The 66,443-nt window shown below is 48.3% G+C and overlaps 2 protein-coding genes and 1 pseudogene across 3 annotated transcripts; 2 read left to right on the top strand and 1 right to left on the bottom strand.

The window, feature by feature from the left end:
- The first annotated feature begins 5,848 nt into the window (after window positions 1–5,848).
- On the top strand, window positions 5,849–18,303 carry TMEM171 (transmembrane protein 171). Of its 2 annotated transcripts, none has more exons than XM_056112571.1 (4): window positions 5,849–6,814; window positions 9,554–10,265; window positions 14,660–14,801; window positions 18,027–18,303. In XM_056112571.1, the coding sequence occupies exons 2-4, from the start codon at window positions 9,614–9,616 to the stop codon at window positions 18,220–18,222; spliced, it is 990 nt and encodes a 329-aa protein (XP_055968546.1). In that variant the 5' UTR covers window positions 5,849–6,814; window positions 9,554–9,613; the 3' UTR covers window positions 18,223–18,303. The 2 variants fall into 2 exon arrangements, with proteins under 2 accessions (XP_055968546.1, XP_055968545.1); XM_056112570.1 differs by having other exon boundaries at window positions 9,425–10,265.
- Window positions 18,304–48,814: 30,511 nt separating this feature from the next.
- On the top strand, window positions 48,815–50,173 carry TMEM174 (transmembrane protein 174). The gene is made up of 2 exons (XM_056112647.1): window positions 48,815–49,484; window positions 49,684–50,173. The coding sequence occupies exons 1-2, from the start codon at window positions 48,859–48,861 to the stop codon at window positions 49,775–49,777; spliced, it is 720 nt and encodes a 239-aa protein (XP_055968622.1). The 5' UTR covers window positions 48,815–48,858; the 3' UTR covers window positions 49,778–50,173.
- Window positions 50,174–57,988: 7,815 nt separating this feature from the next.
- The window catches only part of LOC130021659 (small nuclear ribonucleoprotein F-like), a 15,766-nt pseudogene continuing 7,311 nt past the window's right edge, over window positions 57,989–66,443 (bottom strand).

Raw genomic sequence — 66,443 nt, 5'->3', positions numbered from 1 at the left:
CTTTCTGGAAAGTTTGGTGAGTGCAAATGATGAAGAGTGTGATAACAAGGTGGGTAGTGCGGGTGAGCTGGTCTCTGGGATCTCGTGAATGGCTGTGGAGACACAGGAGCTGACTAACCGGGACTCCACCTACCACAGACAGCATGTGTGGTCGGCACGCTCAGCCTGGTTCTCACAGTGCGGCTCTCCCTCCTCCTCCTTTGTCCTTTCAGTAGGGAGAAGGGGTAGTGCCTGAATGGTGCTCAGGGAGCAGTGCTCAGGGAGCTCACCCCTGAGATACTCAGCCATCACAGCCTGACATGGGGCCTGGATGGGGCCCCGGCTACATCTCAGGGAGGCCTTGCACGCTGGGGAGCCAACTCAGATGCTTCTGCATCCAGGTTTGCACCCTACCTCCCGAACTGTCTCCCCGTACCCCGCCTCTTCTCTCTCTTTAACTCTTCCCAGTTCCTCTCACCAGTCTTCCTTGTAGACTGTGGGTGAGAAGACACAGCTGCAGATAAGGCGGCCATGGGAGGCTAACGGGAAATATACTCACAAGGGGACGGCCAGGGGCTAGCAACATGCTCCTTAGGGCAGCCTTTGTGGTAGGAGGGATTATTCCCATTTTACAAACCCGGAACAATTGACTTGCCCGCCATCAGAGCTATGTCAGGCGTCACTCATTTGCTTATTTATCACATACTGGGGAGGAAGGATTCTTTCTTTCAGGCTGAGCGATAGGAGAGCAGGTGAGGAGTTTGCCTTGCACACTGCTGATCCAGGTTTGATTCCCAGTACCACATATGGTGCCCTCCCAGGAGTGATCCCTGAGAGCAGAGCCAGGAATAAATGCAAAGCACCACTAGGACTCTCCCCGCTCCCCAACCACCCCCCCCAAAATTCCTTCTTTGGGCCCCAGTGGGGGTTGAGGGAGCAAATCCCAGGGGTAGGAGACCTCACATCTCAGTGCCTCTCCCTGGGCCATTAAGGACCTTGAGCGCCCCAGGCAATTTCCCACTGTCTTGGGGGCAGCCCCCAACTTCCACTGGCTCTCCAGGCTGCACATAAAGGGTGAAGCGACCATCAGGTGCGTAAAATCAACAGCACCTCCTGGGCAGCAGAATGACCCTGCGGTAGATTATCTTTGCACTGGGGCAGGGCAGCAAGTATCTGAGGGGCTCAATCTAGACCCTCAGCTCCAGCTTCCCCAATCAGTCTCACCCTAGACCTGTCTCTTAGGCCACAGGTCTAAGTCCAACAGAGGAGGGAGGAAACCACTCCCGGGACCTTGCCTCCCCGCAGCGTGGCCTCTGTACCCTTTGTGGGTCAACAGATGGGGCCTGCTGGGTTCAGAAGCATCATAGGGAGGCTGGGAAAGAGTTCCAGAAACTTGGACCCAAGGCTGTGTGTGCACAAGCAGATTTCTCTACCAGTCAGAGTGGAGATAAGGAGATACCAGGGCTGGGAGGAGAGCGAGGCGTGTGTGCTCTGGGGCATGGGGGCCAACTGCAGGCAGAAGCAGAGGTGCCAGGAGAGACTTGATGGACCGATTTGGGGATGGGCTTTCTGCAGGCCTTGGTGTGCATCGTCAAGAACAGGCACAGCCATGGGCGTTTTCTGCAGGCTGGGCCCCTGTCAGTGCCTGCAGACCATGCGGAGGGTGATGTGCTCCCTAGAGCAGGGCCACCAAGCTCCCACGCCTGCAGAAACTCAGCAACCCCTGCTTCCTTTCTAGAAACTCCCCAACACTCCACATCTAGAGCCCCCCTTATTGTTCTTGGGCCAGGCTGGTCACAGGCACATGGAGGAGACTTCTCCAGAGGAGGAACCCAGCCTTCTTGATTCTCCAGTGAGCACTGCTGGGAGAGGGTGTGAAGACTGGAGCACATGCTCTGCAGGTTTGAGTTTGAGTCCCAGCATGGCATGGTCCACTGAACATCACCGAGAGCAAACCTGCACCCTGATCTGAGAGGGGGGCGGCCTCTGAGCACCTCCTGTGATGGCTCTGAAACAAAAAGCCAGACCAGACAGATAGAATAGCGGGTAGGGCAAACCTGGGTTCAGTCCCCAGCATCCCATATGGCCTCTTGAGCCAGAAGTGATCCCTGAGCACAGAGGAATCACACAGTCACCAAAAAAAAAGTCATACCAAAATAAAAAGAGATATAAACCCCAAAACTAATGAAAAGCCTCCATCGACAGATCGCAGGGAAGTAAGTGCTCCTTCTTGCAGAATCCCTGAACTCGAGGCCAGTCATGCACTGTCTTCTCCAGTCCCCGCTTGAGTCTAACCCGGAGTTCCCAAGCCCCAACCAGAGTCTCAGTTTTCTCATTAAGCATGCTCTGCTCTTGGCCTTCCGCCTCTTGGATGATGCCAGAATATTCCTTCCAGCTCCTCAGGCCCAACCCCTGCTGCTGAGCCCACATCTGCCCCATGAGAGAGCCAGTGGGCTTGCTCTTCGCTCACACAGATTGGATCTATCAGCCTCATACACAGGCCTGAGTGGCCTCAGAGCTGGGTTACTGCAGTGTCCCCGAAGCACTCTTTTCCTGCTTCCTCCTTAGGCTGCTGCCTTCCTTTCCATTTATTTAAATTGTTTTGCTTTATGGATTGATTTATTATTTGAGCATTGGGTCACGCCCAGGGTGCACCTGTGCTCAGGGATCACTCCTTTTAAAAAAAAATTTTTTTTTTTTTTTGTTTGGGTCATACCTGGAAATGCACAGGGATTATGCCTGGTTCTGCACTCAGGAATTAGTCCTGGAGGAGCTCAGGAGTTACGCCTGGTTCTGAGACTCAGCTCAGAGGCTGCTCCCAGCTCAGATCAGAGACCATATGGGTGCCAGGGACTGAACCAAGGCTAGATGCATGCAAAGCAAGTACTTTAACTCTTGTGCTATCTCTCTCTCTCTCTCTCTCTCTCTCTCTCTTGCTGCGCTCACTTGCTCTCTCTCTTCTTTCCCCCTCTCTCCTTCTCTTTCTCTCCTCTCTCTTTCTCTCTCCCCCTTTAAAAAAAAGTTTAGATCACATCATACTTAGCTAGATTTTTTTTTTGTACAAAGGTTTTTCAGCTTACTCTAAGCATATACAATGCCCACCAACCCCCCACCCTATCTGGCACACACATATCCCTACTTTCTGACTTTTTACTCCTTGCCCCCTGGCCAGGCTGCTTCTGCCACCCTGGTCTCTGGGTCTTCCCTGAACACTCAGGCTAGGGCCAACTTCAGGGCCTTGGTTCTTGCTGTCTCCTCTGCCTGAAATGCTCTTCCTTCTTTCCCCTGTGTTTCTGCTGTCCTCTGTGATAGCTGAGAAACATGTTCACAGATTCTTGCATGCTCATCCCATGCAGGGGTAAGACGCGGAGTCCAGATCTCCTGTCCTTGGCTTCATGACTCAAGTCTATGGAATAGGATCAAGTTGAAGTGAAGGCTAGGGCCTTCAGGAACACCATCGGGAAAGGTCCCATAGCTGGTTTGCTCCCTCTAGGGAGAGTCAGCGACCCCAGGGCAGGAGGACCCCTGAGGATCAGCGATGTGAACCTTCAGCTGCACTCAGACCTGCAGATGAAGATGCCCCCAACAGCGCCCCTGAATCAGAGGCTTTGCCTTGCCTGAGCTGCTCCCAAATCTCTGATACCAAGAAACAGAGAAACACAACTGTTGTTGGAAGCTTCTATGTTTGGGAGGAATTTGAGCTGCCTGCCTTAGGCGTCTCACCACTCTGTTGTGCTGTCCCTCTCTGGCCTGCCGTCCAAGAGGGCCCATGCGGACGGGCATCTCCATTGTATTCTCTCTGAGACTTCCTTTTTCCACGGCTCCTCCTGCCTCCTGCTCCGGAGATGGCACCATCTTCCTCCATGCTCTTTCTCATCTCTCCCCACTGAAATGGAAGTTCCATGAGGTGAAGGCAAGCGTGCATTATCCACAGGACATGGCTGGTCCCCACTCAATGTCTCCTGGTCCATCAATGGACACCCTCAGCTCTGTCTGTACATCCCAGATTCAAGGCTCACCCACTTGGTGTCCTGCTTTGATGCTATTTTGGGGGAGGGCTACAGAAGAGTGGTTTGGGCATATTTAGCAGCGATCAGGAGTCACTCCTGGTGGTACCCATGGAACCATACGTACCTGCCGCATGCAAGTAAGTCAGATGTCTTAATCTCTGACTTCTGACACTATTTTCCTAAGGGCACAGCCTTGACTTATCTTTTGTCAGGATCATAAGCGGACAAGTGGGTTAGATGGCTGTCCTTCAGAAAAGATCTGCAGCAACAAAGAGAAGCACCCGGAAGGCTGGTAAGTCTGTCTTTCCTGGAGAGATAACTGGTATCCAAGGGGTTGAATTTCGCCCAATGAGCTCCAGAAAACACAGTCCAGGCAGCAGATATCCCAAGTGGAGGCTAATCTGATTGTCCTTGGTGGCAGAACATTCAAGTCCGTCATGTGTGGCCAGCCTGCAGTCATGTGGTACCACAGGGACAGCTGTATCAACAGGTCTCTTGCAGGCCAACTCACAACACGGTCAGAGATTGAGTTTCAACCAAGGGAGAAATAGAAGAGGAGGAGGAGGTGGAAGAGGTGAGACGGAGACGCTCCTCTCCCCTCCTTACCACCTCCAGGGGATGAGCTGGGGGCAGGCCTGGGTGGGTAGGGTGAGCCGGGCAGGCTGGAGTTCTTAGAAAGTCTAGGCAGGCTGCTCTTGTGCAATGGTCGCTACTGGTTATCAGCTAGGTGTCCTGGGTGGACCTTTCCAAGGTGGTAAATTTGACCCTGGCCAAGACAGAGCCACCCTGGACGGGCGTTTCTACAGCGTTCTGTCACACAGCAGCTGTACTGTTCCCAAGAGCAAATGTCATAGACCGGAAAAGCTGCTTCCTGAGCTGCTGGTGCTGTGGCTGCCCTGGTGACAGGTGTCCCCCAAGAGGAGGGAGATACAGCCAAGACCTCTGGTTTCACATTCACCAGCAGTGGGGTTACATTGCGTCCTTGGGCCTGTTTTCTCAACTGGAAAATGGCTGGTTCCCGTGGGCTCGGCCCCTTCTAGCTCCAACCATCTCTGCGCTGCGAGAGCCACACAGTCCTCAGTGGCAGGCCAAGCGCAGACTCAGAACCTGGCTGGGAGCGGGGGCGTCCAGCTGCTGCTGTTATTTATCGGTGTTATGGGCACTGGTGTCTTAGGTAGGGGCAGAGGTTCGCAGAGGCCAGGGGCTATGGAAAGGCCCACAATGGGAAAGGGGGGCCAGGTTGGAGAAGGCAAGGGCTGGAGGCCCCCTGGGCATCACCAGCCCCAGCACCACCATGGCGAGGCTGGCTCTCTAAGGAGCATTCTGCGGAGCTGTTCGGCCACCCTAGCGGCTCCTAATCCTGGCTTGAGAGAGACTCCCGCACCTCTGTCCTCTCCAGAGGAAGAAGGTCATATTTGGAGCCTGCATTAAGCACGTCTACCACCCTACAACACTCCTTCCCCCACAGTGAGCCCCCACCTGCCTTGCCCCCTCTCCAACTCCTCGCTTAAGATCCGCAGTGCACGCAGGTGAGAGCACCGGGGCAACCACCTGCTCAACCAGGTATGTGAAGTTATGTGAAGTGTTCGCACTTTCAAAAGGTTAATACCATTAACTCCTGCCTGGGTGTCAGGCCGGTGGAGGGGGAGCTGGGGAGAAGGGCGCCGGTTGGGGAAACCCCTGGGGCCCAGGGCGCTTCCGCGCTCGCTCGGGCTGAGCCCTTGACTCACCTTCCCCTGCGGCGCCCTGACCTCTGGGGTGGAAACTGGCAGTGTCGGGTCCGTGTCACGTGCCCCGCAGGGGCAGGTTACAAATAGCACGGGGATTAGTAAACCCATCCCGAAACTCGCGTTCAAGGGCAGGGAAAGTTACCAGTTGAATTCTGGCAGAGCTCATTGGAGATCGAGACCCGGGGAGGGGATTCGGCTGTCCCGGAGAGCAGCCGGGCGCGCTGGGTGTGCGCGCGGGATGGCCCGCGGCTGGCCGCAGCTCCCCGGAGCTCTGACCTCCAGCATTGCGCGGGTGGGGTTCGGACCACCCCATCTCCCAGCCCAGAGGAGCGCGTTTCCGTGACCTGGTGTCTTCACGCCGGGAAGCTCTCAACGGGACGTCTGCGCCTGTGACCGCAGTCAAGGTCCCCCGGAGCAGGCAGGAGAGACCCCGGGAAGGACCTGGCCGGTTGGCGCTGTAGCCAAGGGCGCGGCGGCGGGAACGCGGGGACCCGATTCCTCCCGGGCCGCGGCCGCGACGGAATAGTAGGGACGTGCCAGGCGCTGCTCTTTCTCACGCCCGTGCCCCCGAATTCTGAGGCTTAAACCCTCCCCGACCACCACCCCAAGGGAAGTAACTCCTTCCTCGAAACCAGGATCGCGGTGGGAGCAGCGCGCAATTCGGAGAAAAGTCAAGTGGCCGCGCTCTCCGCGCCCCCACCCCTGCAGCCCCCCGAGGGTGCCCATTCATCCCTGGGGCGCATGGGCCGGTGCGGCAGCGGCCGAAGCCGCCGCCCAGCCCCGCGCCCTGCGGCGGCCCCTCTGCCCACTCCCGCGCCGGGCGCGCCCGGGGCCTCGGAAGGACAGCACCCGGCGGCGGCCAGCTCCCACCAGTCTGCCCGGCCCGCCGCGCCCCGCCGGGACCGCCTCCTTCGGTAAATACGGCCGTGGCCCGCCCTCCGCGCGCCGACGCGCAGGTGGAGTGTGCGGTGCGGGCCGAGGCAGCGCGCACAGGCGGACGCCGCGCCCAGCCGGGGGCCCAGGCCAGCGCCGTCCGGTCGCCCCGGGGACGCCCCGCCGTCCGCCCGCCGCGCGCACGTTGGACTGGGGTCTCAGGTAAGGGGCTTCAGGGTCTGAGTTGCTCGCTGAGGACGCGCCCCGGGTTGACTCCAGCTTGGAGCGGCTCCAGCGCCAGGGACCTCGCGCTCAGTCTGCGCGCCTGGGAGCTGCGCGCGGAGCCTCGCCTATCTGGTTGCGCTCTGGATTCTTAAAACCCACGGACTTTGTGAAGAACCTTGCCTCTCTTTGCCTATATTCCCACACGCATCAGAGCGCGGGCCGTGGTGAGATGCTTTTGAGTCGGAAACCGTGCTTTGGGGGAAAGCAGTGCTCTGGGGAGGCGAACTGGGTTTTGGCGAAATCAAGCGTTACGTTGGCCTTTGGCAAAGCTGTCAATTTCTGTTCTTGTGTGTGGTCTCTGTGCGTCGATTTGCAACCTCAGAGAAACACCTGCTACCCGGACACTCTTTGGGAATCTGAGAGGAACACGTATGCTAGGTGCTCAGTCTACTATTCCGGGGAAAAGCAAAGTTCAAATCCAGTTCTCGATCTTTTTTTTTTTTTTAACTGGGATTTGGGGGACTTCCCTTAAGACAGTAGAAGCTTTTTGAGTCACTTCAAAGTTGAAGCTGTCAATTCCTGATAGGACCCTTATCTCTGAAATCAGCCAAAGGAATTATGTAACACAGGTTTCTTTCCCCCAGTGAGTGCAATATTTTGTCTCAGTCCAATTGCATCTTCATAAATGTCGTTTGTCCAAGTGTCAACTGGAAACTATTTCCCTTTTCTATTTCCTTCTCTCCCCATTCTGATTCTATCACACTTTTTTCCTGGAAAAGTACTTCCTAGTAGAAGAGTAGCTGTTCATTTCCTTTTTGTGCTCCACTGGCCCTCCTGGAGGTGATTTGGGTTTGTGAGGATGGCCTTGACCGTAGACCTTGTGCAGCCTCAGCTCTGGACCCTTTCTGTGACCACCTATGTAATTCACACAATAGTTTAAGAGTTTCCTTTCTTGTTAGTGGAAATGGTCTTTGTATGCGGGTGGTCTTTTCCAGCCACCTAACTTGAAAGGTTCTGTTACAAAATCCCATTCATTATGACAAGGTATTTTATTGTATTTTGCTGAGATTGGAGTGGGGGAGCTGAGCATACAGTGGGGTGGGCAGGGTATTGCTTCTTGTGGGACTTGGGGGGAGGGGTCCATGAGATGATGCGATTGCAAGACAAGTACCTTAGTCCCTGTACTATCTCCAAACTGGTTGACTCTTTAAGCACTGCTTGTGGGCACATTGATAGGTGATGCCTTGGAAGGATGGGCCTTGCCATAGAAGGGGCTGGAAAGGCCCTTTCCTGCTCGTTTCATTTATGATTTTTTTTTCAAATTTAATTCTGTTACAACTGATTATATTAGCTGCTAATTATATTTCTGGTGGGGCCACTTCCCACTGTGGAATAGCTGGTGGATAAGTGCTGGGCTTCATGGTACTCAGGGGGCCTCTAGGACCACCCCACTGGTACTGGGGGCACAATGCAGTGCTGAGATCTACACTCTAGGCCTTGCACATACTAGAATTGTGCTCCGTCACTGGAGCTGCTTTGGGCTGAATTTTATGTGTGTGTGTGGGACCACACCAGGCAGTGCTTAAGGTTTACTCCTGTCTCTGTTGTGCTCAGGATTCACCCTAGAGGTGCTCAGGGACAAAATGAGATGCTGGAAGGGCTAGAGCAATAGCACAGCATGTAGGGCGTTTGCCTTGCACATGGCTGACCTAGGTTCAATTCCCAGCATCCCATATGGTCCCCTGAGCACTGCCAGGAGTAATTCCTGAGTGCATGAACCAGGAGTATCTCCTGTGCATCGCCAGGTGTGACCCAAAAAGAAAAAAACAAAGTGAAAAATAAATGAGATGCTGGTGATTGAATTGGGTTCTGCTGCATGCAAGGCAAGCACCTTAATCCATATTCAACTGTCTGGCCCTAAGGGCTGCTTATTTTTAACTGTGTTCCATCCTCTTGGTAGTGTGGGGGCACTGCAGGGGAGGGTGAGCTGGAGGCCCCCTTTTCACTGTGGGCTCTAGGTTCGATCTACCCTGCCTCTTAAGACGCGCTATTTTCCCAGGACTAATCAATATGGCTCCCAGATTTCAGACCAGGGCAGTCCAGAGTGTGTTTCTTTGAGCACATTTTGAGTGAATTACTGAAAATTTACCAAACCCACAAGTGGTCCTGACTTCCTATCCATTCAGTCCAAACAGCTGAACTTGGGCCGTCGACATGGCCTTGGAATAAAGCACGAAATGGAAAGTTGCCGCACTGTAAAACAGGAAGTGGAAAATTAGTTCCGGAACAGAAATGGACAGATTTGGAAATGCTCAGAGCAGCTGTGATGAAATGTGGGCAGTCTGTAAATCAGAATTGACCCCCTGGCTTCTTTCCTTCTTTGCCATTGTGTTTTTTAGTTTTGGCCTGGAGAAGTGAGTTCATTAACCTCCTAACAGGAAAAGCCAGATCCAGTCACTCTTCTAGTCTAGTGTGTGGTTGTTTTCCAAAATGATTTGCTTAAATGCCTGGCCATCATGTTTCTTCTAGAATATCTTCATTTGCTCCCACATTCGGGAGTTTCTGAATGTCCATTCTCCTGAGTTATAAGCTGCTTTATTGTTTCAGGGCAGCCATTGTCTGAAGTTCCAGCACCACTGATTCTGTCCTCGTGTGATTTCTGAAGCAGTCAGCGAAAAGAACAGGGCAGGGCAGGAACACCTGTGCCCACTTTCATCTCTTGGGTTCTGTTTGCAGAGCTCTTGAAACCACTGGAGGGAAGGAAGCTGGGCCGGGCCAGGCAGGCCGCCTCTGGTCATGTCTCCAGCGGCTGCTGCTGTGGCCACGGCCGAGCCGGACGAAGTCCAGCGAGACCGACGCATCAGCAGGCTCATTTTCTTCTTCTTCATCTTCGGTGCCATCCTGTTGTGTGTAGGGGTCCTGCTATCCATCTTCGGGTTCCAGGCCTGCCAGTATGAGAAACTCCCAGATTGCAGCATGGTGCTGAAGGTGGCCGGGCCGGCATGTGCTGTGGTGGGGCTGGGGGCTGTGATCCTGGCCCGCTCCCGGGCCCGGCTTCAGCTCCAGGAGAGGAGGCAGCGCGGCCTCCAGCTGGACCCTGACCGAGCCTTCCTCTGCGGGGAGAGCCGCCAGTTCGCCCAGTGCCTCATCTTTGGATTTCTGTTCTTGACTAGCGGCATGCTCATCAGCATCCTGGGCATCTGGGTGCCCGGATGTGGCTCAGCCTGGGCACAGGAATCCATGAATGAGACAGACACGGCCGAAGCAGAACCCCAGATCTGTGGCTTACTGTCCCTGCAGATCATGGGGCCTTTGGTTGTGCTCATTGGATTGTGTTTCTTCGTGGTGGCCCATATTAAGAAGAAAAACAACTTGAATGTGGATCATGAGACCTCGGAAAGTGAAGAGAGGCAGACCCAGAGCACAGAGCCCGTGCAGGTCACTGTGGGTAGGTGGTGCTTTCCATTCCACTATGCACAAAGAGGGCAGTGGCTGTGCTCATAGCTCGGCTGGGCTGCCCTGGGCTCTGACCAACATGCTCCTCCCACTCTCCACTTCTCTCTCTCTCTCTCTCTCTCTCTCTCTCTTTCTCTGTCTCTCTCATACACACACACACACACACACACACACACACAGTGCTACTGTGACTCTCAGTTCCATAAAGATCCTTATACATACCATTACCCACCCACCCCCACAGCAGCCAACATATTATGATAGTCAGCAATGACCTTGACAGAGGTGGCAGAGCAAATGAAGAGGAAAGTGAGAAGCACTGTGTAGAACCCCTTGGAATCTCTGTAATCTCCTGGACCTGCCAGGGTACCCAGGCTCTGTTATTCTACGCGTTTTGGCACTTTGTGTATTTGCCGGGGTTCTCACCCTTGGCGGGCACTACTGGCTGTTCACTTCCATCTTGTAACCTCTCCTGGCCTCAGTTTGCACAGTGTAGAATGAGCTTCGGGTTTCTCGGGCTCCTTCCAGAGGCCACATGCTGGAATTTCAAGTTGAGTGCATCTCACTGCAAATTTTAGGCCATTTGGGGGGGGGGGGGGGCAAAATAGTGGGGGGAAGCCATTATGTGAAGCTTAAAAGAACTGTGCCAGTATTACTTTAAAAGTTTGCAAGGATGGAGCCAGGGAGATAGTAGAATGGATACGGTCCCTTCTCTTGCAGATGGCTGACCAAGGTTTGATCCCTAGCACCCTATATTGTCCCCATTGCCTGGCCAGGAGTGTTTCCTAAGCTCAGAGCCAGGAGTTAGCTAGCCCTGAGCACTACTAGATGTGGCCCGAAACCAAAAAACCAAAAACCAAAAAAGAAAAATAGTGAGGCTTATGAAATGGGAGTGATTATGTGGTGAAATAAGGTATCCAAATCCCACTGGTCTTCTTTTGACTCAGAGTGGGTCTTATGCATGGTTTTGCATCTTGTTCTTCATTTTCTGCCTCTTAATCCTGGGCTTCAGCCTCGATGCAAGGTTCGGAAGCAGTGGAGTAGACAAAAATGAAACATGGCAACACTGGTCTCTTCTAAGTGGAGTGACTAGAAATTCCTTTTAGTCCCCTGGTGTCTGCAGCAGAGCTCGATTATGTTTTCTCAGAGGCAAGGTGCTCAGAACCACACAACCAAGGAGAAACTTTACTGCTCATTTCAGATCCTGGTTTTATTTCCAGCTTTTGAAAGGTTAAAGCCCTAGAGCCAGTCTTGCCAAGAGAATTTCATCCATTTTTCCATCCACCACAGGACACACAGTCCTAGTATCTTATTAGAGATGAAAGTGAGTCCCCAGGATATCAAATGACATGCCCAGGGCCACCATTCGCAAGTGTTAGAGCTAGGATATGAACTCGGAGGTGGCTGCACACAGTACTGCTCACAGAGCACTGGGCCCTGAGCACTAGCCTGATTGGGTCAGCAGGTCCCATTCCTCCCAGATCTGAGCAGCTGTTACCTAGTGAAAGCTTTACTCTCCCTTTCGTGTATTTTCAGGCCTTTGCCGAAGAACAGTGGGCTTCGAGTGCTTCTGGGACACCAGTTTTGTTGGGAGTGTTTCAAAGTGTGCTGCTTGTTAGGGTTTGGGCGTCTGGCCTTCTACCTGGTTGGGGGCTGAAATCAGGTCGAGGCAGGAGCAGAGCCACCCCTGGCAGTCCTGACCTCAAGGAGCTGCTGCACAGTTTAAAATCCTTAATACCTAGGGGCCAGAGTGATAGTCCAGCAGGTAGGGCACCTACCTTGCATGTGTCTGGCCTGACTTAATCCCCAGCACCCCATCAGGCTCAGATCCTCTGAGCCCCACCAGGAGTGATCCCTGACTCCAGAGCCAGGAGTAAGCCCTACACTGGCCGTTTGGCTCCAAAACAAAACAAAACAAAACAAAACAAAACAAATGTTCTTTCCACTTAACCCTTTAAATGTCATGGGACCCGTGGAAAATCTGACTCCCTGATTCTTTGGTTTTCTGGGGCAGCATTTAAATGGATAAATTGTTTTGTCTTGTTTTTAAGCACAATTGGTAAGACATGATGGTGAGTTGTGCCTTACAAATTTTAAAATTGGGGTGATAAGAAGGTCTGGGGTAGAACTCAGCTGAAGGATAGATCCTGCCCTGAGCCCACCCCCACAGAGCAGAGAAACCAAGAAGCCTGACACCCTCCATGCTGGCTCTGAAGCCCCTGCCCTTGCCCTGGGAGGTGTCTGTCTGTCCCCAGTACTAAGCCTTGTGGGACCAGGTGGAAGAGAAAGTCGAACAGGTTTGTTACCCAGTGTAGACATGGCAGGGGAACAAGCTCAGGAGACAGCAGTGACCATGGATGCTGCCTTGTTTGTTTAATAGGTGACTGACTGGCTGCTCTGGTGACCAACGCCAAGATCTTTTGTTCTAAGGAATAATTAAAGTGAGCTCTCACCCTTACTTCCTCTGGCCTACCTCCACCCTCAAACAAATTAAACAGGGCCCAGCCAAGTTTGTGCTTTATCGAGGTTAAGGGAGTCCTGCATAGCAGATACCGTAGTGGCTGTCTCCTGGCACATTTTCTGAAGATGTCCTGATGGGGTTACCAGAGACGGTGTCAATCAGTGACTTGCAAATCAGTGTCCCTTGCTGGTGGGCTGTGAGGGAGCTTTCCAGTGGAGGTGTAGGGGTGGAGTGCCTGCTAGCAAGGTGAATGGGGTTGAGGGAGGCAGGCTCACGGCCTGTACAAAGCGCCTGCGTTGGCCGAGGCCAGCTCGCACAATCCCTGCCAACTGGAGCCCATGAAGGCTTGAGAGTCCTGTCCCTACTTGGGCAAGTGTCAGACCTGGCACCTGAAGTAGCCCACCTGAAGTAGCCCTCCCTGCAGGAAAGCCAGGCACGCGGCCCTTTGCTCTTCCTCCACCACTCTGGGGGTTACCAGCTGACCCAGGCCTCCCTTGGCAGTGTCTGGAATGCTCTGGGCAAAAAAAGCTGAGCATAACTTTGAGCTCATGTCTAGTCCCTCATGTCTCCTTCCCCGAGGACCAGGTGGTGTTCAGGAGTGGACAGTCATGACAGGAAGCAGACCCACCATGCTATTGGAGTTTGGCCTTTTTCTAATGACGCTCGTGTGAAAGGTAGAAGAGAGTCACCAGGAGCATAAGCCGCAGTGACGCAGAACAAGAACGGGCTGTCTTTGTGCCTTCTTCTCATCTGTCCACTGCTGGAACTGTGTTTAAGGAACATGCTTCGCCAACATGCTACTCTCAAACCCTCACATAGGAAAGGCTGAGCCACCTCCCCAAGCCTCCAATGGCAAAGTTGCTTTTTTAAATTCAGTTTTTGGTTTGGGGCCACAACTGGGAGTCATCAGGACCTACTCCTGGTTCTGTGCTTGGGGCTTGCCTGCTGCTGTGTTCAGTGGACCATGCAGTGCCGGGGATGGACCCCAGGCCTCCTGCATGAAACAGTGTCCTTCAGCCATTTGAGCTCTCTCCCCAGCCCCATTATGAGCTTGGGATGAATTCAAATTTTTAAGTTGAAAATGAGTAGAGCGTTGTTGGCAGGAGACATCCCTGAGAAGGTCAGGCACTGAAGCAGATGCTTTACAGAAATGCTTTAGCTCAGACTTGCTGTGACATAGAGGTTCAGTGAAAACATGGTGGTCAGGGGCTGGAGTGATAGTACAGAGGGGAAGGTGTTTGCCTTGCATGCAGCCAACCCGGGTTTGACCTGCGGCATCCCATATGGTCCCCCAAGCAACACCAGGAGTAATTCCCGAGAGTAGAGCCAGGAATAACCCCTGAACATTATTGGGGGTGACACAAAAAGCCAAAAATAATAAGAATAAGAGAACGTGGTAATCGAATATGTGCCATTTAGCTTTAAAAAAAAAATCATGCAGGGGCCACACCCAATAGCACTAGGGGTCAGTTTGGGTCATTCATGGGATGTTCATGCCTGGCAGTGCTCAGAGACCCCCCAGGAGTGCTCGGGGGTCAAGCAGTGCCAAGCAGTGCCAGGGGTCTAAGTCAGAACCTCACCCATGCCAAGCATGTGCTCTGCCATTTGAGACATTTTCTTGGTCCCACAGAACTGTTCTTAAGTGAACTGTGACATCCTCCGATACAATCATAATTTTGTGCAGTCCTTTCCACTATCCATTCCCAGGCCTTTTCATCATCCCAAACTCAAACTCTGCAGCATCTATCAAACAATAATTCTGGTCCCTCTTGCCTCAGGTCCCTAGAAACCTTTGCCTCTCTGTCTCTCCAAGATTTACAGGCCTTTACATGGCTGGGCTGAATAGGGAATTAATTTACTGTCCTCTTGCTAACTGACTGGTGTTTGTCACTCACCTGTCTCCATGCAATGTCCTGTTTCTGTAGGTGATGCTGTGATAATATTCCCCCCACCCCCACCGCCTTACTTTCCCGAGTCTTCAACTTCGGCCAGAGCTCCAAGTCCCGGGGCTAACAGCTTGCTTCCGAGTGAAAACCCACCTTCCTACTACAGTATTTTTAACTATGGGTAAGACTCTTGGTTTGTATGGTAGGAGCACACATGTCTAAACTTGCACATCCAGGCCTGCATCCAGGCCACCTTCGCTCCAAGTAGAGCAGGAGCCAGTGTCAGTCTCGGTATCTCCTTTGCTGACAGTATGTCAGAAATACTGCCGTCCCCCTCACAGTGCCTTCCAGGAAACATTGGGCAATGACTAAGTTCAAGATGATGCAAGTGTTGACATGGAGGTTTATACAAAGCCTTCTGGGGCATCTTTGTGGGTTTATAGAAGGAGTAAGCCTCAAAATGGTGGAGTATTTTGTTTGCTTTTGGCAGAGGGCAGTGGGATGAGGTGTTTAACCACACCTGGCAGTGCTCAAGTGTTCTTCTTGGTTCTTGCCTAGGGGTCCTGTTGGTGCTAATGGGACCATAGGCACTGCCAGGTAGCAAACCAGGGTAGGCCCCATGGAAGGCAAGTGCCTTAACCCCTATACTCTCTCTCCAGGCCTGAAATAGAAATTGTAAGGCACATATTTCTCGTGACCTGAACCTGGCTAGAAGTTAAATATGCCAAGATATTATAGCAGCTGGAGCTATAGTACAGTGGGTAGGGCATTTGTCTTGCATGCAGCCAACCCAGATTCAATTTCTGATACCTTGTGGTTACCCAAGAGTGATCCCTGAGTGCCAAGCCAGGACCAAGCCCTGAGTGTAGCTGGGTGTGGCTGCAAAGCCCCTCTTCCCAGTTAAAAAGAAATTATATATATATATATATATATATATATATATATGTATACATATAGAGATGCCAAAGTGAATGCAATTAAAGTCATTAATTATCATTTATAGTGATTTATTTTTACAAGGAATTTTTTCTGTCTATCTTTCATTTTGTGTAGTGTGTTTGTGGGCTAGGAAAGGATTGGACCACACCTGACTCTGTTAGGCAGTTGCTCCGGGTGGAGCCCAGGGTTGATGCGGGGTTGGGAGGATGCAAGACTCTTGCCTTTGCTCCTATACTCTCTGACCCATATCCTCAGGATGTTTAACAGTCTTGGGCCAGACTTCATAATAGAGCAGGGCTCAGAGTACCCGCACTCCAACCCTTGCTCTCCTGGGCTTTGCAACTTGGCTTGAGGACAGCTGGGTACCCAAGGACACATTCAGCAGGTGTGAAAGGGGTGACTGTTCTAATGGAGACTGCTCAGATCAGCCAGTTCCCCGAACTCATCAGCCTGGGCTTTGTCTCTCACTGTGAACTTGTTCCCAGGCCTGAAGAAGAGGCCAGGAAATATAAGACCCACCACACCTTCTTCCCTACCCTTCCCATGTATCTCCAACAGGAAGTAGACCTGGGGTCCCACTGAACATCAACATCTACAGGCTTTTCCTGAAGGCAGAGGGGTGCAGGCGACGGCTGGGGACTCAGCGCGGTGGCCGGTGGCCAACTCTCAGCCGGAGGTCACAGGGCCCTAAAACTGTGCTGGTTAGAAAGCTGAGTGTGGGAGGGACTCTGGGAGGGAGAGGCGGGAGTGTGATGTCAGGGTGAGTAACAGGTACAGTGGAATGTCCCTGCCGCAGGGGGGAGGCTCACGGGGGGCCCTGAGAAGCTGCTGCTGCTTCAGGCGCAGGGAGAGCGAGATGTGGGTCTCACTGGGTCTGGGGAGAGACAAGAGGTTCTGGAGCTAGAACCAAGGGGGCAGAGAGAAAGGCATGTTAGGAAAGAGTTCTGGGAAGCGCCAGGGAGGAGCAGGGTGAGCAAAGGATCTGGGACTTCCCCAGGGGCAGTGAAGGTGGAGGAAGTGAATAAAGCATTGCTGGGAAATCTCACCAGGCAAAGTGCGAGGGATGAGCTGGGTCAGTGGAAACAAACTTTCGAGGTGTTGAAGTAGTTGGAAGTTTCTCCATAGTAGAGCATCTACCATGCATGTGTGGTGCCCTGGGTTCTATCCCTGGCGCTATATATATATATATATATATATATATATATATATATGCCTCAGTGTAGGATGCTGGAGCTCTGTGGGGGGAGGGGGGAACAGACAAAGCCTGTTTTGACCACCAGGGGCGGGGGGGGGGGGGCATGCGCAGAGGGGTGTAGCAGGAATAGCACAGCGGCAGGGCGTTCGCCTTACACGCGGCCAACATGGCCGACCCGAGTTCGATTCCTCCGCCCCTCTCGGAGAGCCCGGCAAGCTACCGAGAGTATTCGATATGCCAGACACAGTAACAACAAAGTCTCCAATGGAGACGTTACTGGGCCCGCTCGAGCAAATCGACGATCAATGGGAGGGCCTTTACTTTTTTAATATTCTAACACCAATCCCACCACATTTACACCTTACCACCACCATATTTTGAATATTTCCATCCCGAACCCCAACCCTTGCCCCAAAGCAGAACTGATATAATATATTTTGTATTGTTCGCTATGAAAAAACACTGAAAATGCTACAAAAAAGTTTCCTTAGAGGAAAGAGTGTGAAGATTGTTGTATTTCACCCAGGGGTCATTAAGCCCTTCTATAAAGATCACTAACATGTTGCTAAAGGTTGAGCCTTGTGTGTGTGTGTGTGTGTGTGTGTGTGTGTGTGTGTGTGTGTCTGTATACACACATATATATTTGTAAAAAAAATATTTCACTCTAAGATTAGTTCCCTCCTATCTCCTACTTTGACCCCTATCAAATGTGGTGCGATACTCTGTGGTGGGTATGAAGTGTCGCGCGACCGCTTGCTTTGCCTACCTGTGTTAGTTGTCTCAGAAGACAAAACGGCAGTATGTGTGGTGCATGTGTGTGTGTGTGTGTGCATGTGCATGTGTGCGTGCGTGTGTGTAGTGTGTGTATGCGTATATTTGCATGTGTTTGTGTGTGTGCTCTGGATAGGATCTGTGCGTTGAGACTTCCTGTCTTCACTAAGAAGGGAAATAGGCTGGAGAGATACTGCAGGGGTTAAGGCACTTGACTTGCCCACGGTTGACCCCGCTTCTACCCCAGTGCCATATATGGTCCAGGATTGAACCCTGAGCACTGCTAAGTGTGACCTTCCCAAGCCAAAACAATAAGGGAAGAATGACAGGAATAAGATTATCTTAAGGTTACAGTCAGCTCTGAGAAAAGGAAGGTGTAAGGAACAGAACCATAACTGATCTTACACCCATCAAGTGCTCCGAAATGAGTTTAATTTGACCTCTGAAGAGCTGATGGTTCTTTCTCTTTCCCCCGACTCACCTGTTTCTCCTTGTCACCAGGACGCCAGTGTCCAGGGGCCAGGGTGCGTTCTCTGAGCGAGAGCGAGATCCCATCTATACTATTTCCGGGACGACTTTGTTTCCTGAGACCTCGCACACGTCACACCTTGCCTCAGAACTGCCTCCCCGATATGAGGAGAAAGAAACTCCGGCCACCTCGTCTTCGTCTCCAGCTTCCCGCTCTTCCCCTCCGTGACTGAGCGACTCCACAATTTTATATGTATCTGATCACTATTTTATTTAACTTGTCTTTTTTAATAAAAAATAGAGAACAGGCTGGGCTGTGTGTTGAATTCCCTGGTGCATCACCAACATCTGTCACAAGCTCCCGAGAGGCTGTTGGTACATCTGGACAGACAGAAGCAGAGCAAGCCCTGAGGGTCTTGGAGTGTCTTTCCAAGGGGCTGGGATCCCTGCTGTGGGTGGGGAGAGAAACAGGCTGAGAGAAGCCAATAAACTTAAGCCAAGGTCACATCCCTTCTAAAGGGCGAGGCTGGGTTTGGGACCCATCCTGTCATTTCCGGGAGCTCAGGTCCTCAGCCCTGTCAAAGGGCAGCCTGTGGTTAATCTTTACCTCAGGCCCCTTCTGCATTCAATGTTCATTGCTGCTAGGCAGAGAAATGAGTTCTTCCTCTTTTTCTTCTCTTTCCTCCCTTCTCTTCCTTGTGTCCTTTTCTTTCTATGCCGCTTTGCTTTTTTTTTTTTTTTTTTTGGTTTTGGGCCACACACACACACCAGTGCTAATTCTGGTTCTGTGCCCAGGGATCATTTCTAGTGGGACTAGGACTGAATGTGGTACTGGGGAGTGAATCCAAGTTGTCTGCATGCAAGCCTTAAGCCTGTTGCGTGAAACTTTGTTCAGTCGGAGGCTCTGAGACACGGAACGCGAAAGAAATATATGTCATGGAGGGCCCAGGTTCTCTCAGACCTGTGACAAAGGTAGAGAACCCCAAAATCTTTTATTGATGATGGTACCTCTAAAGGGTACAATGCAGTGACGTCATCAAAAGGAATTACAGAAAGAACTTTGGGGCAGCAAAACATACATTGTTTCCTTGGGTCTGCAGTCCAGTAATTTTGGCCTCAGGAAAGAAGACACAAAACCAAAACTGAAACCTTTCTTGGGCTACTTGCACTTGGATTTGCAAACCAAAGACTAGTCAGCTAGAGCCTGGAGTCTATATCCCAAAGACAAGTATCTGAATTTGCATCCCAAAGACTAGTCTGGCTAGAGCCTGGAATCTACATCCCAAAGATCAGGTCTGGCTAGCACCTGAGATCTGCATGTCACAGACCAGCCAGGTTTCTGTGAGAAAAGGAAAACTGCCCCTTACAATATACTGAAATTACTTGCTGAAGGCACAGTTTGAAGGGGAAAAATGTTCAGCCTCATCCAAACTAGTCAGGACACATGAGAAATCTTGCCCCATTTTCATGGGTCCCTATGTTCCTGCCCATTGTGCGGTGCAGCCTACATGGGCTCACCCTGACAGCTCAGTCCAGCCCCAACATAAGCCCATTACTCTCTGGCTCCTCCTCTTCCTTATTTCCTCCTTTTTTTTTTTTTCATTTCAAAAGTAGGTAGGCTGGGAAGTCTCTGCTACCACACTGCTATTCCAAAGTTTCTGCAGAGTGACACTTTCAGGGGATGTTTCAGTAATTAAATCCCACCGCCCCCATTCCTCCCTCTTCCACCATCTCCAGGGTGATTAATATTGAAATGGTGCCCAGTTGCTGCCCACCAACTTTTTGTTGAGGGCTTTATTGAGTGGTATCTTTGGTATGCTCAGATCCTATAATGAATGCTTATTTGAATTTGGATTGGAACTTTGAGGAATAATAGCTAAATCTTAGCCATTCTGCCTGAGAGAAACTGACTTTTACAATACAAAATCCGTGGTAACAGCATCTTGGACAGTAAAAGTTGATGGAACCAAAATGTGGATTTTAATGTCTCTTACACAACCTCAAAGCAGGACTTAACGTGTGTTAATGCTTCAGGAGTTTAATTGAAGTAGTGATTGATTTCATGAGAATTAGCACCAATTAACCAAGGGGAGCAGTCTACACCAGTGGTACTGACAATTATTGCATGAATTGCTCTTAAAATTCTGCAGCCCAACCCCCCCCCCCAGGTTAATTATTCACATTTTAAAATTAGAACAAAAGGTAGATTATTACCACTTCCTTCTAGAGTTTCATTTTTCTTTTTTAAAATTAAGTTGAAACTTCTAGGAAATGCTAGTTTTTTTTTTTTTTAATGTAGGAGTATGGACTATTTAGCTGACTGAAGAGGCATGAACTCCACATTACTTTTTTTAAATTTTAAATTTTATTTTCATAAAGTTGTTCACAATAATTGTTTTCATTCAACATTTCCACACCAGCCCCACCGTTACACTTTCCCACCACCACTATTTCGAATTTTCCCACCACCACCCAAGCCTGACCCATAGGCAGCTACTAATTTATTTTGTATTTCTTGTCATGAGTAGTATGAGATGTCATGCAGCAGTGAAAGTGGCCCAGTGCTCCTGAATTCTAAAGTTTTAAAAATATTTGGGGTCCAGAGGCATTTTCTGAGATTCATTTGTGAGTCTCTGAATCATGGCCATTAATGTGCTTAAATGCGCCTAGAGGCAGTTCTTGGGGGTGACTGCCAGGAAACAGGAAGGGTGGGGAGATGGGGGTGGTCACTCATTCTGGACTCCATGAAGCCTGAAGATTTCAGTCACAAGTCCTGCATACCTGAATTTTTCAGCGGATTTATTCTCATGCATGGGGGGTTCAGAACGAGCCTGTGAAGGTCGGCTATGAGCATGGCAGTGATTGTGTTCTGGAGGTTTGTGGCTTCATTTGGAGCAGATGGAAGGACACAACTGCCCCTCTCCGATGTGGCCCGGTGAAATCAGCCTGGCGCCGGGTAGGAGACGGCTCTGTGGCATGCTGCTCTCTTCCGAGATTCATTTGTGAGTCTCTGAATCATGGCCTCCTTTTGATCTCTTTTGAGATTTATTTATGGGTCTCAAAGCAAGGCCAATAAATGATCTTGTATAGCTAAACTGGAAGTGGTTTGTGGGTGTGCCTCCCACATACCTAACTTTTGGCTGTTTAATTTCTCAGGAAACTTGGTCCCAAGTTGTTGGGGTCTGGTCAGTGGCAGTTTTGGGGTATCAGGAAGCCTGAAGGCACAATCATGCCGCTTATGCACTTGCCCTGCAGGCACAGGTTGACCTGCTGGGAGGCACCATAGCCCCTGGTGTTGCTAGTTTAAGCTTTTCTGAGTTCTCATCAATCACTAGGAACCTTTTTAATTGTTTAAAGGTTGGGTTTGTAACTTGGTGCCTGGCACGCAAATAAAGTCAGGTAAGCAGAAATGCCTCTGTGTCAAATGGGCCCATGCGAGGGTCTCTGCGATCTGGCCTGTGCAGTCTGTGTGTAGTCAGCAGGCCGAGGCCATTGCTGCTCAGAGACTGTCCTCAGCCTGGATAAAATGTAGAAGTGAGTTCACACCGCTGGCTGCAAGGAGATACTGCATCACCAGAAGACACTCTCAGGAGAGTTGGAGCTTCTCAAACCCACCTAGAGACCACTCTGTTTTCTCTTGATCTATTGACATGATTTGAGCTTAAATTCCTGTAACATAATGTTAGGGCGCGGATCGTGATCTCCCTTTAACAACAAAGAGACTCCAGAGACTGCAAACAGCAAGCAATGTTTATTGTAAGACTGGCTAGCCAGGGTCAAGCCGCCAACACAGACACACAGGTCAGTTAGGTGAGGCAAGACCCCGAACTTCTTCAAAGGGGATCTTATATAGGCCTTCACTGGCCGTTACAGCAAAGCCCGCGCATTTCATAGCCAATAGATTTGTAACAACATATGCTTTCTTAACCAATCCAATTAAGGGTACATCACTTCTTAGCCTATAGTTTAAAGGTCAGCATTTTGCGTCGGTGCTTAGGAACTGACAGGTTTTTAAGGCAGTCCTGGGTCTTGCAACATGGGTCTTGTGAGAGACATCCAGTTATCTGGTCTGACCCCCACCCTTCGAGTACCTGTATCTGAATTCCTTGCTCAGGGGCAGAAAAAACAGTTATTTTGCAGTGCAGGCTCCTATAAAGCAATCTGAAAAAGCTTATCTAGACAGATAAGCATTTTTTTTTGTTGTTGTTCCTTGAAAAACAAGTGATTTTGCAATGCAGGTTCCTATTAAGCTAAGCTAAATTAATTCTGGTGGTAGTCCATTTTGGGCCTGTCCCTTACAATAAAATTAACCATCTTTCTTTTTTCTCCTTTTTCTGGGCTGTGGGGAGTACATTCGGCAATGGTCAGGGGTTATCCCTGGCTCTGCACTCAGCAATTTCTTCTGCTAGTGGTTCAGGGACCATATGGGATGCCAAGGATTGAACCTAGGTCCTCTGCAAGAAAGGCAAACACCCTACCCACTGAACTATCCCTCAAGGCTTATTGTTTTGTTCTTGTTATGGGATCACTTCCAGTGGTGCTCAGAGGTCACCAGAATTACACTCAGTGCGGGGGGCTGTGGGATAGTATGTAGTGCTAAGGATCGAATCTAGGACCTCACAACATGGGGTGGAGATGGGAGGGGGCAATGTGATTTATCACTGAGTTACACCTCCAATTTCTCAAATGAATCATTTTAAAACAAAGGATTCAATGGCATTTAGTACACTCCCCTCTAATTCCAAAACAATTTCCTTAAATAAAACAAATAAAATCCTGGGAGCTGGATTGATAGTACACCAAGTAGGGCACTTGCCTTGCATATAACTGATCCGGGTTCAATCCCCAGAGCCACATTTGTGATCCCTGTGCACAGAGCCAGGAGTAAGCCCTGGGCACAGCCATGTGTGGCCCTCCAAAACAACTACAAAAGCCTCTACCACCGCTGCTCCCTCCCAGCCTCTGCCCCTCTCCCTCTCCACAAACGCCCCATAGTTTGTTCTCTGTGGTTTTATGACCTTGAAGGTCTGGTTACACTGCTGTTTGAGGGTTAACCAATCCAGAGACATGAAGATGGATGGATAAAGGGTCTTATTGGCAATGAGCTGCAGGACAGGAGATGGAGGGCTCCTGTCCTCAGAGTCACAACTGTTTTACATAGTCAAAAGAAGAAATTTTGTTGTTGTTATTGGTAGGGGGGTGGTCACACCTAGAAGTTCTCAGGGGCAATTCCTGAGCTAAGCAGTGACCCCATAGCAGTGCTTGGAGGACCATACCTAGTGCCAGGAACTAAACTAGGGTTAGTCATATGCAAGGCAAGTGCCATACCTGCTATACTGTCTCCTCAGCCTCTAGATTATTTATTTATTTTGGGGTGGAAAGCACAGCTTTTATCTTTGCTTCTTGGTATCAGGTCAAGACAGGACTTGAGGACTAAAGTCATACTACAATGGGAACATGCTTGCCTTACATGTGGTCAACCCCGGTTCAAGCCCCAACACCACATTATGGTCCCATGAGCCTGCCAGGCGTGATGCTTGAATACAGAGCCAGGAGTAACCCCTAAGCACCGCTGGATGTGCCTCTTCCAAAAAACCAAACTTGGGCTTAATTCTCTAACTGAAGGCACCCACCATGCTTGTTGAAATGCAGCAGCACATGGGAGAAGGTTGATTGGGTTGACATGGGCAATTCTTGAGCTTGTCCAAGTGGGCAGCAGGATGAGATGGACCCCAGTCAAGACTCCTTCCTCTCAGTGCCTCCCAGCCCGGAGGGACCTAGCGAGCATGTCTCCTTGGTCAGTGCAGTGAGCTTAGTCAGTTCACTGACCCTTGGACACAGGAAACCCTGAACCCTGAGCCTCTGATTGAAGGAGAGAAAAGCTGGGAAGCAGGATACAGGGCAGGGAAGAGGCTGGAGGGGAGGACAATCAGTCCTCTAGTGGTTGATGGGAACCATGCACAGCCTGGCAGCTTCCTGGGCCCTGCATCCTTGCATTCCTGAAGCAACATGCCTACTTTCTTGGGCAGCTAACCCCAAAAAGGAAGGCTCTGACTGGGTATAGGATGAGGCTGCTTGAATTACCTCTCTCACTCTTTCTCTCTTTCTCTCTCTTCTTTCCTCTGTCTATGTCTCTGTCTCTGTCTCTGTCTCTGTCTCTCTCTCTCTCTCTCTCTCTCTCTCTCTCTCTGTTGGTGATGGTGGTGGTGTGAGGGGTTCCCAGCCCCCAGTGCCGGGATGCACGATGACTTCACCCCTTCCTCTCCAATGTGACAGAGTGGCCGGCAGCAATCAGATGAAGAAGAGGGGTTGTGTGCAATGACTTTACCACTCTGTGTGCTCCCAGAGGTTGTTCAGTCCAATGGGACTGGATGTCACGCAGGGTAGACTGTTAGGGGGAGGGTGGATGAGGGTGGAGGTGGGCTGCATGGGTGGGAAGTGTTGGCCTTCTATAGAAGAGTTAACTCTGGGATGTGGCCGAGCAAACATGCAGCCAATTGTGGGAACTGAGCAGCAGAGCTGGGTGACTACAAAGCTTCTGGGTTCTCCTGGGCACCGCTGATGGTGTGAGCAGGGACCTGGCAGCTGAGGGTGCCACCAGGGACCGTCCCAGCCTGCCAGGCCCTGCACCTTCTCAGGAGGCTTGTGCTAGACATCTACAAGTTCTCCCTTAGAGGTGAACCGAACAGTTGATTCATTCGCAATTTTCACAAAGGTCTGGGCCAGCCCCTACCGGGCCAGAGGTCCTCCCACAAACTCAGTGCCCTGCCTTTGTGCCCAACAGCACCTAGCGAGTAGCCACTTACCTGTCTGCCAAGTCTCCTGTACCCCACTGGGCGCTTTCTGTGACACCAACTGTCTTCAGATCGTGCACCTCTAAGCTGCCTCCAAGATTTCCCTCCTCTGGCACTGCTGGGCTCTCGGTGGCCTCCGGATGCTGGAGGAGCAGGAGCTGTCAGACCCAGCTCCCTCAGCCTCTCTCGGTGTAGAGCTCTGCCACTCTGATGCCAGCCAGCCTGCCATGTGAAAAGTAACACATGATCATAGGCCCCCAGTGAGAGCCTGGCACTGCCCTCCATAGCTCTGCTGGGGGGTGAGCATCCCAGGGGCCCAGCAGCTCCCTGACTTGCTCCCGTAGCCTGTATCTAGGGCACCCTTTAGTTCTGGGCATGCCACCGGCCTGGATTCAATCCCTGGTACCCAGTATGGTCCCCTGAACCTGCCAAGGAACTAGAGTTGTAGTCCGGCTTCCTAAGAGACTTCCCACAGTCAGTTGTCACCACTGTCCTCCGGGGTAACCATGTCACCTGGTGCGTTTTGGACTGATAGTCATTCTCCCCCAGGCTGATGGACGGAAGAACAGTTCACAGGCTGAGGGCTGGCAATGTCTTTAAGAAACCAAACAAACAGGGAAAGAAAAACTGCTCTATGGAATGAGTGGTGGGGTGGGGGTAGGGGGACCAGGAATAGTACATAGGACAAGTAGAACACTATGGAGAACTTTAGACATAAACACGGAAGACTGAGAGTGCCATGTGGAATTGGGTGTGGTGGCTGTTTTGATATTCTGTCTTTTTTTTTGAGGGGAGGAGGGGTCAGTCACAGGGGTGACCTGGCTCTGAATTCAGTAATTACTTCTTGGCGTTGCTCAGGGGATCATGTGGGATGCTGGATATCGAATCCAGGTTGCCCATGTGCAAACCAAATGCCCTACTGCTGTACTATCACTCCAGTCAATTTTGTATATGTATAAATAATTTTTTTCGATCTATATGTACTGATGCTAATGTGTACTCATATCTGTTAGCATACATAATCAGTATACAATATATTATGTATTTGCATTTTCAGACTAAGAAATTATTTATTTACATATAGTGTGCTATTGCTCCAATAGCACAGCGGTAGGGCGTTTGCCTTGCACACAACCAATATGACCGACCCGAGTTCGATTCCTCCGCCCCTCTCGGAGAGCCTGGCAAGCTACCGAGAGTATCTCGCCCGCATGGCAGAGCCTGGCAAGCTACCTGTGATGTATTCGATATGCCAAACACAGTAACAACAAAAGTCTCCAATGGAGACGTTACTGGGCCCGCTTGAGCAAATCGATGAACAACGGGAGGACAGTGACAGTGACATATAGTGTGTACATATATGTCTATTATGTCCATATTGTATTGCACCTTGCTTTTTCCACTTAGTATCTGCTGGCAAACATTCCATAAGTAGAAATCTCTCAGGCTTTGTAAAGCTGCATAGTACCGTATTGAGTGAATATTCCCTTGTTTGCCAACCAGTCCTCTAATGAAAGACTGTTAGGCTGTTCCTATTCTTTTAGGAACATTACGAATAACATTCTGATGAACTACCTGTGCTGGTGCTATTTTTTCTGTTTGTTCTTTTTGTTGTGGAGACCACCCCCAAAGGTGCTCAGGAATTACTCTGGGCTCTGCTCTATTCTGTGCTCAGGGATTACGGCTTCTGGTGGAGCTTGAAGGACCAACTGGGGATTTAGGGAACTTAACCCAGTCAGCTGTAAGGCAAGTGCCTAACTGATTGTATTATCTCTCCAGCCCATCGGTGTTGGGTGTTGAGTGAGAAAGTGGCTCTTCTGCAGCTCGAAGAGGTCAGTGCAGATGCTATTTTTGAGATGTCGCCCAAATGGTCCTGCAAAAGGGGTGTTTCAACTTGCAGTCCAGCTGGTAACATATAAAAGTGCCTGTTTCCTTACAGCCTCAACAATAGAGTGTGTCACCTGAGTCCAGCTATTGGATTTTTGCCCATCTGACAGGCGAGGGACTATATTTCAGGGCAGTTCTAATTGCCCTTCCTCCAACTCTGAATGAGACTGAGAATTTTTTCAAACTTGAAGAGACACTTATATCTTGCCTGCAAACTATTTGTTTAAATTCCTTGCCCAATATTTATTGGATTGTAATCTAATTTAAAAAAAATAATAATCTTAACCAAAGTCTTTATGCAAAGTCACTTTCCGTTGTATATTTTCACTTGTACCAGAGAGAAAATAAGAAACCAACAACAACAACAAAAAAACCCAAAATACTTCACTTGGCTCCCTGACCCCCAAACTTGCTCTAAACCAAAAGTTTGGTGAGTCCTTAAATTTGAACCTTACTTCCTATCAGCCCTTGGAGTTCACTGGGACTATTTAGCACCAAAGCATTGTTTTATTATTTTTCAAGTTCACGGCCAGTTGGTCAGTTCTGCTTGAACATGGTGTTCATTAAACAAAGGTGGGATTTTGAAACCCACATGTTCTGCTGGATCAGCCCTGAGCAAAGCTGCTTCCCGGCCAGGAGTGCGCTGCCCACTTGCCTTGCGTTCCAGCAGACGTCTCCAAGGAGCACACTGCGGGGACCGCAGGGGCGGTGGCGTCATCTCCAAACATAGTTCGCCTGCGGGGTGGGGATGCCCAATGCCTGCTGTCTTGGAGGCCAAGGACTTCCCCGGGGACGGTCAGCAGCTGTGAGAAGACATGGGTGTCCAGCAGGAGGGCAGGCCTGGCTTGCTGCTGTGTTCCTGCAGCTCCTCCAGAAGCCGACCAGATGGGGCTCATGGCACCATCTGAGCATCCTAAGACAACATGTGAGAACTCTGCATGGATTACCTCTGACCCCAGAACTAACTTCCTCACCCCCCACAAAGAGAGTATAAACAAATAGTCAGGGGCATGGCTCTGTGATGGAAGACAGGTCTCAAAAGTGGGAAGCCCTGGGTTCGAACCCCAGCATCAGAAACAACTAGATAGGGCTGGAGAAATAGGACAATGGGTGAGTCTTGTTTGCCCCTGCACCACATATGGTCCCCTGACTGCTTCCAGGAAAAATTCCTGAGCACAGGGCTAGGAGTAACCCAGAAGCACGGCCAGGTGTTGCTCCCCAAAAACAAACAAACAACCCCCCCCGAAAAAAAGATATGTTGTGTTCTACATATTCCATGCATCTTATATTCCAAACATCTATTCCATGGTTCGGTCCCCAGCATCCCATATAGCGTAATTTCTGAGTGCAGAGCCAGGAGTAACCTCTGAACATTGTTGGGTGTGAACCGAAAACAAAAGTAAAAAGAAAAGAAAATTACCTTGGTGAGTACCATGGCCGAATGTATGAGCACCACACCCTGATGCATACTTCTGGGAGGGCACCACTGCTGAGCCATGTATGTGTGTGAGCACCACAGCCATTGCAATGTCACATGACCGAAGAGCAAAGGGAAGGGAAAACACAAGTGTGGAACGACTTTCATTGGGCTTTTCCAAAAAATTATTAATCCCCAGCGGTGCCTATGATTCTATTCCTGCCCCCAAATAATTAATAGGGACCTTAGAAAGCCTCTCACCCTGATGAACAGTTTATAGAAAGAAGCAAGACCCAGGAATATATTATGCAATACCTTGAGAAAATAAGTAGAGGAACCCAGAATCAGGGGGATTAACAGACAGTGGACTTGAACTCCTGGAAAAAGCCGTGGAATGAGAGGCAGGCAGGGCAGGACGGCTGCTCTAGTTCAAGGGTTGCCAAACTATGACGTGCAGGCCAGCTGCCTGTGTTTGTAAACAGCCTGTTACTGGAACAGACTCAAGATGATCCAGCTGGGCTCCAATGACATAGTTGAAGATTGCGACAGGAGTGGGCGGCCCGCAAACCTATTTACCACGTGGCCCTTGGAAAGAAAAAAAAAGTGGATGTTGTAAAGTAAAGGAGACCACCAAAAGTGAGTGCTGGCCAGCCACTAAGCCAGACGCCATCAGACCGGCTGAAGTAGATCAAAAACCCATTTGGGGTGTGATTAAGACACCGGACAGGGTGGGACTGGCCAGAGGAGAGGGCACACACCAGCCGGCCTCACAGTTGTCCAGAGGAACCTTGGGATCCTGTTTACTGCAGGGCTTTTCGGGACTCCAGCTAGTTTTTGGGGGGGGGTGAAAATGAGGTGCAGGCAGACTGCAGGGGGCTCCCTGAGCTGCTGGAGGCCTAGGCAACTGGACTGGGTATCTGAGGGGAAAAAAAGAAGAAAAAAAAATCACACAGAGAAGGAGCTCAGGGCGAGGGGGTTCCCTCTGAGCTTTGGTTAAATACTGAGAAGTGCAGGGTGGGCAGGAAGCCCCAGAAGCTTAATGAAAGAACAAGACCAAGGAACAAAGGTGACCAGGACCTGGGAAGGGAGCTCCTACTGGGGTCATGCAGGCTTGGGAGCTGCTGGACTTGGACCAAGCAGAGCAGTAGGGCCACCGCGGTCACCTGCCTTGAGTGCTTGAGGCCTTGAGTGTGATCTCGGCACTGTCACTGTGTCCTGGCACCGCAAGAGTGGCCTCAGTGGTGTGTACCACAACCTAGTATGTGAGACCACTGATCACCCCACAAACTAGGGTTCAAGCACTGGGCATCGAAATAACAGAACAGCAGCAATGACAGAAGGGCAGGAGGAGAAGAAAAGGAGGTATTCGGAGGGGGTTGTACACCAATTTCAAGAGGTATTAGAGTTTATCACAAAATATCACAAAACTATAATCATGGAGACACAGATATATCGGCATGGAACAATTGACTGGAATAGAGTATAAAAGTAGATTCGTGAGAGATGCTTAATTGATTTTGTTATCCCATAAAGGTGCCAAGATAATTCGATGGGGGGAAAACAGACTTTCAACATGTGGTACTAGAGCAACTAAGATACTTATAGAGAAAAAAAATAACACCTATCTTACATTAGCTATGAATGAATGAATTATGGAGCTATGTGAAAATCACAACCAACTATAATAACATAAACAAAAAATATTGGTAATACATAAACCTGGCCAAGAACTCATATGTATAAGTGGGAAAAAATTCAGTTTTTAAAAAGGTAAATATTTGAACAGGCACATGAAATAAAGATTATATATATGTACATATATATTATAATATCCAGAAGGAGGTACTCTGTCTTTCTTTATCTGGAACACACAAATGAAAGGCATATTGTGATCACCACATACCCAGTAAAAAGGGGGAAAGTTAAAAGATGGATCATATCAGGAATTGATGGGGATGTAGAGAAGCAAATATTCTTCTGCTAAGAGTGAACTATTAAAAACACTTTGAAAAATAGTTGGGGCTGGAGCGATAGCACAGCGGTAGGGCGTTTGCCTTACAAACGGCCAACATGGCCGACCCAAGTTCGATTCCTCCACCCCTCTCGGAGAACCCGGCAAGCCACTGAGAGTATTTCGCCCGCACTGGCAAGCTACCCGTGATGTATTCAATATGCCAAACACAGTAACAACAAAGTCTCCAATGGAGACGTTACTGGGCCCGCTCGAGCAAATCGATGAACAACGGTAGGACTGTGACTGTGACTGTGAAAAATAGTTGGCGAGTTTCTTATAAAAATTAAGCACAATAAAAGAAAAAAAGGTGGCGGGGCAGGAAAAATTGAAAAATAAAATTAAGCATAACTTACATTTGCTTAATTATTTCAATGAGGAATGGGAGCATGTTCACAAAATGAATATGAGTGTTCTTAGCTGCTTTAATCAAAATAGTTTCAAGCCAGAAGCAACTCAGATCCATCAGTAGGTAAACAAATAAACAAACCAGCATTTCGTAAAATAGAATATTGCTTAGCAACAAAAAGGAATAAATTACTTGTGTGTAACAACATAAATGAATCTCAAAAATATTATGCCAAACAAAGGAAGCCAGACACAAAATAGAGGTGTCATTTGATTTATGACTGGTAAAATTATCTCTAGTGATAAAAATCAGATCAGTGGCTGCCCAGGGCAGTAGGTGAAAGGGTGAGTGGTTGCAAAGGTGGCGCAAGAGAATTTAAAATTCCTTTGCTTTATTCAAGTTAGAGAGACTTCTTTTTCCATTCTTTCAGGGTGGCCATACCCGAGATGCTTATGGGCTACACCAACCTACTTGGAGGTCACTCTCAAGTGTTCAAAGGACACACAGTGCTGAAGATCGAACCCAGGCCTCCCACTTGCAAAGTTTATGAGCTATCTCAAAGCCCTGTGAGAAATCTTCTGTGGTCCATGAGGAAACATATATATATATATATATATATATATATATATATATGTATATATATATTTGTTTTGTTTTTTTCTTTTTGGGTCACACCCGGCAATGCTCAGGGGTTACTCCTGGCTCATGCACTCAGGAATTACTCCTGACGGTGCTCGGGGGACCATATGGCATGCTGGGAATTGAACTTGGATGGGCCATGTTGGCTGCGTGCAAGGCAAACGCCCTACCCGCTGTGCTATCACTCCAGCCCCCCTCTTTTTTTTATCTTTTAGTTGGAGTTGTTGTTGTCAGGATATATATATAGAGAGAGACTCATAAAACCATACATTTGATGCAGAAAAGTTGACACTGGTGGTGGGATTGGTGTTGGGAACATTAAATGCCTGAAACTCTATTATGAACAACTTTGGAAATCCTGGTGACTTAAAAAATAAAAATGTTTTAGGGCTGGAGTGATAGTAGAGCTGGTAGGATGTTTGCCTTGCACGTGGTCACCAGGGCTCGATTCCCAGTACCACATATGGTCTCATGAACCCCACCAGGAGTCATCCCTGAGTACAGAGCCAGGAGGAAGCCCTAAGCACTTCTGGGTGTGGCCCAAAAACAACTTTTTTCTTTTTTTTTTTTTTTACGTTTTGGGTCACACCTGGCGATGCACAGGAGTTACTTCTGGCTCATGCACTCAGGAATCAATCCTGACGGTGCTCAGGGGGCCATATGGGATGCTGGGAATCAAACCCGGGTTGGCCGCATGCAAGGCAAATGCCCTACCTGCTCTGCTCCAGCCCCCAACAAAATAATTTTTAAGTATTCTTAAATGAGTCACATTTAATTTTTACTTCAGTAAAATTGTAATAGATTTAAGAGAAATAATAATGATATGCAATGTACATGTCCCAATTGGAGCCACATTTGATAAAAAGAAGGAAATAAGAGCTATAAAAGGGCCAGATAGATAGTACAATGGGCAGGGTGCTTCCTTTGCACCTGGTTGACCCTGGTTAGATTCCTGACACCCCATATGTTCCCTAAGTACTGCCAGGAGTGATCTCTGAGCACAGAGGCAGGAGAAAGCCCTGAGCACCACCAGGTGTGGTCCACGCCCCACCCACACCAATGCTATAAAAGCTATTCTTAGGATGTCTGGGAAACTTTGGATTTGGCCTAGCTATAGGACTGTTAATCACCTCAGGTCTGTCAATATTACTGTGATTGGGTAGAAGCTGGTACTTAGTCCCAGGACTTGTGGCTTGGAGTATGCTTTTGTTTGTTTTGGAGCCACACCCAGAATGTTCAGGGGTTACTTCTGACTCTGACCTCAGGAATCAGCCCTAGCAGTGCTTGGGGGCCCTCTGGGGCCCAGGGATTGAACCTGATTTGGCCATATGCAAGGCAAGTGCCCTACCGGCTGTCCTATCGCTCTGGCCCCAACCTGGAGTATTTAGAACTGAAATGTCTGCATCTTTTTTTATTCCCCACCGTTGACCCAAAGAACATAGACACCCCCACACAAAGATGAAACAACTCTGGCAGCTCTCAGTAATTGTTGAAGATGGAATATATGTAGGTTTTCGTGGACTGCTTAACTTTACTCACCTTTCAACATTTCCCACCAACTTCCTGTCACAATAACAACTGGTGGGAGAAAAGGTCATGTTGAGGTGTAAGGTTTATCCAGAACGCTGCCCACTCTGCCTCAGAAGAGGACCCGCGAAACCCCGGGGAGAGTCCCACCTTTCTCCAGAGTCTTCCAAATACTGATGAGTGGAACAAAGAACACCAGGGATATCTGTTACAGTCCTGCTGCTCTTCGGACTCCCCTGGCTGCCAGTGAGGCTGGGGGTGATGGCAGGAATGCGATGCAGAGACACGTCTCTGTGCCCCCACAGTAGAAGGGAAGGACCTGGTTTACTCATTATCCATCACATGCTGCTGAATGTGCCCTGAGCCAGCATTGGGTGCAGTCAGGCTGAATTCTGCCAGCCCAGCTGAAAGTCTAGAGCAAAGGCATGGGGAAAGCACGTATCAGATCCTCTGCCAGCGTCGCCTGGTATCCTCCAGCCCCTCAGAACAGGCAACACATTGTTTTTCATTGAAATGTCTCCCTGCAACCTCATATTCACTGGTATCTCACACAGGCCTCAGAGCCTTGGGTGGATGAGGTGTGGGAGAGGATTCAAGAAGGTGAGAGAGCTGGACACCTCCTGCAACATGCCCTTTCCACAAAGGGGGTGCAATCAATTGAGTGCCGAGTCTGAGCTGAGACCAGGACAGGCAGGCAGGCCCCTGGCACAGGAGAGAGGGTGGTTCAAGAGGAATCAGGGAGTCAGGTTGGTGTGAAAGGTGTGAGATGTTGCAGAAGTGTCCCCTCAAGATAAGGTTGGCAAAAAATAAAAAATCACTGAATGGAGCTTGGGCATGAGGGCCAGAGGGATTTCCTGGGGACTTCAAGATTGCATGGGAAAGTAAGAAACTGAGGCCTAGGGGTAAGGTGTGGGGTGCAATGCAATGGTGACTGGAGAAGAGGGAGGGAGCAAGAGAGGCAAGCAGGGACTTTAGTGTGGGGAGACTGGAGAGGTGAGGAAGGAGATTACAGGATGGTTAAGAGCAACAGCAGGTTATCTGAGACTGGTCTGAGATCAAGGAAAGAAAAGAGCTTGGCAAATTTCTGAGATGCGCTCATGTCCTGGAGAAGATACTAGGGCCACCCAGTCCGTTTACCCACTGCACTTCCTGCCTCTCCGGGGAAGAGAGACTATTGCTAATGACACTGTCCTGCATATTTGGAAGTTGCTAAGAGAGTAGCTCATAAAAGGTCTCATCACAAGGGAAACATTTTGTAATTATGCATGGTGACAGATGTTAGCTAGACTTAGTGTGACCGTTTTGCAATATATACAAATATTGAATCATTATGTTGTATAACTGAGACGAGTTATGTGGCAATTACACCTCAATAAAAAAAAAAGAAGAAGAAAGAACAGAAAACACAGACCTCATTTAACAGAAAACATGAACCTCATTAAACAGAAGACACGAACCTCATTTTATGTGTTGATGTAGCTAGAGGTTTAGTTTAGATAGTGCATTCAGGAAGATAGTTTGAGGGGGGAAGGGGGAATGGGCAGATAGCTGAGAAGCCCATGCTGATGAGCAAAGTCAAACTATGAAGAAGTGATGAAGTCACCTGGAGCTGGGTGAGACAGAGCTGTCCATACATGGCCGAGATGTGGGTTCGATTCTTCCACCCCATATTGCACTGTGCCTTCCCCCAAAATTGTCTCTGCCCATTGCAGCACCATAATCAGTGTGTGCCAATACCTCAGCTAGACATAGAATAACAAGAGGGAAAACAAACTCTACTAAAGATCTACCAAGAGCGGGATACTTCATTCGTACTCACAGACCCATCCAAGCAGACTGGAGCAGGCCAGGGGCTTAACTTTCCTTTCGGGTCTCTTTAGTTCATTCATGGTGCTTTCTTGCACCTCTAGGTAATGCCACATGGTTTGTAGCCAATAGAGTTAACGCATGCATTTACTTTTTTTTTTTTCACATTTGCTTTCAGAGCAATTCTAACTTGACTTGGAACCATTCTTGCTGGGAAGAGACTAGCCAGGAACAGTCTTGGAAATGCTGATTGTCTTCCTGTGCACAAAGCATTTTATGTATGTGATACAAATACAATTATGAGTAAGAGATTCACCTCTGAGGATAAACAGAGATGTGTAACAGCCATGGAGTGGGCTGCCCACAGAGCTTGCCTGGGTTTGAAGGCAGGTGTCCAAGCTTGGGGTGAGAGGTGGTGAGTACCTTGAGGGATGGTGCCATAGAGGAGATAGCAAGCTGGGCTTGTACCATCCATAGATGGTGAAATTAGGGGCCAAGAGCCCTCAGAAAGCTCTTGTCACTCTTGTGACCATTTGTCATCCGGAAATCCCTGGGATGCTGCTATAGGCATTGTATAAACAATTTTATCAATATTTGAGGGTGTTAAAGGACTTCCTCCCAGAAATATACAAATTGGGAAATAAACATTACCTTCTAAGAATTAAGCCTGAACTCCACACAGATTGGATGGGACAAAGAGAAGCAAATTTGCCAAAGGAGAACAGCTGGTTCCTGGAAGTGCCCAGAGCACAGGAGGCAACCACAGAGTTGCTCCTTCTGCTGAAAGGTGCCCACCCCTAGCCCCCATATCATTTCTAACTTCCAAAATGCTAGCAACCATTGGAGATTCAGTTCAAATGCTTCCTCTCTGTCCAACTAATCATTTCTTTCACAGTGCTCTAAAATCATGTTTTAACTTGGCTGCCATTCAGAGTCTATTCTGTCTGGGCGTAGAGTTTGTGGTTTCTGATAAATCCTTCTTTGACGGTGTTTCAAGGAGGTCAATAAATGCCAAACGAAAGAATGTGTGAATGGGGGGTTATACAGATAACAAGGTGATGAAGGCCCTGGCCTTGCACACAGTGAGCGTGGTTCCATCCCTAGGACTGAATATGGTTTCCTGAGCACCCCCAAGAACGATGTCCGAGCACTTACACCCTATGCATCTCTCTAGCCCCAAAGAGGTTATCATTGCTACCTTCTTGTGATAGTTTCGGGTTCCCTCAAAACTGCGAAACCCTGACCGGGTGGCTGAGCAAATTGGAGATGCTTTTTCTCTCACAAAACTTGCAAGCGGTCAGCCGCTTAGAGCTGCCGAACTGTCTCAGCTCCACAAGGCTGCCCTACAACCAAGACCCAGGGTCAAAACCAGTCTGTATTGTTGCATCCCCATCCTCAGTATGAAGCTTTGTCGTGCAGTCTTGGCTGAAGAAATGCATGTATTTCTATGCCGGGATTGAACCCTGGTCCTCCACAAGCAAGGTTGAAAACACTCCCGCTGAGTCCCAGTCCTATTTCACAGTCTTTGGGGACGGCCCCCTGGCTTGCTGTTGTGTCTGCACTACGGTGCTTTAGTTGCTCTTTCAATCAAGCCTTCGTTCTCTGCTAGTATGGCTAGATCCCCATCCCTGGCCTGTTTTCAGTGTACAGGTCAGTGGCATCAAGGACACTTACTTCAGGAGTGTTTGGAAACTTTTTGTTATGCAATAGCACCACTATCCCTGTTCATCAATGTTGCCCATTTCCCTTGCGAGTGAGATCCATTACGTTTAGCGCCTGCCCTGTGGAACAGCTTGCACCATCATCTCCTATGTCGCTCAGCTTTCCATGTGCATTTGGGCATTCACAGCCAGTGAGTGTCTCTCAGAGCACACACTCCCGTGAGCGTCGAGGAAGCTGTTCTGCACTTTGCAGACAGTGAAGCACATGGGGGTGAGGTGGGGGGCTTCCAGTCTGTGCCTTGACAACATTTCCAGGGTTGGGGTGCAGATCCCAACTTTCCACAAGAGTGGTGGCAAAGCAACGGTGTGTGAAGACAACAGGAGGTGGGGAAACAACGGGCCTCCCTAGCTCTGTCTGGTGAAGCGCCTTGTGAGCCCCTGAAGAGATGGGCGGGGGATCAGTAAGAGTTACTCTGGGGTTCCCCAACGTGAAATGTCAGCATGTGTCAGATTTTGCGTGTTTTCCTTTTAACTTGGAAAAGAGGCCACACTCTTCTGGAGAGCACTAGCTTGGGCGCAGAAGCCTTGAGTCATCTGGTGTAGACTCCCCCCTTGGCAATGAAGGCAGAAGCAGCAGCAGTGGCAGCACCAGACGGAAGCATCTGGAAAGAGTCTCTGTGAAGATCTGAAATTGGCCATGGTGGTTTTGAAGGAAGAAGCTACTGAAAATCAGTTTTCTCAACACACAGCCAGTGTCCTTGACTGATTCAGGGCTTCTGGGTGCTTGAGTTTGGCCCCCGCATAACAAAGGGACGCCTTATCTCTATCACAGTCTTCCTCCTGCAGCCTGAAGGCCTCCATCTTTCAGTGGCCTTGTGTCCAAGAATCAGATCCCCCTTATCAGAGTTTCAGAATCTGCCCCACACAGGTTCCCAGGCTCTTCCTGTGAGCATCCACATTCCTGTGATTTCTCTGCATTGGTTCCTCATTCTTATCTCAGCACCAACCAATCCCATTCTGGAGACAGTTTTTCTGTCTGTCCTGGGCAAAAACTGTGGCTGCCCACCACACACCTGCTGCCCCCTCCCCCACCTCCCATCATTTATAGAAAGTCTGCCTGAGATCAGATGTCCACTTCAGTCAAGAGGAGGTAGGCGGGGCCCCTTGTCCAGGAGGGCCCCTGCCTTCCATAGTCTGCCGGGGTTTCTCTGAGGAGGGTTAGGAGTTGGCCTGGCAATGATTAACCTCTCTAGTGAAAAGTGTAAGCGCATGAATGACTCCTAAGGAGGGAAGGGGTGGAGGTACTGTGAGTACAAGTACAGCCACCGGATGATGTAGTAGCAAGAGCCATAATAGGAGACAAGACACCTGATTTCCACCCCTGAGTGATAATAGACTCTCAAACAATTTTTCTTTATTATTATTTTCTTGAAGTGCCATAAGATACAGACACAAAGTTGTTCATGATTGGTTTCAGTTCCTGTCCAGAGTGATCATTTCCAGCTATCACTGTTATAGTGGTCCCTTCTCTATCTTAACTGCCCTCTCCCAAACTTGTGGCAAGCTTCCAACCATCTTTCTGGCCCTGTTTCTACCATCCTTGGGTATCAGTCTCATACTGTGCTGGCTTTTTATATCCCATAAATAAGTGCAATCATTCTATGTTTGTCCCTCTCCCTCTGACTCATTTCACTCAGCATGATATTCCCCATGCCTCCCACTTGTATACAAATTTCATGACTTCATTTCCCCTGGTCACTGCATAGTATTCTATTGTGGAGATGTATTGTTAGTTTCTTTATCCAGTCAATTGTTCTCCGGCACTCAGATTGTTGAACAATTTTTCTTTTCGAGGCTCAATTTCTCCATCTGTAAAATGAAGGTGTGAGATGAAGCTTGCTCCCTTCACTTTTGTTTCGAACTTTTATTGTAGAGGGTAGTTACTTGCAACCACATGAATATGGAAGATCTTTATCTGTGAATTAGGATTCATATTAGATGTGAGTGCTTTATAGGATATGAGTGTTGCTTTGTGTGGGTTTTGAATTGCCATGCATGCTGTAGTACCAGAGACTTCATCTGAATCCTAACTGTGTTTTACTCCACATCATTTGAAAAACAGCTCATGGTGCTGGATGTTCGACTCTGAGGCTATGTCCATAGTGACATTGCTTAAGAGTACAGGATGCTGCATTACCCTGTACTTGCTTTTTATCAAATTTTCCTTTGGAGGTTTCTCCTAAGTGATGATGGTGATCAAACCTGGATTAAGTGCATTCAGGGTATGCTACTTAGCCCCTGTGCTAGCTCTCTGGTCTCTGTTTCTAGCTGATTAAAATTAAATTGTTGGTGAGATTTCTTGAGTTAGACAACAAAGAAGAAACATCAGTAACTGCCCCAAAATTATACAACATGGATCTGTATGAAGGAGACAAAACTGATTAACAGATAGAACACAGTAAAGAGGAAGAAACGGAAAGTAATGAGTGGCCAGAGCAGTTATAAATACACTTTTCTCTGGTGGGAGATAGTGGGGATATTCCCAAGCAATACTGACACTTGCCCTACCAGTCCAGCCAGGGTCTAGCAATATGATGATGCTGCTTGGTGATGCTGGGCTTGGTCTATGAGGTACTAGCAATCAAACTCAGGTCCTTGCCCCTTGACTCCTGATAGATCTCTCTGGATCATGAATGCATCTGTTTTGGGGGCGGGGTGCCACACCTTGTGGTGCTCAGAGCTTCCTTCTGGTTCTGTGCTCAGGGATCATTCCTGGCCGACTCAGGGGACCATATGGAATGCTGGGATCAAACCCAAGTTGGCCATGTACAAGGCAAACGCTGTACTATGCTCTGACCCACGAATACATCTTTTCACCTCCTATGAATCCTTCCCCAAACTTTCTGCAGTCCCAAGAATTTTTACAGTGTGTGTGTGCGTGCGTGTGTGCGTGCGTGTGTGTGTGTGTGTGTGTGTGGCCACTTTTTCCAGGGAAAACAGCAAGAAGCCAAGCTGGGATCCAGCTCCTCTTTCACCAGGCACAGGAAAACATGGCAGCCTTCAGACCTAGCCCAGAGATCCACCACAGACAGCGCGGGTGCCGGCAGGCTCTGACGCCTCTCCCGTGCGCCAGCGCCTGTGGCCCCGGGGAGGCGGCCCGCCCAGCGCGTTCCTGCGGTTATTAGCGTCCTTAGCAGAGCAGCGTCTGGGGCTGAGCTGCTCTCTTGGTGGCATTGAGGCTGGCGGAGCCATATGGAGCCTGGGAACGGCTGCGGGTGGGGAGCAGCTGTGGGGATCAGGCCCTCATGTCGCTGCCTGCTTCCTCCTGGGAGCATGGATTCCATTTCAGGCTGCAGCCACTCGCGCTGGGTGGTCGCTTCTTCCCGCCCGCCCACAGCCGAGCCACAGAGAACTACCCAGAAGGTTGAGGGGAAGCAGCTCCCCGCAGGGGAAGCCGACCTGGCTGAGCGGCTCCTCTCTCTCCCCGTTTCTTTGTTTTGTGGAACGACACCACACCTGGTGGCACTCAGGGTTTGCTCCTGGCACTGTGCTCAGGGATCACTCCTGGCAGCTTCTCAGGGCACCATTTGGGTCGCCAAGAATTGAATCCGGACTGATGGAATGCTAGTCAAGGGCTTTAAGAACTATCTCTCTGACCCCAGATAAAAATTAAAAAAAAAAAATTTGGTGCTGTTATTGCTTTTAGTTTTGAGCCACACCCCAAGGGTGGTGTCCAGGGATGATTTCTGTCTCTGGGCTTAGAACTGAGCCCTGGGGGTGCTGGGGAGCGTCTGCAAGGCAAGCGCTTATCCTCCCGGTCTGCCTCGTCAGTGCTCCCTTGTTCCAGTCTCAGCAGGACAGATCTTGGTCTCCATGCAGCAGGCAAGCTCTCTCAAAGCTCTCTCTGGACTGGAGAACCTGTGAGAGTGGTGGAGTGACATGTTTCCTCAGCTAAATTTTTTACAGAGACACATCTTGACTCTATTTGAGGCCTTAAGTATCAGTGTTTGTGAAGATGCAAAGCAAACAAAACGCAGAGTCGGCAAAGGCTGTCAGTGCCCCGCCCCAGGGTCGGGCAGGCAAGCCCACCCTTCCAGCGGCTCCTGCACAGCTTGGCGGGCCCTGTGGGGAGGTGTGGTTCTTCCTGGAGAAAAGATCACTGGGTCTAAGGACTAGGAACACACCAAAGGTAAATGTCCTTGGGTGTGGTAGGTTGTAGGTTGAATTCTAGAAGCTTCTCTTTGGCCTTCAGGCTTGGAGGTAGATAATCCTCAGTCCCCAGGCAAGGCCTTTGGCTGGGGTGGGGGTGGGGTGCTAACCTCCTCCAGACCTATCAAAGACTCAGGTCCCCAAGTATCCAAGGAGAAAGTTTAAAGAAACATAATCAACTAAAATAAAATGTATTCCCAGTCTATTCTTAGAGCTTTTCCTAGAGCTTCACATGCTCTGTGCTCTTCTAGTACTACTTTCTCAGATCCCTAGAAATAGACTGTTTTCTCTCTCTCTCTCTCTCTCTCTCTCTCTCTTTCTGGTTTTGGGGCACCCCCTAGCTGGACTCAGGGGCCAACCCCTGGCTTGGGGGGTTGCTGTTGGCAGTGTTTGAGAGGCCATGTGATGCTGGGGATTAAACCTGGGCCTCCCTTATGCATAGCATGTGCTTCAGCCCAGTGGGCTCTCTTCCAGCCCTATTATTTGCCTTTTTAAAGGAACACAAATAAAGAAACCGAGGCTCAGAAAAGGTAAGCAGCTGACTCAGCATCAGTGCTGACAATTGGTGGAGACAGGATCTGAGCGCAGGAAAGACTCTTAACAACTCTCTCTGTGATCACACGCACACATACACACTCATACACTGTGGTATAGACAGTCCCCCTTTGCCGTATAGAGATGATCTGCATGTCCCTCTCCTTGCTTTTGATCACTACAAAAAAAGCATGGTGGGCACTTGTCTTAGTTCTTGAACCTGGGACACAGTTCAATTGGTAAAGCACACTCCCCACTCCCAGCACTACTGGGTAGGAGCACCCTGGAGCACCGCTGGGCTGTGGATCCCAATTCCAGGCATCATCAAGCCACATGGCTGTCGGGGCAGTAGAGAGAGCAGAAGGAGGAGGAGGGAGAGATAGCTGATCTGGAGCCCGAGAATGGTTTGAGGTCTTCTGAAGACAAGTGTGGGGAGAAGGAATGCAAATGATGGCAAGAGGCAGACAGTAACCTTTGGCCAGAGAACAGGACCCCCTGCAAAGAGCCTGGGAACAAATCTGCTCACAGAGCCTCCCTCTAGACAGTCAGCTGCTCCGTGAGCGTCACTGCTGGCCTCTGTCTTCCCGCTGCAACCCAAGACGGATGAACACGCACACAAAAGTTCCTGTGCAGAAAGAAGCTACTGTCCCTGCTGACCCAGCCTGCTCAGAGCCCCAGGCCCGGGCACTGGGGAGACTCTGGCTGTGACCTAAATTCTAGCCCCATACCAGGAACACACAATTCAGTGAGGGAGAAACAATTCTGCGCCCCCACCTCCATCCCACGAACAACCACAGAGACTGTGATAGATCAGCCCCCACCCCTGGGCAGACAACCTGGCAGGAGAACAGAGAGGCGGTGTGAGGAGTGGGAGTCCTGGTGGGGCTACTGACTCTGTAGCTAGTGCTGGGACTTCCTTGCAGGAGTCATTCAAAAACCTTTAGCAAAATAAGATTTCCTGCTGCATGACTGCGGGTTCAGATGACCTACTTTTCTGTTTCTGAGCTCAATCATTTATGAGACTAAGGTGCTGAGCTTGCCAGACAGTAGGAAGCACAAGCAAGTGCCAGGTCCAAGTGGCACAAGTCACGCAATAGCAGCCCTCCTCCAGAGAGCCTGCCTGCCTGCTCTCTCTCTCTCTCTCTCTCTCTCTCTCTCTCTCTCTCTCTCCTCTCTCTCTCTCTCTCTCTCTCTTTTCTTCCTTTCTCTTTTTTTCCTTCCACCCTTCCCCTCTCTTTCCTTCCATTCTTTCCCTCTCTCCCTCTCTTCCTTCCTTCCTTCCTTCCTTTTTTCTTTCACCCTTTCCCTTCTTTCTCCTTCCTTCCTTCCTTCCTTCCTTCCTTCCTTCCTTCCTTCCTTCCTTCCTTCCCTCCCTCCCTCCCTCCCTCCCTCCCTCCCTCCCTCCCTCCTTCCTTCCTGCCTGCCTGTCTGCCTGCCTTTCTCTTTTTCTCTTTTTTCCTTTTCATTCTTTCTTTCTCATACCTGGTTATACCCAGACCTTACTCCAGGCTTTGCACTCAGGGATAACTCCTAGTGGTGTTTGGGGACTCCTGTTGGACCATACGTGGTGTCAGCGATAGAACCAGAGTCAGTCACATGCAAAGCAAGCACCTAACTCCCTGTATCGTCATCTCCCACTGCAATCTTGCTGTTCATGTAAGAGAGTAAAACACTTGGGGTCTGATTTTCTTTGACTTGGACCTCCCAAGCCATGCTCAGGAGTGTTGGGGATTCACCCCCAGCCATGCTCAGCCAACCAGGCTGGATTGTTCAATGCTGGTGAGGTTCACAGGGTACCCCTGATGGTGTTCTGTGGCCTCTGGAGTTACGTGGCCCCAGAACCCCACCACTGTACTAACTGTACTATGTATCTGGCCCCAAGGTTCAGGTTTACTCCGACCTGGGTCCTTCCCATGCCTTAACTTCCAGCCCAAGTCTCAGCGGCAGTGCCTCTGGGCAGCCAATGTGGCTGAGCCAGAACTGGCCTTCAGCTGTCCTCCCCAGAACATCGGCCTGTTTCCCACCTCTAAACCTAGTGACCAGGCCTGCCAGGGAGGGAGTCTCTGCCAGCTACAAACCCCCACCCCCAGGCCCGCAACCTCCCCCCGTGACCCAGACTAAGTCTCAAACAAGTGGGCATGCTGGTGACCTTCTCCGTCTGTCTGCTTTCCCTCTCCTGCGCCCGGGTGGAACATGAGCTCTTGCTCTAGTTTCCCAGAGAACTCCTATGTGGAGGAGGGGTGAGGCCACTAAAGGGTCCTGCTTCTCTTTGCCCATCACTGACCTGCCCTCCCCACAGTCTGCTGGGAGAGAAGCCTTGTGGCATCACTTTTACCCCATTTGGGGGAGGGGATTCTTTACGCATTTTCAAAATCATGAAGGGTTTCGAGACACATCTTTGGAAGCAAAGCCAGCAGGGTGCTGCTTTACCACGCTGTTCAGTCCTATGTATTTGGTTTTATTTTGCAATCAGAGAGCCTGATGGCCTTTCCTCTGGAGTATTGTCAAGGTGAGTATGGCTGACGTGTCCCAGGTAGAGCAGTGAGGTTTTAGAAAGAGGAATTGGCACTTTACTACCCTTTAAAAAAAAGGGGGCAAGCATTTGATCACACATATCACACACACACACACACACACACACACACACACACACACACTTCCACAAAGCAATATACTCCTACCACAATGTGTTCAATCAAATGTTTTCTTAACAAATATATAACCATGTTCATTTCACTTCCCACAAAAGTTTTCTGACAACCTCCAAAAACTCAGTTCTTGTGGTTTTAATGTCACTTTTCATTCATCTCTTTGAACTATAATCATTTCAAAATTATAACTTTTAGCTGAGTCTGTGGATTGGTGGTTGAAAACAGGAAATTTGATGTGTACATTGAAAAAGTAGTGAAAAAACAAGCAAGAAAGCTCAAGAAAAGTCCTAACTCGTCATCATTGGTGACTGGGAATGAGTAGGGTTCCCAGGGTCTCTCTGAGGACTTGCCAATAAAACAGGACATGGTGACTTAGCAGCCTAGAGAGAGCGAATGCAAACATGGCTGGTCTAGAATCTGGAGCTATACTTGGCTGTCCACACAGCCGAAAATTCAAGCAGTATCACAGATTGATAACAAAATATCTGGGTAAGATGGTCTATTTCAGAGAGCAGCAATAACCCCACCTAACACCCACAATCTACTCTGAGACCTGGATAGTCACCCCTGAGGAAGTCACTGTCATTGTCACTGTCCTCCCGTTGTTCATCGATCTGCTCGAGCGGGTCCAGTAACGTCTCCATTGTGACAATTGTTACTGTGTTTGGCATATCGAATACATCACACGTAGCTTGCCAGGCTTTGCCGTGCCCCTGAGGAAGAAATAATGGAATTTATTTTCTAGCCAAACTGGCTTCCTGACTCGCTGGAGCCAGAGGAACCTCATTACCAACCTCTTTTGGCATCATGCCACATCCACCAGAACTGCATCATCAGAAAACTTTTTAAGACTGCTGCACTCTCTGCATTTGTGTACTTTTCTACACCTTAGTAAGGATCAAGGGGTGGGATATAGATGTACGAGTCAGTCCAAGTCAGCCAAGAAATGTCCCCTCCAATATCTCTATCTGAATGCTTTTGAAGTCCTCTACGTTACCCAAGATAAATTCAGTTACCTCCATCTCATTGAAGAAGAGAACTTAGAGATCATGTTTCAACCAACCAACCAAGGGCACCATTAAAGGAAGCCATTCAGACACATTAAGCCTAGAATACATAGTTAGTGCAGTCATTTCAGTACTTGCTGATTCAATATCATAGTCTGTTTACCTTGGTCTGACATCCTTATGGTTAATTCATGTACATATCTTAAGGTTTTCTATTAATAATTTTTTCAAAAGCATTTTTTATTTCTGGGGATGGAGCAATAGTACAATGGGTAGGGCATTTGCCTTGCACACGACTGACCTAGTTTTGGTCCTAAGGCATTTCATATAGTTCCCTGAGCATCACCAGGTGTGGCGCAAAATCCCCTCCCCCAAAATTTTTTTGGGGGAAGATAAACTATTTTCTCCTGAAAAAAGAAAAAAAAAACCTGTGTGCTCTTCCATTATGGGATGATAACATTTGAATCATTATGTCTAGAACTGGAATTTGGAACTATTATCAGGATGAGCATTTGCTGTTAAGTGATGAGCCAAATAAGAAATAGAAGTTATTTTCTCAGTCTTTTTCTGGTGTCCCCTATTGGCAAAACCTAAAGTGGAACCACCTAGCAAAGGAAAAAGAAATGCTTTGCAGTCTCAGCCAGCGCACAGCCTCAGGCTGGTTTTGAAACTTAGTCACAAAAGCCTAATAAATACCAGAGTTGTTTTTTTTTTTTTGTATTGTTTTGTTTTAAAAACTGGTTGCTAAAAGAATGAAATGACATCATAAAATTGTGCCTGATGCATGATAAGTGCTCAAAAGTCATTTGGGAGGACCATCAGTTGAGATAAGCATGATGGTCTTCCTTAATTTTGCAGATGTGGTATATTACATACATTAAACCATCCTTGCATTCTGAGAATAAATTCAACTTGGTAATGTTTTATAATACTTTCAGACTATGTTGAATTTGGTTGGTTAACTTTTTAGAAAATTTTAGAGAGAGAGAAAGAGAGACAGAGACTCTCAGGAGGGAGACTATCCAGGTAAAAAGCATAACTAGATAATTTTCTGACTTCCTTGTTCAGAAAGTCATAGCCAGTTTTTCCATTTGTATGCTGTTTATAGAAAGTGATCACTCTACCTTTCTCTTTCCATTATTCTCTTAATTGCATGTGCATGCTGCAGAAGCCCAATGGAAAAAAACAAACAGTGATTTAGAAGAGAATTTTTGAAAAAAGACTGCTTAGGAGTCTGAAAATAAATACTAGCTGTTCAAAATTTCATGATTAATGAAAAAAACTGACAGTCCTGGATCTCTGATTTGGCTCAGTGGGAAAAATGCAGTGCACTCATTGCTACACCATCCCAGCCTGCTTGTCAAGGACATACCAGGGAAGGCGTCCCAAGGGTCACCTGCTTCTTTACCATGTTCTTGGTGCTGAGTTGGAGATACAAGCTTTGTCCTGTAGCCAAGAAAGCACTTGGGTGATGGGGGGTAGGGAGTTCTCTGTGTTCTTAAGGATCCTTGAGATTAACTTGATGCAGTGTCGCCCAAAATTTCTTTTTTTATAGCACAGCGGGTAGGGCGTTTGCCTTGCACGGAGCCAACATGGCCGACCTGAGTTCGATTCCTCCGCCCCTCTCGGAGAGCCCGGCCAGCTACCGAGAGTATCTCGCCCGCACGGCAGAGCCTGTGAAGCTCCCCGTGACGTATTCCATATGCCAGACACAGTAACAACAAAGTCTCCAATGGAGATGTTACTGGGCCTGCTCGAGCAAATCGATAAACAACGGGAGGACCGTGGACCGTGGACTTAAAAAAAAATCAATTCACAGAGAGATACACAGTTACAAAGTTGTTCATGATTGGATTTCAGTCATATAATGTTCCAACACTTGTCCCTTTACCAGTGTACGTTTCCCACCACCAATGTCTCAAACAGCCCCCCCCGCCCCCTCTGCACCTGTCTCTATGGCAGACACTTCTCTTCTCTTCTCTCTCTCTCTCTCTCTCTCCTAAGATTTCTGATTATTAGTTCCATAGGGTTGGAGCGATAGCACAGCGGGTAGGGCGTTTGCCTTGCACTTGGCCGACTGGAGTTCGATTCCTCCGCCCCTCTTGGAGAGCCCAGCAAACTACCAAGAGTATCTCGCCCACATGGCAAAGCCTGGCAAGCTACCCGTGACATATTCGATATGCCAAAAACAGTAACAATAAGCCTCATAATTTGTTGTGAGACATTTATTGTGCCCGCTCAGGCAAATTAATGAACAACAGGAGGACAGTGACAGTGACAGTGACAGTTCCATAGGGCAGTGACTCTGCTTGAAAATTTTGATTCTATTAGGTCTGAGTTTGGAATTTAGGTTTTGCCTTTTATTTTGATTATTTATTTATGGTTTTGGAGCCACACACAGCTATGCTCAAGCTTGCTCCTGGCTCTGAGCTCAGGGTCACTCCTGGTGGGGTTCAGGGGACTATACGTAGTACCAGGGATTGAACCTGGGCTGGTGTGTGCGTGGCAAGAACCTTACCTGCTGTACTATCATTCTGGTCCTTTTTATTTATTTATTTATTTTAATTTGGGGGGTCAGCTGTACTCAGGGGCTATTCCTGGCTCTGTGCTCAGGATGACCCTTGGTGTTGTTCAAGGGACCATATATGAAGCCAGGGACGGAAACATTGTTAGAGCAAAAGAAGCCTCACCTCCTGTATTATCTCTCCAGCCCCCTCAAAGTTTGTCTTTTATAAGGTGGCCTTGTGATCATCATTAGGGAGGTTTGGGAAGCTCTCTGTGTGGCAGGAGGAGATCTCATTCCCTGGACCTCCATCTAACACTGTGAAAGGGAGCAGACACAATATTTAGCCTCTACAGAGAGACATGTGTGCAAAGGAGGATCTGTTTATCCAAGAAAGGTGGTAGTCCACACATCCTTCTCAGAGTTGGGGTGGGCTACCTCCCCCCACCTCCCAGTACTTCCTGAAGTCTGGGTACTTAAAGTCACTGCCCAGTTAAAAATTTTACTGCAGCTGAACTGCCCAGTTAAAAATTCTAGATTTCCTAGATGACATGCCCAAACTCTACAACACTGATATCCCAGTAGTAGTGGATGAGATTGGATGGGATGTAATGTAGAAATCAAACAATCTTGACTTTAAAAAACAAAACATTAACCCAGAAGGGCTGAACATGTAACAACAGCATAGTGATTCCTCAGAGGAGAACTTAATCCCCCCATGGTGAGATACAACAATTTTCACTATTTTTCTTCTAAGGAAGTAAATTTTGATCATTCCATTTGCAACTTATTGGTAATAAGCAATACAAAATAAATATTGTGGACCTGCTGGGGGGGGGCAGATTTGAGGGGTGGTTGGGAACATTGGAGACAATGGTGGAGGGAAGGTGACAGTGGTGGTGGGATTCATTTTAGAATGTTGAATGCCTGTAACAAATCATCATGAACAATGTTGTAAACCACAGTGTTTAAGTTAAGTGGGGGGCAGGGGGAAGAAAGGAAAAAATGAAAGAAAGGTGGAAGTTTGTGGCTCTTCTGTGGGGCTGTTTGGAAGTCCTGTAGTTACAGATGCCAGTTCACGCTGCTGCAGAGCAAGTCTTCCTTCCGTCCATAGGCCCAGGTTTGCTGGCCAAAGAGCAGGCTGGACAAGGCTGTGCTTTCTTACCCCTGAGACCATGCGCCTGCTCACAGCTGAGCCTCATTCAGCCTCTGCCAATGAGGCGGGACCTAGGAAAGACTCTGCCGTGTCTTCCTCTCCCACAGCTGGAATTATTCCCCAGCTGCTGAAAGGAAAAACAAAACAAAAATAATCTCACACATAACTATCCAGAAAAGGACAGGACCCCCTCTCCCCCGCCACTGCCTCCAGGGCCTGGAGAGTGCCCCAGCATGGGTGCGTCTGTTCTAAAGATTCCTCAATTGGGAAGAAAAGCACAAAGGGTAGGAAAAGGGGCACCTGCCTTTCTTCCAGTGACCTGACCCCATGGGCAAAGTGGGTTAGGCCCCTGAGCATGTGGAGTGGGGTGCGTCTCCCTGCAGGCAGAGAGGCCGTGGGGTCCACACTTTTTGTTTCTACAATCTGGCTCAGGCAGGGTGCAGAGGGGCCTGGAAGCAGCGCTTCCCCGAACAGAACTCAGAGGGTTCATTGTTGACCGGCGGGATAGAGGCTCTGGCTACTGAGCACCTATGAGAAAACGTCAGGCTTCAGTTGGCAGACCTTTACCCCTCTGAGCCAAGTTCACAGGCCGGTGTGTGTCATACCCTGTTAACCACAGAGGCCCAAAGTTCTTCCATCACTAACCCACGCCTGTGATCCCCTGCTCAGCTCGGAGCCTGCACCATCCCGGGCCCGGGACAAAGCGGAGGCAGCATGGAGCCCGGCAGCCGCGGAGCCGAGGACTTCCCGCTCAACATGTTCTCCGTCACGCCCTACACACCCAGCACCGCCGACATCCAAGTGTCGGATGACGACAAGGCAGGGGCCACCTTGCTCTTCTCGGGCATCTTCCTGGGCCTGGTGGGCATCACGTTCACCATCATGGGCTGGATCAAATACCAGGGTGTCTCCCACTTTGAATGGACCCAGCTCCTGGGCCCCATCCTGCTCTCGGTCGGGGTGACGTTCATCCTGATAGCCGTGTGCAAGTTCAAAATGCTCTCCTGCCAGGGCTGTAAAGAGAGCGAGGAGAGGGTCCCGGACTCGGAGCAGACGGCAGGGGGACAGTCGTTCGTTTTCACAGGCATCAACCAACCCATCACTTTCCACGGGGCCACAGTGGTGCAGTATATCCCGCCTCCTTACGGCTCCCCCGAACCCATCAGTGTCAATACTGCCTACCTGCAGCCCGTGGTGAGCCCCTGTGGTCTCATTCCTCCCGGAGGGCCAGTGGCAGCCACGCCCAGCCCTCCGCAGTACTACACCATTTACCCTCCAGAGAACGCTGCCTTCGAGGGGGACCAAGACTGCTATTCCCTCAGGGAGGGCAGAAATAACAGGTAAGGCATGCTCGAGGTGAGTGGGAGGGGGTGGTGCGGGGCACCCTCCTCTTCCAGGAGACACAGCCACACTCCCCAGCTGTGCTGGCTTTGCAAGGAAGGGGGCCAGAGAAGGGGCGTCAAGGGCCTGTGGGCAGTGTCGGGCTCTGAGATCCGGCCCTGGCCCCACCATCTGCTGTGTGCTCTGCTCATGTTTCAGGGCTGAGCAGTTAGAAGCGACGCCGCTGGACCATGAGGACTTGGCCTGCTTCTCTCCTCCCCGCTATGAAGAAATATACTCGCTGCCTCGCTAGACACTCCTGGATGCCTTCAAGACAGTCTTGAAGTCCTTGTTGCTGGTGCCTGCAGAGATAAGACAGCAGTGCTGTCCTGCCTCCACACTCCAGGGGTGCCGGAGGGAAAGAGGGGGGCAACATGTCTCCAATGAGGAAACTGTGAGGTTGGGGTAGAGAAATTCCCTTCCTGTCTAGTTTGGAATCCCCTGCATTGCAAGCAGGAATTTCACCTGCAACCTAACCTCCTTTTTGGGAAAACACATTGTCTCAATCTGACCTCAAACCATCCCCAGAAAGCAGGAGATTGCTTTGGGGGTTGTGAGGGGAGGGAAGAGGGAAGCAGAGGAATGAATACAGGCTCTGTGGGAGGGTTCCCTGTTCTCAGTCCCGAAGAGCATTTGTATATCTCCACTTGATTGCCATCTGGTATCTCTAGAGGAATCTGGATGTCTTCAAGGCTGCAAAAATAAATAACGTGGAATGAAATAGCATACTGTCTTCTGTTACTTGGCTGGCTAAGCCGCACAAAATGAATATTGGGACAATGATGGGGATAAATCAGAAGTTCTCACTGGGTCCCAGTGACTGGCCATTGTCGTTGTCTCTGGCAGGCAGAGTCTGGCAATCTGATGCATGGTGGACCTGGCCCGTGGCTGGCAGAGCTCATGACCCTCTCTGAGCACCCTGTTGAATGAAGTAGGGAAGAGCTGTTCGGAGCAGAGTTGAATTAGGCAGATCAGAGTGGGAAAGCCTGACTCAGGGATCAAAACATGTTCAAGACAGCTTGTCATCGTCTTTGTGAAACACTGCTTGGGTGGCCGGAAACATCTGAACCTGGACTGTGACATAAACAGTGTCTTCAGGATCCTGCAGTCTGCTCAGGATCCTGAACAGACTTTGGGATCTTTAGAAGATCATTGAGACCATCAAGGAGGAAGGAGAATCTTCCCTTGGGCTACAAAGATAAGGGTCTGCCCATCTACAGTGAAGATTAGGTCCTCCCAAAGGAAGACAATATCTAACTATGGGATCATGATTTGTCACTGTGTTCTTACATGGAGTGATCTTCCCTTACCCCAATAATTTTTATCAGAAGTATCTAGTTTTGTTAGAATACAATAGAAATAAACTTTGCATATTATTGTGATATTCCTATCATATCTTATGGGAAAACATTTTTGTAAGAGAATTGATGATTGAAGGTAATGGAAAGATATGGTTCAGCTCACAAACATCAGTTTCTCATTGTTCACATTCTTGAAATACTGTATTCCTAGCTGAGAGCTGAAGGCCGGTGGCTGTGGAGATATGGCCGAGGGTCCCAGGGTCTGCAGCAGATAACATGCAGTTCTTTTTATTTTTCCTTTTTGGGTCACACCTGGCAATGCACAGAGGTTACTCCTGGCTCTGCACTCAGGAATCAGTCCTGGTGGTGCTCAGGGGACCATATGGGATGCTGGGAATTGAACCCGGGTCGGCTGCAAGCAAGGCAAATGCCCTACCCGCTATGCTATCGCTCCAGCCCCAACATGCAATTCTTTAATTCTTGTTGTTTTCCTTCTTTTCTGGTTTTGCGACCACAACCAGCAGTGCTCAGGGGTTACTTCTGGCTTTGTGTTCAGGAATCATTCCCGGTGGGGCTGGGGGATGATATGAGATGCCAGGTGTCAAACCTAGGTCAGTTGGGTGCAAAAGAGGCACTCTGTCTGCTGTACTATCTCTGCAGTCTGCTATTTAGTGTTCTTTCACGTGCCTTCCTGATTCGAGCATCATGGTTATCTTAAAGAGGAAATGATGTTAGGAAAGATCACCTATGGGGCAGGGAGTAGGTGGTGTCTGGGATACCAGAAGTTCCAGAGGTGGGAGAATAAACCTCAGGGATTTTTTGCTCCAGAAGCCAGATTCATTCCATACCACCATCCCTGTTTCAAGATGGTGAGTTAGGGTGAGGGAAGGGAAAATATGCTAACTCGAAAACTATGATTTATGGGTATTTGATCATTGTATAATTGAAACCCAGGCACAAAAGTTTCTAAGTCTGCAACTGTACCTCATGATGTCTCACTAATAAAAATTAAAAAATAATTAAAAAAATAATTAAGGGCTGGAGCGATAGCACAGCGGTAGGGCGTTCGCCTTACAAGCGGCCAACATGGCCGACCCGAGTTCGATTCCTCCGCCCCTCTCGGAGAGCCCGGCAAGCTACCGAGAGTATCTCGCCCGCACGGCAGAGCCTGGCAAGCTCCCCGTGACGTATTCGATATGCCAGACACAGTAACAACAAAGTCTCCAATGGAGACGTTACTGGGCCCGCTCGAGCAAATCGACGATCAACGGGAGGGCCTTTACTTTTTTTCTTTTTTACTTTTTCTTAAAAAAATAAAACTACGATTTCTATGGTCATAAAAAAAAAGCATTAATTTGGGGCTGGAGGGAGAGTACAGGGGTTAAAGCACTTGCCTTACATGTGGCAGACCCCAGTCTGATCCCTGGATCTCTGTCACCAGAGATTAGGTTTCCTGAGCACCACCAGGAGAGATGGGCAAATCAGTTGTGCCCCCCAAACAAACAAAAATTAGTTAAGGAAAAATAAAAAAGAAAATTGCTAACCTAGAGGTAATTTCTGCCTCCAAGGACTGTGAATTGGAGGTGATCATTTAGGAGCTCATGGTGGGAGGTTGGTTAGCAATAGTTAGGCAACGAGAAACTATTCATTCCTCAACACTGATGAAGCAACTATTCTGTGTCAGGACCCAGCCAGGAAGTGGAGAGTACTATACTACCAACCAGGGACCCTGGGGTGTCAGCTCCTGCCTTGCAAGTATAAGGTCATGAGTTCAATCCCCAGAGCCCACTTCTGTGTGTCATACTCAGGACTGACAGTTCTGCCATTTGGGACCACAGCATCACAACAAAGCATTTCTCTGTCCTGTTGCATCTTGGTGTAAGCGAGCAACACAACTAGAATGTGCAAGCCCTGTGGTACATCGCAACAACCACCACCATTGGGGGAGGGGGAAACAAGGAATGGAGAGAAGAAAGGCGGGAGGGAGAGAGGGAGGAAGGAAGGAAGGAAGGAAGGAAGGAAGGAAGGAAGGAAGGAAGGAAGGAATCAGTGTTGGAATGAAAAACTTGCTTTTTTTTTTGTTTAGTATATTTTTAGAGGCTTTCCTAAACTTACAGCCATAGAAAAAATATATACATGAAAAAAATAAAAGATTTAAAGGAAGTATTTAGTGGAGATATATCTATTGTAAAATAGTTTCTAGAATATCAGAAACTCAGAGAGAGAGAGAGAGAGAGAGAGAGAACCAAGGTAAGGCACTAGCCTTACACACAGCTGGCCCCGATTCAGTCCTGGCACCACCTGATCACAGATCCAGGTAGAAACCCCAAAAACAGTAAGAACAACAACAAAAAAGACTCAGCCTTCTAAAGTAGTCAAGCCGCTTGGTCTCTAGTAAATGGAACTCAGAGGTTATTGACTGGTCACATCTTATCAATGAGTTCTCAAATATCCTCAAGTGAAAAACCAATATATATATATATTCTGACACGTCCATAGCTCTACCTTTGAAGGTCCATATATAGAAGTGTGTGAGAGAGTACGTGTATGTATTCACCTACCCTTTCATGTTACTGAACATGATTTATGCTTTTCTTGCCCACTTACTACTTGTAAATCACAGAGAGTTTTATGTCACAAGCAGTCAGCAGTCGGTTATAAAGTCAACAGAGAGCTGTACTAAATAAACCATCCCAGACTGCTCTCAAGAATTGATGGCAGATCAGAACGTGAAGACAACTCCTCGAACCAGCCTCTCACCTGCCTCTGGGACTCTATGCAGCGCTCTCAGAGAGGAACTGTGTTTGTCTTGAGCATTTAAGAAGATTAATAACTAGATGAGCTGGCAAGGAAATCAATTTTCTAGGTTCCAGAAGTTTTCTTCTAACCAAGAATTTGTCCTCCAGCACAAAACCTAACACATGTGTAAATCATAGACTCAAATATGTGTCCTGGAGTCGGAGCTTACACTCAAGGGGCAGAGAAAGAAGCTGATGTACGAAGATGGAGTCTTTCCTGTTGCAGCCTCCCACTTAGGGGTTTAAAGAACAAAGGGTTTTTCTTTCTTCTTTTTAAAAAGGGAATGTGTGTATATTTTTTTGTTTCTTTAATAAATGAATTATCTTTTGAAGAATACAATGAAACTCTGATAATCAGTTCTGGGGCAGAGGATGGGAAATTTAGCTTTCATTATATTCCGTGCTAATTAATGAGTCCTCAAAACCGTGTTCCTCTATTATTTATTCATATGATGAATTTTAGAATCAAAAAAAGGAAGGAATTAGCCCCTTTCCTTTCCATAGGAATATGCTATCTTTTGATTCCCAGAACAAACTATTTTACTAGTTACAAGATACATAGATACAAATGTGATATATATATATATATAAAACATCTCGATGTGAACACAAATATTACTGTAAAATAAATAACCCTCCTTGGGGAGACTTCCAAATGGTGCTTAGGACTTTTGGGGGCCCCATAGGAGATTGTTGGTTAATGAGGCCATCAGTTTAGTGCAAACCTTGAGGATGCAGTGCTGCTCAGGCCCTGAAGTTCTGCAAGTAGAAGAGCCACCCTGGCAGTGCTGGGGATGGATCTCCAAGGCTGGGAATTAAAATAGGGTTGGAGGACCAGAGTGATTGTCCATCAGGTAGGACACTTTCCTTACATGCAGCTGACCCAGGTTCGATCCCCAGCATCCCATATAGTCCCCCAAGCACTGCCAGAAGTAATTCCTGAGTGCAGAACCAGAAGTAACCCCCTGATCATTGCTGAGTGTGACCCAAAAGTAAAAAAAAAATGAAATAGAGTCAGATACATGCTAGGGCTGGAGCGATAGCACAGCAGATAGGGCACTTGCCTTGCACATGGCCAAGCCAGGTTCAGTTCCTCCGTCCCCTTGAAGAGCCCGGCAAGCTACCAAGAGTATCTTGCCCTCACGGCAAAGCCTGGCAAGCTACCCATGTTGTATTCAATATGCCAAAAACAGCAGTAACAACAAGTCTCACAATGGAGACGTTACTGGGCACGCTCGAGCAAATCGATGAAAAATGGGAGGACAGTGACAGTGACAGTGATATACTAGGCATGTACCCTAACCACTGTACCATCTCTTGGCCCATAATTAGCACTTTTACATGAATACACACAGAGTTTGGGATCATATATAATTTTTCCATATATACATATACACACATATTTGTTGTTGCTAAAGTTCTCTACTGGCTAATGTCCAATGCTAGGTAAATACTATGTTGACCAGGTCAACATAATAGCAAACATGTGTGTGTGCTTTCTCTCTCTCTCTCTCTCTCTCTCTCTCTCTCACACACACACACACACACACAGAGTCTCTCTCTCTCTCTCTCTCTCTCTCTCTATCTTATATAATTTGATTCAACTCAGTTCTTTCTTTGATAATTTTCTCAACTCAATCTCCATCTTCACACTTGCAAAAACTGTTCAAATCCAACAGCAATTGCCAAGAGCCAAGAGCCACAACTCTGTCCCTTCAGAATCTAACTGAGAATAACTTGAGTCTAAAGTTGGAGTTGAAGAGACTCACTGGGTGGGAATGAGTGAATCCTGGCTGCTCAGCTGACCCCTCACACCTTCCCTGGTCAGAGGGGCTGAGAGGTCTCTCTTCCTGAGCTGGTTGGATTTCACGTCAGTAAGGGAAATGAGCCCTGGTCCCTAAACAGGAGTCCTGAAAGCATCTGGAATTGTTCATTAAGAATGGATCACAAAAAGGCCCACAAGGGCCTATATCAATAGGACAGTGGGTAGGACACTTGCCTTGCACTGATCTATCCAGGTTTGATCCCTGCATCCCATATGGTCCCCTGAGCACCATTAAGAGTGATTCCTAAGCTCAGAGACAGGCGTAACCCCTGAGCATCACTGGGTGTGGCTACAAAACAAAACAAAAACAAAAGACATTTCAAAAACCCAGTCTGTCACTGTCCCTGTCACTGTCCTCCCATTGTTCATCGATTTGCTCAAGCGGGCCCAGTAACATTGTGAGACTTGTTACTGTGTTTGGCATATCGAATACGTCACGGGTAGCTTGCCAGGCTTTGCTGTGTGGGCGGGATACTCTCAGTAGCTTACCAGGCTCTTAAGCTACTTAAGGGCGGAGGAATCGAATTCCTGGCCGGGTAGGTTGGCCACCCAGCCTACAGGATCTAAGTAAGCAGGTTCAGACCAGAGTGTGTCTGAATCTCAGAACAGCCCCTCAAAGGTCAATGAATTCCCTCTTTCGAATTGCCTTGCTAATCTCTGTGCTTAAATTGCTCTGACTTTCCAGGTTTTACTCTACTGTCCTCAAAGTCCTGACAGGAGTGAGGCACCATGGATATTCAGACTTGTAGATCTGGCACACATTTTCTTGAAACTAAACAAGGTGAGTGGGTGTCTGGTAGAAAAACGCTTCCCATGTGACCATTATATATCATGCAATCAGTCATAAAAGAGTAAAATGCCTTCAGTATATAACACAGGTCAATGGGTTTTAATGTAAGCTTGTAAAATATTTTGTGATATGATTTCATATTTCACATTCCATTGAGCCCTTCAAAAAAGACTACATGAGGGCTGGAGAGATAGTACAGGGGATAAGGTGCTTACCTTGAATATGGTGGCGGACCCCAGAACGATATCCAGCACTTTATATGGTTCCTTGAGCATGGAGCCAGGAGCAACCCCTGAGCACGCCTGGGGCCCAAAAACCAAAATTAAAGTAAAATAAAACAATTTAAAGCTACATGAGCTTTGGGGCATTCACAATGATTTGAAAATCTTTAAAAATACTTCTGGGTTTTCCAACTCTGTATCTGTGTAAGGCCTGATTCTCTTCATATAATTCAACCCAAACCACCTATAGAAACGGATGAAATACAGAAACAGGTATAAAATTTTAACTATTTTTTTTTTTTGTTAAGTAGGATTTTATATTTTCCATTTTCTTGACCCTCCCCAAAGGTGCTCAGGAGGTCCTGGGATCCTCTCGGTGATTCTTGGCTGACTGGACTGGCAGTTCAGTGCTAGAACCCAAGACTTCCATGCTGCTCGGGCCCTGCAGGACCAGGGATTACCTGAGCGAGCCCAGCAGTGTTTGGCACTGCAGGATCCCAGTAATACCAGGGACTGAATCCCAGCCAGCTGCATAGAGAGCAAATGTTTTAAGCCTTGGACGCTCTTTTGAGAAAAAGGATTTTTTCATTGCAAAAACAGAAAATCTTTTCGGTTTTTGGTGGAGACTTAAAAAAGTTTCTTTTTCATTTTTCCCAATATTTTTAAGACATAATTAACAAATAAATTGTAAGATACTTAATGTGTAGGGCTAGGCATGCAGCTAAGAAGTAGAGCATTTGCTTCACAGGTGTTAAGTTCTCAGTTCCATCCCTGACAATGAAAACAAATAAGTAAGATACTTAAAGAGTATCATTGTATCACTGTCATCCCCTTGTTTATCGATTTACTCAAGTGGGCACCAGTAACGTCTCCATTCATCCCAGCCCTGAGATTTTAGCAGCCTCTCCTTCAAGAGTATAGGGGTGATTGTTTGCTCGAGCAGGCCCAGTAACGTCTCCATTGGAGACTTTGTTGTTACTGTGTCTGGCATATGTACTATGATTGGGCTGGAGCAATAGCACAGCGGTAGGGCGTTTGCCTTGCGTGCAGCTGGTCCGGCTGAGCCAGGTTCGATTCCTCCGCCCCTCTCGGAGAGCCTGGCAAGCTACCGAGAGTATTTCACCCTCACGGCAAAGCCTGGCAAGCTCCCGATGACATATTCAATATGCCAAACACAGTAACAACAAGTCTCATGATGGAGACTTTACTGGGCCCGCTCGAACAATTTGATGAACAACGGGAGGACCGTGACCATGACCGTATTATGATTGGGGGGACGGGAGAGTTTGGACCATAACTGGCAGTGTTCAAGGATTACTCCTGGCTCTGTGCTCAGGGATCACTCCTGACTGTGCCTAGGGGACCATATGTGGTACCAGAGATCAATACAGTGTATGTAAGCAAGGGCCATAACCCCTATAGTTTTGACCTCTGTTTTATATATGTGTGTGTGTATATATATATTGTTTTCTAAAAAACAAACAAATCTTTATTGTCTAGAAATACATGCTAGTCCTCCCACAAAGATTCTATTTTCTCATTTCTCCATCTTCTTTCTCAACACCTATGATATGAAAGATTGTTATGTCTTATTAATGCTTCGCCCAGATGTCAATGCTCCATCTCCGCGTTCTGCCGTGTTTGCAAGCTGCATGCTCATATAGCACATACAGACACCAGGCAGCCCTTGTGCTCCATCCTCACTTAAGTTTCACCATTACTCTTTTCCCTGTTAATTCATTGAGAAAAAATTTGGGATTGAGGAATATATCATGGAACTCCTGGCAAATGCTTCTGGTGACTCACTGCCAACCCCTCTGTCATTGTCCCTCATGGGCCGGGCCTAACCTCCCTACCCCAACGAGACCTCAAGTAATCGCCCACGAATGGCCTCTCTGCCTCCTGATCAAGCTGCATAACGGCCATGATCCGAGACTCAAAAACAAATCTCAAAACCCAGCGGCTTTTGGCAGAAATGCGTCTGGACCCTGAAGTAGGTTACTGTCGTCGGGCCACCCCAGGGGGGAAAGAGTGTTGTCCCTCCACCTGCTCCCCCTTGGCGGCTCAGCGGCCATCATCCTCCAGAGGCCACTGGACAGTCAGGTCTGGGCCTGCAGTGACGAAACTTGTTGGGCCTCACAAGATGGGGGTGGAGCTGGTCCTGATCTCTCCGTCCCAACGAGAGCCCAAGTCATCGCCCACAAATGGCCTCTCTGGCTCCTGATCAAGCTGCTCAACGGCCATGATCCCAGAGATTCAGGAGCAAATCTCGAAACCCAGTGGCTTTTGGCAGAAATCCCTCAAGATTTAAGTGTTAAGATTTCGGAATTTCAAAATCACATGGCCCTACTGCAGCCAGGCGACATCATATGTTATTCATAGCCAGCTATAGAACACAAATTGTCTACTGTTGCCTTTTCAGCAGATATGAGCGTTGGGGTAAAATGTCAAATAATAATGGTCAGGTATCAAAATATTGAATGTGATCAAAGTAGAGAGAGAGTAATGTGGAAATCATCTGCCCCACAGGTAGGGGGAGGGTGTGGGACGGAGGGGGGGTGTATACTGGGGTTTTTGGTGGTGGAGAATGGGCATTGGTGAAGGTACGGGTGTTTCATTGTATGACCGAGACTTAGATCCGAAAGGTTTGTAACTGCTCTCAGGGTGATTCAATAAATAAACTTGATCACTTGACTTCCCGTTAATCGTCGATTTGCTGGAGCGGGCACCAGTAACGTATCCATTTGTCCCTGTTGCGTGCTAGTATAGCCTAATGGCATCTGTTCGCTCGAGGAACATGAAGAGCCTCAAACCGATTGTTCATGATATTGATGAAGAAGTCTGACCATCTGGTAGGTAGGCGGCCACGCGGTCTTTTGACATCCCATGGAATCCAGTCGGTAACAGCTCTAGTCCAGCGGTCGTCTTTAAATCTCATTATGTGACCAGCCCATCTGATTTTTGACACCTTGGCAAATGAGGCAGTGTCCCTGATTCTTGATCGTAGACGGAGGTCGGAACTCCAGATTCTTTCTTTCATTTGAGTGAAATGTGATATTCCAAGCATAGTTCTTTCAATTCCTCTTTGGGAGACCTGAAGAGCGTTCTCATCCTGTTTGCGTAGGGCCCAGGTCTCTGAGTCGTATGTTAATGCAGGAAGAACAGTGGAATCAAAGTGATGTGCCCAGAGCTGGAGGTTCTTCATCCTCTTAGCTATTTCTTCGATGCTCTTGAAGGCGTTCCAAGCCGCTCTCTTCCTCCTGCGCAGCTCGGATGCCAGGTCATTTGTCATCTCAGAAACGAACAGCACCCGGCCCAGACAAGGTCAGACCTGAACACCTGAAGAACCCGCCACCAGTACTCATCAATAAGCTGGCTCGGCTCTTCACTCGCTACCTGTCTGAATGCAAGGTTCCGTCCCAATGGAAAACCAGCAGGACTGTACTACTGTTCAAGAAGGGAGACATCCATGACATTGGCAACTATCGCCCGATCTGCCTATTGTCTGTCATCTACAAGTTGTTCACTCAAGTCATCCTAAATAGGATTGGCAGAACACTAGATGTTCTGCAAAGGATTCAGCACCATCGACCATATCCACACGATAACCAAGCTCATTGAGGTTTCTCGGGAGTTCATGCTGCTCTGTCTAACGTTCATTGATTTAAAGAAGGCCTTGATTCTGTTGAGACAGAAGCGGTCATTGAAGCCCTAGCCAATCAGGGCATTCAAGCTCAATACATCAAGATCCTCTGTGAGCTGTATTGTGGATTCACTACCAGGATCTCACCATTCTACAAAGAGGTAATCATTGATGTCAAGAGAGGGGTTCGGCAGGGTGATACCATTTCACTCTTCAGTGCCACCCTCGAGAACATCATGCGACAACTGGAATGGGAAGGAATGGAAGTGAAGATAGATGGTCGGCAACTACACCACCTCTGCTTTGCTGATGACATTGTTTTAATAACACCAAACATCAGCCAAACGGCACAAATGCTGGCCAACTTCGACTGTGAGTGTGGAAAGGTCGGTCTACAGCTGAATCTTATGAAGACAATGTTTATGAGAAACAGCCTCGTTCCTGACGCCCCGTTCCTGGCACTCTCAACGGAACAACCATCTCCAAATGCAACAGCTATGTGTACCTAGGTCAAGAAGTAAATAAATAAAATTATTAAAAAATAAAAAAAAAGAAAAGAAAGTTCATAATAGAAAAAAAAAACTTTGGTCATAGGATTAAATTCTTCCTGCTCGAGAGGACCCAGTAACATTTCCATTTTGAGACTTGTTGTTACTGTGTTTGGCATATTGAATATGTCACGGGTAGCTTGCCAGGCTCTCCGAGAGGGGCAGAGGAATCAAACCCAGCTCGGCTAGGCTGGCTGCATGCAAGGCAAATGCCCTACCACTGTGCTATCGCTTCAGTCCTTCTTCCTAATGGGATCTAAGTCAGAGTTTATGCCAGAGGCTTCTTAGAAGATGACCTTCAAAAAAAAGATCTGGGGGAATTTTCTTTTTGACTTTTTGCTTTTCCTCACTCCTGAAGAGTGCAACTATCTTCAGTAGAGTAGAGAAACCAGAGCAAACATCTTGCATGATCAGGAGACCATGATGAAGAAGCTACTTGTTAGAGAGAGGGAAGAGAAAGAGAGGAAAAGACAGTCCTATCTCCAGCGTGCTACTGATTGTCTACTCCAGATTTCCTTTAAACAGGAAAGGAGTAAAAATTTAAGTATTATTTAAGCCACTGTGATTTTGACTTTACATGCACCATGATTTATGTTACATCCGGTTAACTGGATTCTGGTCCCTGCGGGTGGGGTAATGCTAAGATCACAAAGAACTCGGCTTTATGCTCATTTATGATTATTTCTTCCCTTCCTCTGCTGATGTTGTTTCCACTGCCTGGGCTTTAACTTGATGATGATGCTTCCACACTCAGTCACAGTGCTCACAGATGGCTGCAGTGTGGCCAGAAAATTGCTTGTGGTGTTGGGGATCACAGACAAGATAGCTGCCAGGATCTCACTTATGAGGAAGCATCTGGAATCAAATCTCTTTTCTGACAAGGCAGGTGCTCTACCACTATGCTATTCTCTTGTGTGGCAATTTCTTAGGGTATATTTCCCCACTGAAGGTTGGGGGGGGGGTTGGATCACATCTGGCTGTGCTCAGGGCTCATACCTGGCTTTGGGCTCAGGAATCACTCCTGATAGTTCTTGGGGGACCAACCATACGCAGTGCTGGGAATTGAACTGGGGTCTGCTTCCGGCACAGCAAGTACCCTACCTGCTGTACTCTCTCTCTGACCCACCTCTGCCACTTGCTGGCTGGGTGACAATAGAAAAATGGCTTGACCTTGATGAGCCCAAGGAATAGTTTTGTGCATTTTTTACCCCAAATATTGTTACTCCATCTCACAGACAGATAAACAGGGACGAAAATGAACTGACATAATTTGAGAAATGACTTTTCTATTGATTTTACCCTACTACCATCAATTGTTTAGGTTAAAACTTGCTTTCTGACACCGAAAATCCTTTATGACTTTATTATGACTTTAACTTAAACAGGATGATCTCTCTCTCTCTCTCTCTCTCTCTCTCTCTCTTTCTCTCTCTCTCTCTCTCATATGAAAAGTCCCAAGGAAGGTAGCACAGGGCTGTTCTGTGTCATCAGTGGCGACACTGAAAGTAGAGGCTCCTCTGCAGCTTTCTTGGGGGACCAACCATACACAACGCTGGGAATTGAACTGGGGTCACATCAGAGTCACATCTTGGTTTAAGGGAGCTACTCAAGCTTTTTCCGTGCATTCTAGCAGTTATAAGGAAGGAGAAAGAGGAAACTTCACTCCTAGTCAACCCTTCCAAGGCAAGTCTTCTTGGAAGTTCCATGTTATACGTCCACCTCATGAATCAGGAGTGCCAGGGTGGTTCCCTGGGCATTGTAAGTTGCAAAACATTCTGGGAAATATAGACTTTGCAGTTGCTGTTCTAATACAGAGGAAAAATAGTCACAGGACATTGAAGCAGTGACAGGCAGTCTCTTCCAAATTCTATGTTCTCTCCCTCACTGCAGTCTACATGCAAGTGTCTGGGAACTATACAAGCTTTCAGAACTTCACAGAAAATGTTTATTTTAAATGCCCTCTACTGAACCAAAAATATGAACTTTAAAATGGCCAAGTGTAAATAAATAGGCAAGGGTGCCACCGAAGAGGGATGACTTGTCACTCTAGAATGACAGTGTCCCCAGCAGCCGGGGAGCATCAGAGCCTTGGACAGGATGCAAACTTTTGACAGTACCCTGATACCAGGAGCTTGTTTATGTCACTGACACATTGGTCCAATTTGTCCAGATTCTGGTGGCCATATTAGTTGTTATGGAAATAGCAACATTAAATTCATACAGCAGAATATGATACTATTGACATATGGAAAATAAAGTTCATTCTGGAAGCTGTGATTTAATAAAAGGAGTGAGTGGTGGAACAGGGAGTGGGGTAGGTGGTGGGGGCTGGAGTGCTCTATCCTGTCTACCTTTGGGAGCTGCCATAACTTCTTTGGGGCATTCGAGCTATATTTAGTGCAATTAAGATGCTAATTCAGTAAAAAACTACACACAGTTCCCTTGCGGCAGGAGAGAGTGAAATGTAGCTGCCCAACAGTGGCTGATTTATAAGCAGGGACCAATCATAGGCTGAGGGTGAGGAAAGAGCCAGATTCCAGGGGCCTAAATCACTCCCTGAGTCGGGTGATCTGAGCTGCAGGTTCAGCCTGTAACGCAGCAGAGCTGGGCAGCCTCCAACACGACACGCTTCGCAGTGGGATTTGATGATCCTGGCCTCTCCCTTATTTCCCAGGAGGGGGCAGGAAGTATACGAATGCCTTCAAAAGCACTGGGATCACCCTACACTCTCCTCACCCCCAACCCCAGCCCAGAGGGAAATAAGGCTTTAAAGGCCAAGTACTGGGTCTGTGATCTCTCTTAGAGCAAGCTCACATCCCAGGTGACCTAGAGACGTCGGAAGGGCAGGCACTCATTTTTCTGGATGTCCTTGACAGACAAATCTCATTGGAGGTCCCTAACCTGGGTGGAGTCTCTTGGGAGACTCCAAGCACATAAGTACAGCAAAACAACGAGCACTTAATGGAAACAATCGCTGTTGTTGAAGTGTTCTGTAGCTTTTTCTCTCCCCAGAAGTCAGGCTGAAGAATCTCATAGGCCCCATACCCTGTCCCTCACACCCCTACTTTTCATGGCAACATCTGCCAACCTGAAGTCTACTTACTCAGCCCCAAAGTCTACTCAGTTCTCTCTGGGGAGAGAGCTCCATTCTCCACAAGCTTCCATTTCCAAAATGTCCCTAGAGTAAAGTCAAGAAAAGGTTCCACCACCTGACCCCTTGCCTCAGCGAACCTTTCTCAGTCTTCCTCTGGTTCCTGCCTGCAGGCCCAGGCCGCTTCTCCAGGGCCCATCTCCCCGCCACGAGGCACGCAGGCTGTGGAGAATGAAGGCTTTCTCCCCAGAGCTCCACCCCACAGCCGCCAGGCTGCTCCATCCAAAACAAGACTTGGGAGGGGGTCACCCACACAAACTGGCAACTCCTGCTCCTAAAAATAACCAGCACCCTCTGCGAGGAACTATTTGTGCTTAGTTATGAGCCCAGGCCCCACCCACCCCAATTTGACATCACTGTTTCCATAGCAAAGAATGTTCTTCAAATGGATGAAAGTCGGAGCTGAAAGCCCTGCCAAAGGCAGTCCATGAGTCATGCATGTTCCTTAAGCAATGGCCACGGTGCTGTGCCCCAGGGCTTCTTCGCTGATGCGGAAGACCCAGCACCCCCAAAACAACACCCCCTCCAACCCCCACCTCCTCTACCAGCCAGCAGATATTTGCACAGAGGGACATGACTGGCACATGAAACGCTGAGACTTATTAAGACGATCCTGCATCTGGAGCATGTGTTAATCCTCAACATTTCAAAGTAAGTATTTGGACTTGTGTTCTCTGCAGAATTTTAAATAGGCCCTGAAGTCTTGATCCCATTCATTGTCTGTCGCCTCTGCTCAGCATGCAGGCAGGGCTGGTTTTCATGGCTGCTCATGGCTTTAGGTTGGAGTATAGAATAGTTGCTTGGAAGGGTAGGGGCGTGTTTGTTTCATAACATAGCCTTCACTCCCCTGATGCTAACACATAGATTCTAGGGTCTTGGCACAGAGACATCATGTTTATAGGTCTGGATGATAGACAGGAATTCACCTGATAGTATCATGACCTAGAAGGGTCTTTGGCTACTGGAAGTTCTGAAAGGACATTCACTCATCTCCACTCCCCAACCTCCAAGTGGGGAGTGAAGACCTGCCACAGGACACAAACTGGGACCTGTTAGAAGCACAGTATGGCAGGGTCCAGAGCGAGAGGACAGTAATGAAGGCCTTGGACGTGGCCAACCCCCCTTCCCTCCCTGCTTCCTTGGTTCCTCTCATGGAACCACCAACGCTGTTGGTTAAGAATTCCTGGGAGGTAATATCAAATGTAATAAATTATTGTGAATAACTTTAGAAAAATAAAATTAAAAAAATAAATCAATAAAAAAAAGAATTCCTGGGAGGAACCTATGGTTCCCCTGAGCACTGCTAGGGAGGCTCCAAAATCAATAAAAATAAATAATAAAGAATTAAAAGAATCACAGCACTCAGACTGCAGCTTGGACCTCCTGAGCTACAACTTGATTTTATTTTATTTTATTTTTTGGTTACTTTTTAGTTTAATTTTAATTTTTTTACATTTTTTACAATTTTATTTATTTAATCACCATGAGAGCAGTTACAAAACTTTTGGGTTTAAGTCTCGGTCATACAATGAAACACCCACACCTTCACCAGTGCCCATTCTCCACCACCAAAAACCCCAGTATACCCCCCTCCCACATCCTCCCCCTACCTGTGGGGCAGATGATTTCCACATTACTCTCTCTCTACTTTGATCACATTCAATATTTTGACACCAGACCCACCATTATTGGGATTTTACCCCAACACTCAGATCTGCTGAAAAGGCAACAGTAGACAATTTGTGTTCTATTGCTGGTTATGAATAACATATGATGTTGCGTGGCTGCAGTAGTGGCCTTGCAATTTTGAAATTCCAAAACTTTAACAATTAAATCTGGAGGGCTTTCTGCCAAAATCTGCTGGGTTCTGAGATTTGTTCCTGAGTCTCTGGGATCATGGCCATTAAGCAGCTTGATCAGGAGCCAGAGAGGCTGTTCTTGGGTGGTGTCTAGGGGTCTTGTTGGGACAGGGAGAAAAGGACCAGCTCCACCCCCATCCCGTGAGGCCCCACGTGTCTCCTCACTGCAGGCCCAAACCTGACTGTCCAGTGGCCTCTGGAGGATGATGGCCCACTGGGCCGCCAGGGGGAACAGGCCAAGACACAAAACCTATTCCCACCCGGGGTGGCCCAGTGCTGGTAACCTACTGCAGGGACCGGACACATTTCTGCCAAAAGCCATTGGGTTTAGAGATTTGTTTCTGAGTCTCTGGGATCATGGCCATTAAGCAGTTCAATCAGGAACCAGAGAGGCCATGCCTCCAATTATATAGCTGAGCCGGAGGTGGTTTGTGGATGTGTCTCCCACATACCTAACTTTTGGCTGTTTACTTTCTTGGTAAACTTTGTCCCAATTTGTTGGGGTCTTGATAAAGGCACAGCAACAATTTTGGGGTATTTGGAAGTATGAAGGCACAGTGAGGCTGCTGATGCACTCGCCTCACAGGTACAGATTGACCTGCTGGCAGCACCATACCCCTGCACAACTTGATTTTAACAAAGGTCATTTGCACACATTTAAAGGTTGCATCAATCATGTAAACGATGAGAACATTATCCAGCTAATATTCTGGGGAATGAGAGAGAGAGAGAGAGAGAGAGAGAGAGAGAGAGAGAGAGAGGCACAAGAGGGAGAGAGAAGCT

This window comes from Sorex fumeus, unplaced genomic scaffold (assembly GCF_029834395.1).
Source record: "Sorex fumeus unplaced genomic scaffold, SorFum_2.1 ptg000018l, whole genome shotgun sequence".
Lineage (NCBI taxonomy): Eukaryota > Metazoa > Chordata > Mammalia > Eulipotyphla > Soricidae > Sorex > Sorex fumeus.
The sequence above is the reverse complement of the archived record's forward strand: the minus strand, read 5'-3'. Positions and strand labels throughout refer to the sequence as shown.

What these genes read in the sequence shown, in the direction of transcription:
- TMEM171 (XM_056112571.1), top strand. Translation starts at nt 9,614, where the DNA reads ATGTCTCCAGCGGCTGCTGCTGTGGCCACGGCCGAGCCGGACGAAGTC. An exon ending in GCCCGTGCAGGTCACTGTGG is followed by an intron (nt 10,266 to 14,659) that starts GTAGGTGGTGCT and finishes CTGTTTCTGTAG; the next exon opens with GTGATGCTGTGATAATATTC. An exon ending in TACAGTATTTTTAACTATGG is followed by an intron (nt 14,802 to 18,026) that starts GTAAGACTCTTG and finishes CCTTGTCACCAG; the next exon opens with GACGCCAGTGTCCAGGGGCC.
- TMEM174 (XM_056112647.1), top strand. Translation starts at nt 48,859, where the DNA reads ATGGAGCCCGGCAGCCGCGGAGCCGAGGACTTCCCGCTCAACATGTTC. An exon ending in AGGGAGGGCAGAAATAACAG is followed by an intron (nt 49,485 to 49,683) that starts GTAAGGCATGCT and finishes CTCATGTTTCAG; the next exon opens with GGCTGAGCAGTTAGAAGCGA.